Source organism: Thermobia domestica, chromosome 9, assembly GCF_964235325.1.
Source record: "Thermobia domestica chromosome 9, izTheDome1.hap1.1, whole genome shotgun sequence".
NCBI classification, from domain to species: domain Eukaryota; kingdom Metazoa; phylum Arthropoda; class Insecta; order Zygentoma; family Lepismatidae; genus Thermobia; species Thermobia domestica.
The window spans coordinates 184,018,803-184,090,891 of NC_137462.1; the positions used below are offsets into that span (position 1 = coordinate 184,018,803).

General features: G+C 34.9%; 1 protein-coding gene across 1 annotated transcript; it reads right to left on the reverse strand.

The window, feature by feature from the left end:
• Window positions 1-18,147: 18,147 nt before the first annotated feature.
• On the reverse strand, window positions 18,148-47,303 carry LOC145661102 (solute carrier family 38 member 10-like). Its single transcript, XM_081726546.1, has 2 exons — window positions 46,927-47,303; window positions 18,148-18,235 (listed from the first exon to the last, which is right to left on the reverse strand). The coding sequence occupies exons 1-2, from the start codon at window positions 47,301-47,303 to the stop codon at window positions 18,148-18,150; spliced, it is 465 nt and encodes a 154-aa protein (XP_081582672.1).
• Between the last annotated feature and the right edge of the window lie 24,786 nt (window positions 47,304-72,089).

A 72,089-nucleotide genomic window follows, 5' to 3' on the forward strand; every position in this document is an offset into this window, starting at 1 on the left:
ACCGAAAACTGGTTTCCCGAAAATCCGAAAAACCGAGGTTTCGGTTTTCTTCAAAACCGGTTCAGTTTTTCACCGAAACCGGTTTCGGTTTTCTCCAAAAAGCGATTCGGTTTTTCACCGAAACCGCTTTCGGTTTTCTCCAAAACAGGTTTGTTTTTTCCCTAAACTGGTTTCGGTTTTCTCCAAAACCGGTTCGTTTTATCACCAAAACTGGTTTCGGTGAAAACGTTTGGAAAACACAAAACTATTTCTGTGGAAACGGAATCGGTTTCCGGAGAACAACGAAACCTCATTCGGTCAGAAATAGAACAAATTAAAAAAAAACGGAACCGGTTTTGAAGAAAACCGAAATCGGTTCTGGTGAAAAACCGAACCGATTTTGGAGAAAACCGAAACCGGTTTCAATGAAAACCTAACCGGTGTTGAAGAAAACCGAAACCGGTTTCGGTGAAAAACCAAACCGGTTTTCTAAAAACCGAAAAACCGTTTTAGTGCCCATCACTAATTAAGACAATGCTCGTAGTGTTCGTCGACTCCGAGGGTCTAAATCATAAAGAATTCGTCCCTGAGGGCACCACGTTAAATGCCGCTATACGTGGAAATACTGAAATGCCTGCTGCAATGGATCAAGCGGATACGCCTCCAGTACGCCAAGCAAGGCGACTGGACCTTGCTCCACTACAATGCCCGGCCCACCCTGCCTTTCTGGGACTGAGTATAATTGAAGTTGCATGATATAAGAAATGACATACGAAAATAAAGGGATCCTGAAAACAACTGGAATTTCGGGAAAATAATAATAATAATTTTTTCCCTGAAATCTAAATATCCCTTCTCTGGAAGATTAGGCAGAACAGGCATGCTTAAAAATAAGATCAGAAAGTGCTGAATGGCCATTAGGCGAAACAGGAAGAACCCCTTTTTGCAGTGTCTTTAATAATCCACGGGCGTTCATTAAGGAAAGGGTCGGAGAAGATTTTTATCAAGATCCAGAAAAGAATTATTAATATTATGAAATCATTTGCAAGTCTCTTAAAGTAAACTGAGGACCTTCTATGCTTTCAGTTTTCAATTTATTGGTTTCTCTACAAATACGGTTACTCATTTAATACATACATCAATTGTACTATTTCCTCTCCTCCGTCTTTTTCTTTTCGCCATGTCTCAATCAGAATACGATTCTTTCTTAATAATGTTAATCAATTTTCCCTTTTTTTAACTTCTCTAATATACTTTTATTTATTTATATTCAAAACACTTCTTTTTAGGTTTCTGTTCGTTGCTCCTAATTTTTTTCATTATTCTCTGTACCGTAAACTGGGGTTACTTGGAAAGTTTTTTTATATATATATATATACTACCCCTTGTTATTTATTGCAATTAAAATTTCTTCTTGTGATGCTTCTAGAGCTTAGTCCATGTTACTTTTTCTTGCAGTCATAACAAAATTTTAGTGAGACTGAAGCCTCCCAGTAGCAAAAATGGGCTGTTTCCAAGTCGGCCCGCTTCTGGGGCTACTTGGAAACTATACCGTATGTCTTTTCATAGTAGCAAGAGCTGTGTGAAAAATGGGACTATTTGGAAAGAACTACTTGCAAGATCATTCTTTCCTGAGAAGATTGATATGCAACATACCTATGTTTCTTTCATAGTAATGTATTTCTAGGCTGTTTTAAATAAAAAAGATACTTTTTTCACACAACCTTTTAGTTAAACACAATAAATTGTTGAACCAATCTAAAATAACAACACAGTAAAAAAAATGTTTGTGTTAATTCAACTCAAATTTAACACAGGGCAGTGGTTCCAGCGTGACTACTACTATGCGGTGTTAATTAAACACAGACCCCGCGGTGTTAGCGTTTAACACAGGCGGTGTGTTACAATTTTTAACACACAACCGGTGTTGAGTGGTGTTAAATTCGGATCTGTGTTAGTATTTTCGGTGTTGATTCGACACCATGTTAGGGTCGGTAGTATGGGGAAAAGTGTTGAGTGTTACTTGTGGCGGTGTTGCACCAACACGAAGGAAGTAACACAGTGTATAGCGTGTTAATTATTTTGTGTTAATATTACACCATGTCAAGTATCAATATAACACAATCCCTGCGTTATTTCAACATCATTTTGTTATCTCACCACACAATCTGTGTCATAATTCAAGGTCAAAGCCGTATAAGTAACACCGTTTTGGTGTAATTCAACACTCCCTGTGATAAAATTTAAGGTCAGACCACTAATTAACACTGTTTTTGGTGTTAGTTCGACTCCACTCCTGTGTTACTACGACACCTATTTCGGTGTTGAAATAACTCTGTGTGCGGTGTTGATGGAACCATTTTTCTGTGTTGGAAATCCATGTGGTGTGCATGCTTACAATTACTTTTATTTAGTAAAATAAGAATAGTAAACTTCAGAACACTTCGTTTAGAAAATCTTCATGAACCTTTTTTGTCGTCCTCCCCAACACATATTGTGAAGTATTTCTTGATGGTTCGAAATACAACCTTCACCAACAACTTGTTCAAGAATGATAGAAAACTCTTACCTATATCCTTATAGTATGTTTGTCTCGTAATCGTGTTTCTACTGGTTTTCCGCCATTTTTGAAACATGGTTCCCGGTGTTGACTGGTGAGTTCTAGTGCAATGTAGAAATGACACAGTAATACTGGGTTGCTTCTCGCTGTTGACATATTTCTTCATAAACATTATGTAAAACAATATTGAGAACACATCGCGCAGTTTGCGTTGAAATTTTGCGAAAACCTGTATTTGTTTAAGTATTTCTTTCTACTGTGTTTGACTGTAGCTTCAGTACATAAGCCTTTATAACTAGATGCCCAACATATTTGGCAATCACGCAGAAAACAACAAGTAAGATTCTACACTTACGTTAATTTAACACACAGGCTGTCATTTCAACTACCGGCATTTGACACACAACACCAAATGCAGAGTGAATTGTTCTAACCGCCTGTTTGTGTTATATTTTAACACAATTATGTTAACACATAGGCATGTCGTTGAAATAACACAACGATTGTTTACAGTGTACAGTGGTAAACTTGTCATCCTGAAGGCCTACAGAGCAAGCAAAAAAAATGTTTTTGTAATATGGTTTTATAAACGGTAGTTTTTCAAACAATGCAAAGGAAATTTTGGCAAATGCTAATACACGTATAAGCTCTTGAGACTTCTTTAAGACACTAAAACGTGCCCTACATAATTTTATGAAATTTATGTATGTATCAGATCAGTAATTGCCTTACATAGGTTAAATAATTATTTGGTACCATTTTTAAAGTGTACATTTACGTTAATTCTTTGCAAAAATATCATATGGTACTGTGATAATAGTAATAATATTGTAACACAGTACGATAAGGACGTAAATTCACATATTAAAATTATTTGCTGCAAAGTCACTTGAAAAACAACTTGTTTTCTGCGGTTGTAGGTAAGTTCAGGCAAAACTTCAATAATGTCATCGTTGTCTATTCCCTGATCAATATCATCATTTGTAGTAGAAAAACGGAAGGATTTTTTTTTAATGACCACAGATTCTCCTAGAAAGGAAGTGGAAAGTAAAACCAATTCGTCTCATTAGGAAACTTTTGAAAACAATGATATTTAGCACAACCAGGTAAAAAATCACTTTTCATTACGGAAACAAAGAACAATTTTCAGAAAATTCAAAAAACCACACAAAAAAGTATCAAATGCTATGAGAATTTTTAGGCCAGTCTATAAAGAAGACACAACACTTATGACCATCCATATTATTTCTTTTAGGTGCCTCTTTTCATTGGTCTGAAAAAAAACGACGTATCTGTCATAGTCCTCTCATTATTATACCATATAACACAAAAAATGTCAGTTTTCCAAGTAGCCCCAGTTTACGGTATTTCCTTTGGCATAATGTCCATGTTTCTTCCTCTTGAAAGACAATAACTTTTACACTTTAATTGAATATATATATATTCCTAAATCAAACTAATGTATGTTAGTTTATAGACTAACTAGTAAATATACGATGGGCAAGAACTAGAGGGATTAACATTTAGGCGAAAGTAGTCAGAAATGCCCATCTAAACGATCCTTTGCTCATCTTGGTCACAATATAGTGCTAGCTCACTATGGATTGATCTTGGTTGCGAATACCATTCTTTCACTATTGGTTGCCATGTCTTTTTCATCTCAAATGGTTTATTAACACTGGACAAAGTTGGGAGGCACGGTGGCTTAGTGGTAAAGCGGTCATCTCTGGTGCTAGAGTCTCTATTTCTATTCCAGGTCAAGTGAGTTCGTGGAAGACAACATCGTGTTCGTGAATTTTCTCGCGGTTCTCTCGTTTCCTCCTTTATTAACTTTTCACCAATTCTATTATTATCATTCAGCTTCATTAATTATTAACCTCCTTTAGCCTAAAGGGACGTTAAAGAATATTTTAGAAGAAAAAGGAATCATTCCAATTTTAATTTCTTCAAATTTGTTGAATTACGCAAAACGTTGAAAGGTATGATAAGTAGATCTTACAAATTATACATTAGTAAGGTAGAGAATAATATAATTGAGAATCCAAAAACATTTTGGAGTTTCATAAATAATAAAAAGAGGAATAACAGGAAACAGAATCAGATGACTTGTGAAGGTAAATTGCTTAATTCCAGTAAAGAAATTGTGGATTCTTTTGCAGATTATTTTAAGTGTGTTTATTTCTCGGATTGCTCTTCTTATACAATTTCTGAACTGAGTTATCATGAAACAACCCACTGTTTAAATATTTCTACTATCACTGTAAAAGATTACGAGGTATCTGAAAAAAAAATCAAGTAAACTGAGTGGTTATGATGAAATACCTACTTATATATTTAAAGCATGTGGGGAAGTTCTTCGTGTTCCTCTTTTATATATATACAATAGCATCTTGAAATCTAAAATATTTCCAGATATTTGGAAAATTAGTAAAATTGTACCTATTTTCAAGTCGGGCAATCCATGTGAAGTAAAAAATTATCGGCCGATTTCACTTATATCTGTTTCTTCGAAAATATTTGAGCAAATTTTATACCAGAAAATTTTTGAGCATGTTAAATCTTATATATCAACTTATCAACATGGCTTTTATCCGAAAAGATGTACTGTTACTAACTAGGTCACATTTACTCAATTTATATCTGATTCTTTCAATGATGGCTACTCTGTGGACGCAATATACACTGATTTTGCTAAAGCATTTGATAAATTGGATCATACCATTTTGCTTCAGAAGTTGTCTAATTTTGGTTTTTCTTATGGATTACTAAAATTAATTTTCTTCTCACTTAAGCAATCGGAAGTAGTTTCTAGTATATAAGCAATTGCACTCTTTTATGTACAATGTAATTTCAGGTGTACCACAGGGATCCAATTTGGGACCATTGTTTTTTTATTATTTATAAATGACTCACCACGTGTTATTAACTTCTCTAAATGTCTTTTATTTGCTGACGACCTTAAAATTTATAAGATAACTAATCAACTCGATTGTATTGAGCTACAACACGATATAGATAGTTGTTACATATGGTCGCTGCAAAATAAACTTAATTTTAATATAAAGAAATGCTTAGTCTGTACATTTTCAAGACAATGTACTCCATACACCCATGAATATGTTATGAATCGTGAAACATTAACCAGAGTAAATTTTACTAAAGATCTGGGTGTATGGCTAAACAACAATCTTACATATGAATTACACATTGAAAAAATAGTTAATGAATCTTATAAGGCACTTGGTTTTGTGCTACGAAAATCTAAAGTTTTAAATAATATTCAAACTGCAGCTATGTAAGAAGCAGATTAGAGTACGCAAGCGTGGTATGGAATCCTTTTTATCACTGTTATATTAAGAAAATTGAAAGAATACAAATTAAATTTTTGCGACATATGTATTACAAGAAATATAGATCTTCATATGAAGAAAATATTTCATATAATAATTTAGTTAATGAATTTATTGTGACACATTAGAATTAAGGAGAGAAATAACAGATCATTTATTTTTGTATAAAATTGTAAATGGCCTTCTGGAATGTGATGAGTGTTTACAACTATTGAACTTTAATGTTAAAATGAAGGCGTTACGTAATCGGCAACTATTGTAAGAAATCTAATTCAGTGTCTCATCAAAACTCACCACTTATAAGACTCTCCAGGAAACATAATAATGCTATTGAAGGAAAAAATGAAATCGATTTTGCAATGACAATGAAAGTATTTATGGCGAATTTAAGGGAGAATTTAAGTACATGAAATAATAGTACTTTTAATTGTGAATAACACCTAGTATTACTAAATTTAGAAATTATTTTGAAATATTGAATTTATATTGCCTTGAAGAGAATATTGTTGTGTATTTTCATGTATATATGTTTTTGCTTTGCTTCGATTTATTGTGTTATTTTATTCCTTAAGTCTTTTTTTTCTTATTTTTGTTATTGGTATATTCTTCTTCACAGTATGCTGTGGTTGTAATGTTGTGCAATGGTTAAGAATTATCATGTAATTGCAAATATTTATATTATATTAATTATTTGTGCAACGTAATTTCGAATATGTATATTATATTAATTATTTGTAAAATGTGATAGCTTATGTATATTGTGATGTATGTTCGTAAATCTGCATATTACTAATTACATAGTTATAATGCCTATTGTAATTGGAGCTTAAGCTCTGTTATAGGTGATAGATAATAAAATAAAATATAATTACCGAGCGAAGTAGCTCAAGTGGTAGAGCGTTGGCTTCGCATTCGGGAGGTCGTGGGTTCGAATCCCGCTGCCGACCATCCTGACTGAGGTTTTCCAGGGTTTCCCTCAGTTCTACGAGGCAAATGCCGGGATGGTACCTACTAAAACAGGCCCTGGCCGATACCTTCCTAAATCCTTTCCATTGTTATTGTTGTTGTTGGATATCCAGTGTAAAATGGCCTCTGAGCTGTATCTGGTGATTGTTAAATAAATAAATAAATAAATAAATAATATAATAAAATAAAATAAAATAAAAAAGTAGAAATTTCATATCATTTCATTATTATACAAAAATAATATTAATTAACGTGTGCAAGTTAAATATCTGTGTCAGTTTCTGTATACGTGGTATCTTTAATACCAATTTCCAAGTTAATCTCTCAGGCTTGCTCATAATGTCCAATTTTCTATGTTTTCGATTCATAAAAAATAGAAATGACCACCCTACTTCTGCTCTGGCTGTTAAGTGTCTTCATTAGATAGATGGGCTAAACCACTCATTTCCGACTAGACTATGTATAAAGTAGAAACGCGGTTTTACAACCTGAAAATTCAAACTAGACGATGTATGATGTAAAAGCACGGTTTTACAATCTAAAAATTCCAAGTAAACGTGAATGATGTAAAAGCACGGTTTTACAATCTAAAAATTCCAAGTAGACGATATATGAGATAGGAACGCGGTTTTACAATCTAAAAAAAAAAAGGAAAAGGAAAAATGCAATGAGGAAATGAGGAGAGGGAATGACAGAGGACGTAAAAAATGACGACTTGAAAAACTGCTTTCGACAAAGACTCAGATATGACAAAACGATTGACTCTTTCAAGAATCAATGTCCTTCATTTCAGAAGATCTAGGTTGTCTCGAAGAGAGTAGTGGAAGCGTAAAGAAACGAAGAAACATATCGAAGTTTGTAATGCAGAACATTAACTGTGTATCTTGCAGATGATTCCCTATATAATTGGTGAATAGACTAGAACGTCTACACTCGTTGTTTGCATGGGAGATATCACGGATTATAGTAGTAGAGTTGAGTATAATAAACCCATATTGCATCATTAAATTATACTTATGCATAAATTATCAAATGTAGTTTTCTTAATAGGAATATGGTTATCTTCAAAATACCAAGTAATATTTTATCTTTCCTCATAAACTTACGATACGTCCTTACTGCCCTAACACCTTTTTATATTTTGTGTGAATGTGTTGAAGTGGTCATTTTTCTAATCCTTATCAGCTACCGCAGCCCATTTTATTTGCATATGTGAATATGAATGTACGTATATATTTTCTCTCCTCACCTTCATTTAATTCACATACTCTTTTTTTTAAATAGTCTAATTTCTCTTATAAAGAATTATTATATGTACCACTTTATATCAGAGTGAAACCTCATAGTCTTAAATGTTATTACTGTTTCGTACTATATGATTTCAGCAGTGCAATGCAGTGGAATTATAGTATTAATTTTATTCTCATTTGTTAAGAGTGGTTGCTGTATGAAACGCGACAAATTTAACCCACATCGGTGAGAGGGTAACCATGCAATACGAGTTTCTGACGGACATAATGTCATGACCGTGGAATTTCTCAACGTTACCCACGTTTCTTTCCTTTGTACTTTCTCGTTCTGGGATATCCCCTTCATGGTTCATCTCCTTTATTGTAGAATATAACAGGAACTAGTTTAATTCATAACAAATATAATAATAAGTAGATACGCAAGGATTCTGAAAAAAAAACTAAGTTTTTTCGCTCCTTTTTGACTGGAAAATTACAACTGGAAAAAGGGGCCGTTGCTACAGCAAACCACCGTTGCCATAACAACGAATCCTGTCACTGCTCGTCAATCTAAAACTGATTGAAAAAAAAAATCTGCAACAAAAGTGATGCACAGAATAAGTCGTGAGTGGGAACCCTTCACCCCTGGTAGGGATGTTCATGAAGCTATCAGCTTATGCCTAATTATATTGGAATATAATTTCCATTTCTTAATTTCGAAACATACTAGGTTCGATCGAAACGAAAAACTTTTTATCGGACTTCTAAAGAAACTAAAATGAAATAAATAAATACATGACCGTGTTTATTACATATAGAATTCCCAGTCGCGACCCCCCTTTCAGTTTTATTAAAAAGAAATAGAAGAAGAAGATGAAGAGAAGAAAAAGAAGATAGAAGAGGAAAGATGTAGAGTAAGAAGGTGATAAAGAGGAAACTGTTACTGGATATTTTGAGGAATATGGTAAAGGAAAGTGAATAATTATCTAATTGAGATCGTTTCCAATAGCTATTGGGTGAATGTCTGGTATTAGGGTGATCAAAGGTAGACACATGTTAACCCATACATCCCCGATCTAGATCCATTTGACCCCAACTACCGAATTATCCCAATCTAGCTCGGAGATAGATGAGAAAGTTTAATTTTACCGTTTATTCAATATTTCCAGAAGTTCTAGACTAATATTCAATATTTGAAAAATGAACGACGAAGTTGATGGCATGTTAGAAACGACCACAGAAAAAAAAAAAATCAGAGTATCACATATGGGTCGAAGATTTTGACTTTCACAGTTCTCTCATGATGATCATTCGTTCAGGCTACTTCAGTCCTTTTTACTTCCTTCATAGAGCCAACTTAAGTTAGTATTAACATTCAATGAGTTCAATTGATAACTACCAATAATTATAATAAATCACACATGTATGACAAGATAATTGGTGCACTTAATACTAAACCTACATTTCACTCACACACACATTCATACAGGACAATGTATACTTCGGGTTGTATTTGGTTGAATTAAACTAACCTAACTACAATGCTATAGACATTTATTACATTTCAATAGAAGAAGATTTAGTTTGACATAACAGAAAAAGTTTAATACATGAGAAGAATGTTTCATAAACATGCACAGAAATTCGCTACTTTCAACGAGATCAAATAACACATTTCTCTTTTTATATATATATTAAAAGTTGGATTACATGAAAAAGAATTAGACCATAGACGAGACAAGAAAAAAGAAAAAAAACTTCAAGGGTCGAGATATATTCAAAATTCAGTGCAATGAATACATATCGTTGCAGGCAAAAGAGAAAAAATAATTGGTTAATCATTCTAAAAAAAAAAAACACTTTAGTAATATTTTATTGAGTCTTTGTCTCAATAGGAGACATATCGACAGTTTTATGAGTCTTTGTTCTCACGTCGATAATAGCTTCTTTTTTTCAACTCTCTTTACGCACTGTGGTTTGTGTCCATGAGAGTATTTACTTGTTTTTGTTTCAACTATAGACAACTAATTGCTTCATATCACATATATGTATATCTATATTTCTCATTTCGTCACTCGACGCACTTGATCTAAAATTTCAAAGTTTGTTAATATTAAAGAAAAATTATCAAATCCAGTCACAGATATTGGGAACATATTTCCATATTCCGGTATTCACATTAACTTATTAAACAGATTTCAGTTCGTTGAATTTAAGATCACTAATTTTTTTCCTAGTATAGATCTTATAGTCAAAAGATTCTAAATATTGAATAGTTTGGTTTCCGATCGTAGGGGAAGGATTTGTTTCATGGTTTACTGGTGGAAAGATTCGTTGGAGGGGCGCACTGTTTCGTAGGTTGCTAATTTTACTCGCAAAGTAAATTTGAGTAAGGATTAGGGTTATTCTTATTTATCTTACGACCCGCTACTTGTTTTATTCACATGCAGTAGTTAACATTATATTCCACTTTAATAGTTACAAAAATTAATAACAACTCAACAAAAAGTAATTTATGACAATTTACGCGGGAATACTATATACCACAAATAGTTAGTTAATACCGGGTGTCAAAAATCTATGGCAACCTAACAAGACCAGGGTAAATATCGAGCCCATTACATACATACTCGCATATATATATATATATTCATATTAATCCATACAATAAATTTCACTTTAATATCTATCTTAATATTTCGTCGACGTGTAAATTCTACATAACCGTTCATATTCGACAAGTATTCATATTTTATAAATATTTATATTTATTTGGCTCAAAGACAAAACAAAAACCCTGACTATCAAAATTCACCTTTTTCCTTCATAAGGTTGCAACATTGTATTTTATATGTATAAACCCGATAATCAATAATCATTTTCAATTTACTAAAGATCCGCGTATATAAAAAAAAAATTGGTGTTATTTAATAAGTTGACATAAGAAGTGGAAAATGCAACAAATAGAGCAGGCACGTAACTTTTAAAACTATGTAAGTACATATATAGATGTATATACAAAAAAAAATCAATGTTATTCGAAACTAGTGGGCCCAAACTATGAATACATACACACTATATGACCAATCAATAGAAATGAAACCAGAAATCAGTCGTCAATGAGTATAATCTGTACGATCACTGAATAACAAATGTTTCTAGGAATCTGAAAGCATAGTGTACCTTCCCGTCAATTTCTCCCGCGGTGGATTGAATATCGCGGAAATGGTCCTGAGTTGCGCTGCAATACCTCCACGAATTGCATCCCTCGATGTCTCAGTTAGTACATACGATCGAAATAAGTTATATGAATATTGTACGTTTTCATGAGTTTCAGAAACCGGGGGGGGAAGGTTAAAAAATTTGAAAAAAAAAAAAATCTCGAAGTAATGAAGACAGAGAGAGTGATAGAGAAGAAGGAAGACAAAGAATAGGGGCGCCAAAGACTTAAGTGGGAAATAACTAACGCTACAAAGACAGAAGTCGAATTTCACTCTCAACAAAATCCTTAGCCAAAATATTATTAAAATGCCAAAAGGGTGGTCTACTCAAATACGTAGACTCAAGGAGCGCCCTGCTGCCAAGGAGCAAGTCTGTGTCTTGTAAATAATAACTTCACAAGTTATTGCTTGTAAAATTATTATCTAGTAACCGTATCCGGCCCAAACCAACAGGGTCCCGAAAATCGTCCGGAAGGTTGGAGTAGGCGTTAATTTAGGATTTCAAAGGAAAAAAAAATCATCCGACCACTTGGAAACTAGAAGATTCCAGAATAGTAATGAAATTAGAGTAATAGCTAAGATATCCCTAATGAGAATTTGCCAAAATAAAAAAAATTAAATAAACTGAATTTTGGATCGGTGATTTCAATAACCAAAACATCACCGATGGCTACCCCGCGCAGACACGCCACAGTCTGGGATGTCGTTAATTTCCCTCATCTAATTAAACCAAGAAAAGAAACGAAAATACTTAAGGGGACTAGGGGTCGACATCCGGGTACGCTAAATTTAGTAGCAGTTAATTTAATCGGATAGTCCGAACTGAGTTATATGAACACTGCACAATAAATAAATAAAGTAAGCAACAAAAAAAAATCTCGGAGAGGCTATGAATGTTAAAGGTACAAATGACCAAAACCTGTACTTTTCGATGATCACAGGATATAGCAGTTGGTTTTCTTAATTATCATTTCTGTCATCCTTCAGAAGTAATTCCCACATGATGCTACTCTATCTATTGAAAGGCTTAAGATCTGGGGCTGTTATTATGAGGTACATAAATGCAAAGTAACACACAATTCCCGACTATAATTTACTATCCAAGTAGCAAACTCGGTTGGATGAATGCACTGGTGTGGAAGTCAAAACGCGAGAGATTTTTTTTTTCTTCGTAAACATATTCGTATTTTCACTATATAAAATTCACTAGGCCTATCCATTTAACTATAGGGGTCATCATCTCATTCATATTATATATCATATTATTAACATATCATTACATTCATTCATTATCTACTAATTTTCACACGAAGTAATATTTTATAAACACCCTATTTCATACATTTTACACGCAGGCCATACACATATTTACATTACGCAGTAATAAATATATATATATAACTATCACAATCTATCACGCTCAAACCACCACACGATCACATTCATCGAACCACGTACTCTTTATTTCGAAGCACCCAAATTGTATTTACTTTGCAGGTTTAAAAAAAATCATACATGTATTTACGGAAAGTTAAATTGTCAACGATTAATCTATTTCTGATTTGTTGATAAAACTGAAACAACAATGGAATTTTCTACAGCCACGGGAAAAAAGAATTTAATACTACATTTTTAAACAAACAGTAACAGCATATGGGCTTTACTTCTATTAAGAAAATAGGTGTTCTTTATTTCAGCGGATTATTCATTAACTACTGGACCTAGCAAGCTGAAATTTTCAGTACAGTAAGATCTCATGCTATTTTATACGAAGGTATACTCATCCGAACCGAAAACCATGTCCACGGGAAGTAATTTGAGAATAACTGTCCAAAATCAAACAATCTAAATCACTAAGTCATGCGATGTCGTACTGTCAACAAACAATTGACTACCGAAAACTGACGCTATGGCGCTGTAGTGAAGGCATAATTTACCGTGTACTGAAATGTATACTTGTACTCATTAATCAGAAATTTAATATTTACTCTGGTTTATTTATGTTAGAAAAATGGTACTAAATTAAAGCATATTTATACACTGTCCAAATCGAAAATTCACACACTCACACAAAACTACTAACTACATACACCACTGTTAGTACTATACATAAAGACAACTAACTAAACTAAACATGCACCATTTAGTTACATGCACGTTGACGAAAATAACCTAACACATTAGATTTAAAATACATTACTCCCTCGTCGATATATACAGTCGGCTCTATTTAATTTAAAGGGGGTCAAAAATGAGAAAGGTAACACTAGGTCTAATTGACCTGACCAATTGTTTACATAATGATTGCCAAAAATTGATGCCCTGGGGGCACCTTAACGAGGTTTATGGAGGGACCCTTCCCCTGAAAGGGGAGAAGGCCCTAAAACGAACAATAACTAACCCATTCCCCCGCTAGAACTGGTTCAATTTGGAAAAGGGGATAGGAGCCCTTTTAAGCTAACTTAAGCTGCCATTATTATTATTCACTTTACAACCATCAAACCTACGTACATGCGATTACTGAATGAATAATAGAAAGTCACATTTACTTAATACACGAACAACATGCACCAAACAGGTCGTAATTTCCCTAATCCCTACTTGAGTTTGAAATAAAAAAAAAGTAAAGTCACTCTTTCACTGTTGTCTATTCTCGATAGGCAGCAAACATGGCTTCCTAGTAAACAGAACTGGAATTTGTTATTTCACTGAATTGCAGCTTCTTTACCAAAATTTGCGGATTTTTCGGGCTCCTATTCCGTTGTAAATCTTTAAATATTGGATTACATTATATGTTACCTTAGTTGTCCTTGGAAATTGGAATTCTTCCCGAAAAATATGTAGCACAAAATTCACAAGCTGCTCCTTGTAAGGTGTCTTCGATTGTTCTGATAACATTGCGCCGAAAAAGCCAGAGGTAGGAGAATTCCTCCAATCAGAACGAAAACTTTAGCCGCGGAAATTACAAAGCAAATAGAAATTTGGCAAATCCAGATATAACCGGATCTGAAAGTGACTATGGACTAGTGAGAGGGGGTGAGGGAAAGATTAGGTACCTGGCTAAATTCTACATTGGTCTGAAATTAAGGAAATTTATATCCAATAACGGAACTATGTTTCGGTATGACGTCAGAATGGTAAACCTTGTAACTATTCAAGTTATATATCCGTAAATGGGATTTACACTTAATCAAAATATAAATAAATATATTATACAGTGGGAATATGGTTACTAACGAAACCTTTGGGTTCCTTATATTTAATTCGAAGTAAAGAGAGTAAATAAATTGTGTAACTAAACCGAAATTGAATAAAAAAAAAAATTACTAGGTACAGGATGCGTAAAAAAAAAAAATTGCCATTACTTTCAACTGTAATGGTACATTACAAAATTTTGGTCTTTTTTTAAAAAATCATTTTTTATCAGAAACCTATCTCAATACCTATTTGATCACACCATTCTCTAATTAAATTAGGCAACAACGCACTAATTTACCTCCCTACTCCTCTTAATATTTGTTATTGATGAAATTTTGGTTATTTTTGGTCTATGTTTAATTATACAAATCGCCACCGGACTATTCCTAGAAATGCATTAAGCATCGAACTAGCATTTGATAGAATTATTCATATCCGTCGAAACGTCAGCTTTGTCTAGCTATTACGAACAGTGCATACTAACAGAACATTATTGTTATTATTATTTCCATTATTATTATGTGCCTATCTTCATGCAGGACTAGGAATATACTACGGCTATTATGCTAGTTATAATATTTATAATATTCTTCTTGGATGTGATGGTCTAGGATTGGTTTCATATATAAATTGTTCAGTCATTTATTATTAAATTGTTCCATCTTATAATGGTGGCCATTTCTAATCGAATTGTGGGTGTGGCAATTGTACTTGGTACGAGTATTGTGTGAATATTAAATTATAAAATATCATTTATTTCTTTAATTTGAGGGACTATTTTATATAATACTGAAATAGTAGTTATTTCTTTACTAATTATTTTAGCTACTGTAACTAAAAGAGCTGAAATTCATTTTCCCGCCTGTTTGCCAGATGCTATGGCTGCCCTGACTCCTTGTTCAACCTCACCCAATAACTCTATTCAAAAGATTAATTTCTCCTAATAAGTTTAATTAAATCAGATTAGAGCTTAGCGTCTCTTTCAGGAGATATGGCTCTACAACTTCACGCGGAACCTGAACCACATTAAGCCCCTACCTGGAATCAAACTCATGTCTCCCGTGCCAAGAACGCGTACACTAGTTGTGGCTACGAGGAAACTTTGATAAATTTAATGTGAGCGATCATATTAGCAATTATTATCAGCAAAAATAAGCATAAAGCCATACTACGCCTAAATGACGTTATTCCACGAGTTATTAATAACCTTGATGTTTCAGTGCTACTTACATGCACCCGGCAACGCTGCTATACATTTCTATGGGGCTACTTAAAGCAAGAGGTATAGAAGAACAATCCTCGAACTATACAAGACCTGGAAATGAACATTCGCAGTACCATTGAGAACATTAACACTTCTACTCTTCGTAAACTTGCTGCCAACATGGTGAAACGTGTGAACCTGTGTTTGAATCAAAGCAGGGGGTAGTTCCAGCATCTGTTGTAGAGCTGATAACTCATTATGTGGTAGTAGCAGTGTTGCCGGGTGCATGTAAGTAACAATTTTATCATGATAATTTCAAGGTTTCTTTTTCGTTCTTTTCAGGAATTGCATAATGTAGACAGACCCTTAACACACCTTTTGATGCACTGAAACATCAGCAAAGTTGCCAATTCAGAGTGTTAATTCATGAAACCTACGATTTTCCTAGTTTCCCCTTACAGAGGCCTCATCGGATTAGTTATGGGTGGAAATGAAAAATTATTTTTTTCTGCTCCATAGTTTCCAAGCTACTCCAACTAAACAAATTTAAATTAACGAAAGAACATTCATAGGTATGAGTTATAAGTCAATTCCATGTTTTGCAAAAAAAAAAAAAAAATTACACCTTTGGTTACATCTGGCAACACTGTGTGGTTTCTAATGTATCAATCGTTGTTTTCTAGTTTAAAAATATAGGCACGAACAAAGCTTCATTTTGGTATAACCATTATTTGTATATCGCTTCAGGTTCAAAAGTTCTACTATCCCAAACTCCGGGTTGCATTGTATATTGGACACTCTGTATTTTTGAGGTTGCTGATGGTAATAAAGTCATAATTTCAACATTGAAAATTGTTATGAAGTAAACTGCAATTTAACAAAATAATATTTCAAATCACTAATAATTGTTAAAAATTGGTATTCTGGACAACTATTGGAATACACGTGCATAAATTTTGCAAGAGCACCTATGAGAAGCTGTGTTTTCTGAATTCCGTTAGCTTATAGTATGATGTGTTTCGTAAAATCATTATGTCCATAGAATTAAATGGAGTTATAACGGTTATGCATTTATCTTCTTTTTCCTTTATTTTTCGATAAATTTAATAATAATTTGTGATAACTTTAAATGTTTTCTCAGCTTAAATCATTTAAATGTGAATTCTACATACTTTCATCTATTTTTATCCATTTTGAAAATCCAAAAATGTTGAAAAGTAACAAACTTATGATACTGTAACTCAGTGTTTTTTTGCTTTTCACGTCCACTACATTCGAACCGGTTAAATGACACTTTTCAAATAACTGCCTGCTTTGCAACTATAACAAAGGGACGGATGTTTTAACAAAATTTGATACTTCAGACATTCTACTACGCGTTCCAAGACCTAGTGATTCTCAAATCGATACGTTTTGACTTTTTTTTTTTTTTTTAATTTCAGCTTACTCTGAATTTGAACCGAAAGTAATGAATCTATCAGTATTAATTCCTCATAGTTTCAAAGTCTACCATAGTTTCATTTTTTTTTCTAAGTGTCTGTGTTTTTACAGCCTGCACAACTATGTTTCTTTTCTTATATTTCCTTTTTCTTTCCAATTGCTGTGTAAAATACCCAACAAGGATATGTTTATAAATCTTCAGCTCAACAAACAAAGAATCCAAGTGAAAAAAAAAGTTAAAGAAAAATGTAAAGTAATATTTTGTTACAACATTATATTGAAACAAAGATCGATGAATGCATGAAGCCTAAGGGGATGCTGAAGAGATCCAGGCGAGAGTAGGCGGTCTACACAGACTAAAAGAGTGAAAATGAGAGAGAGAGAGAGAGAGAGAGAGAGAGAGAAAAGCCTGTTTCTATCCATCTGAAATGAGGAGGTTTCTGGGAAGAGTTCTTTCCGACTGGGCTCTATGTAGCGCAGAAAACATCTACAGCCGATTTACTTGGCCGTGAACGGGCCCAATTTTGAAACTATCCCTTTCCGCTTTCTCCCTTCAACCTCTTCTGCTTCCAAAGACCTCCCTTAATATCCCTTCCGTTAGGAGCCTTGAATCTGTCCGCAGATCCGCTTTTGCGATGTTGAAACAATCAGCGGTTTGGCCCTTCGCCAGAGTAATTCACGCCAGAGGGAGTCCACAATCATTCATCCTTGTAAGTTCCCGATCACGACACAGACACTAGAGGAACAACTCACTACGTCTTCCTCCCTTTTCGTCGTAGAAAGATGGAAATCCTAAGGTGCATGACTTCATAACCTTTCGTGTGTATCAATTTTCTACTTTTCGCCTTTTGCCAAATAACATTTGTGACATTTTTCTTTCAAAAAAAGAAATTGTAGAATAAAAGTCAAATTTACAATTTTGGTCATCGACAGAGAGATACGCAGTAATTCAAAGTGCAATTTCATTGTGCTAGATCTTGATGCATTGGTGTTTATGAATTTACTCGCTAGATCTTTCAGTCTTGTTATTTACATAAGCTTCATTCTTCAAGTTATACCTTTCTGTACTTGTAACCATATCCAGCAATCTACACATAAAAATATAAAATTATGCAATAGTATTAAAGTTTAACGTATAACAAAAAAAAAAAAAAAACTTTCTAAAGATGAGGCATTTATCAATCGATAGACTCATTGAACTAAAATTATATGAGTGAATGTAAATCCTCATGCGTAGTTTTCGAGTAAATCGAAGGAAAAAGCAATAGTAATACAAGATGTAAAGTAGAGAAAGTGCAGGTAAATGAAAAACTTGGTGCAGAATAAGGAACAGTGAAAACTTGTGTCATGTTGCTGACGTGAGAGAGATTTAAGGCGCTCATGTCAATCAACTTTACATTCATGAAACATGGCTTGTACTGTTTAAAATTTCCCAATCGAACTGGTTTTTATTTATTTATTTATTTAGCTTAGAGTTAAATAGGTTAAGAATTAAGGAAGTCTCAGTGTGAGGTTGAAAAGAAAATGTTAAAATATGGTGTGTGTGGGGTGTGTGTGTGTTTCAGTTGTAACTTAAAAATTATTCATTCCATTTCATGGAATTGAAATTGCCCGAGGATAAAAGAGTTGAATTTCCCCACACTTAGTAAGTTTTCACAGCACTGTTACTTTGTTCAAGCACACATATTTTCCAATAGCAATCATATCATAAATTACGTTTTCAACCCCCTTTTTTGTTGTTCTTTATACATATAATGAAAATATCCAAGCAAATCCACCTTTCCGTCCCTCTTTGTAATAGAACTTCATTAAAAGGAAATTGAAGAAGGGGTGGTAAAAAAAATGGGGGGTTCGCTCTGAGAAATTAACTATCTACAGTAATGGTTACGGTACCTTTACACACATATATAAACATGATTTTCCGATAATTGGAGTAGAATGAGTCAGACAGACACTGCAGAATCACACTCCCATCCACTTAACAACGGAACACACTAGACCATAGTATGTATGTAACAGAGACGAGTAGATGGATATATGCATGTATATATGTATATATGATCACAAAATAGAAAAACAAAAATGACACATCGATATATAGAACGCTAATTTTACGCAAATATAATTTTTCACGTTTTCCATTCTGAACATATGAACATTGTTAGGTCAAATGCAATGAACAGTTCTCTTCCTCTCGTTTGCTCGTCCGGTCTCTAATAATATCTGAACTTTGTTGTGTGTTAATTTTTTTTGCGCTATAATGTTTGAGAGAAAGGAGGCGAAAAAATAAATATTCTGTACTGTATGTATATCATTTTAGCACACACATATTATTGACAAAACTACAAGGATTTAAAAAAAAAAAAAAAAAAAAACAGATACAAAATGAGAGTATGTTATGAGGTGTGTGTATATACAGAGACCAGACGTTTTCTAGTCTAATGAGTCTATGCTTAAAAAAAAAAAAAAAAAAAGTTAAAAGCAAATAGGAGATGAAAGACAATCTATGTTACATTCCCCTTTGTCCCTCCGCTTTTCTGTTGTTATTATTCTTTCTTTATTCACTCGAATGATTGAAGTGAATAATTACTTCCTTAATAACCACTCATACAGTAGAAACATCGAACCCACGAAAAAAATTCCTTTCCAATTGTTCTGCGTTACGCAAATTATTTCGAGCGTATTTAGGAAATAATGGAAATGCATTCTATGCGAAGACCAGGAAAAATAATTTTTAAAACAAAGTTCGTTCAATAAATTGCCTAATTTAAGTTTTAGCGCTCCAGATGAGTTTTTTTTTTTTTAATTCTAATTTCAAACACCTCCTGACAATACTGTGTATTAATAACATTTTGCAAGCACAGCCACAAGTAACCTAACTACACAATGGCTTTTTAGAGACAATGTTGTATCCAAACTTCAATATTTTTTAGAATTGTCATATAAATAGTAATTAGTAATTGTGTAAACTCAAACTCATTAGTTGTTTCAGTGTACACTCACCAGCCAAACTATTATGACCAGCCACTAATTTTTTTAACGAAGTCGTTGGGCTTACGTAAGGTTCACGAGGCGTAGCGGAACCGCTCGCCAGACGGTGACAGGGATCTCACTCAATCAGTAAGTGCAATGCTTGTGGGTAGAATGGAGAAATCCGGCAATGTATCAGAGTTTGATAAAGGTCATATTACGGTGGTCAGATGACTGGGAATGAACATCCCAGAAACAGCACGACGATCACGATCTGCTGTGATCCAGTATCAAACCACAAGACGTTGGGCAACCAACAAATGTGATCTACTGTGTATACTCTAGCATTAAAAATCAATAGTTGTTAGTATTCCTGCCTTGCATGCGGGAGACCGGGGTTCGATTCGACGTGTTAATTCTTTAAAAAGTTAGTTATAGGTTGTAATACAGAGTGAATCTCTATTTTGATATGTGAGGTATTAATAGTATAAAGGTAACCAAGAAAGGTCTGTCGCTGTTTTTGGAGGTCTGTGTTCAATTTTGCTTCACACCGTAAGTTGAATATGAATGAAGATAAGGCGAGAACGTCAGTTGTTGGTGTGGGTATATCCAACATATTACCAGAACTACTTATCAGATGATGACAGAATGTCACTTGATCAGTCAGTACGGGTGCTTCTGGGTAGAATGGGAGAGGGTTGGAGATAGATCAGAGATAGCAGGGATCATATTACGGTGGTCAAACGACTGGGAATGAAGATACCTGAAACGGCTTGATCTGTACGGTGATCACGATTTCCTGTGGTTACGACAGTGCAGTTACACCGTGAACTTGTGCAAGGACGGAGTGAACATGGGACCTCCACAGAGTGTCAGAAGGGCTTGTCTGATATACGAGTTCAAACTTGGGCCAAACGCCGATGCAGCGGGGCGGAAGATATGCCAGTCCTTTAGGGAGGGTGTCGTGATTACGTGAACAGTGCAGCGGTGGCTTGACAGGTTTAAGGACGGTGACGAGACACTCGAAGACGCACCACGTGTTGGAAGACCAACACACGTACAAAATGAAAATCTTCATGCAGAAATTGCGGTGAACAGTGGCCAGACATATGAAGAACTGGGACTACAATTCAGTGTGAGTGGAGAAAGCATTCGGCAGCACCTCCATCAACTTGGGAAGCACTATCAATTGGGTTGATGGGTCACATATAATTTGACTATGGGGCCAGAAGGCAACGCGAGCAGACACTTGTGTTTTTTTGCTGTCTCGTCTGAGGAAGGAGCCATTTCTGGAGAGGATGTTGACATGTGGTGAGAAGTGGGTCCTGTAAGAAGCTCCAGGGCGCCGTCATCATTAATTATCATCCATGAACCGGTTCCAAAACCGCCAAAACCAGCATTGCTCCAGAAAGAAGGTCTTCCTGTGTGTTTGGTGGACTGCTCGCGGTATCGTACATCGGGAATTACTAACAGCTTGTCAGAGCATCAATGCAACTGTATACTGTCAGCAGTTAAGCTGTGTTTAAGGAAAACTCAAAACTCTGGAACCAGCACTTCTGAATCACAAAGGGGTCCTCCTGATATAGGACAACGTCAAGCCCCCACGTGGCTATGATGACCCGGGACACCATTCTACGCCTTGGATGGAAACACTATTGCATCCGTCATACTCGCCAGACGTCCTCTGTATCGTCCGATTATTACCTGTTCCATTCCTTGGACAATCACCTTAGAGGACACCAGTTCAAATCCCTAGGTTCAAAATGCACTTGATACCTTCTTTGCTTCAAAGTTCACAAAGCTCTACCGCGATGGAATCCATGCCCTTCCAGAACGTTGGCGGAAGGTCGTCGATGCTGATGGGTACTATGTTTTATCTTCCAAATACGTCTTAGGTGGCATATTGATGTTTGAAGGTGGTGGGTGAAAAAGCGACAGAACTTTCAAAAGCTCAACGTAGTTTGCTACGATGTGAGCTCTTGATTCTTTCTTCTTCTCTGACCACTGTAACTTTTTTTTCGGAAGTTTTAATACATTAGTTCTAGACACTTTCACTCGCGTGAAATCCGTAGATGACTGGTACGAAATCTATCCTTATAGTTTATTTTAGAGTTCTTTTTAAGTTGCAATTTCCTATATTTTAAAATATAATCTGTTTTCTTGGCTTTAAGCACCCTGAGCGGAGGTACAGTTACGTACAAAAGTTTTTAATATTTCAAGTATATAGTTAATGATATTAACATTAGTTAACACACTGTAACTAAATGCATCACTGTAACTATCTGAGTCTCACTATAAGCCCAGCACCAAGATTCACTAAATGATTTCCGAATGAACACTATCTATGGAGCTCTCATTACAGCCCATTGTTTGGTAAGTACAGCCAGAGATGAAAATCTCCTCGTAAGATCGTGCTAAGATGTCCTATTCACAGTTTGAACGAATAAATGAACCGTAGGTTTACCAGCCCCGCACGCGGGGGCTTTCTATTATTTCTGCTACTTTGCCAAATGAAAAACAATAAAAGAAATGTTTTATTTTGATGTATTTGTTGTAGCATTAGTTTCGTCAAAAGTAAGCACAATTCTCGTTCCGTGTCTGATTGTGGGTTTGGTTCCTGGTTTTTTCGCGGGTGCCACTTTCTGACGGTGTGGGAGAACATTAGCGGTGGGAGAGCATTGGCGAGTGGTTGAGTTCTGCTCCTTCTTGGGCATTGACGATAAACTTCTTGTTTCCTCCTCTTCTTCAGGCTACTTGATCTATGCCTGGAAATCGCTTTTGTGGGGAAGATGATCATGCATTAATATATAAACGCGCTAATGCATGATCAGTTTATAGCCACTACCAGTTTAGGATATAACATTAGCAGAAACAGGTTGTGTGTTTGAGCTTATGTTGTCTGGTGATCAATGTAAGTAGGTAGATTGATTTTCCGCTGTTTTGTCAGTATCTGTATGTTGAGGTTTAAGGCTTGTTTCGTTGCTTCCTGTATGCTGTTTATTAGCCCTAGAGAACCAAGGGGAGCTATTGATCTGTATGATTTTTTCTATAAAAAGAAATGGAATAAATAAGTCATAGTTACTAACATAAATAAAAAATGATAACTTAAACACTTACCCATATAAGGTTGGCGACACTGTACTTAGAAACCTAGTAATAATGTAGAATAAAAATATATGGTGTCTTGGACACTCCAAGTTCACATCAAACAATATAAACATTCTCAATACTTAAGAATTCAATGCGCATGTTGGGACTTCTTTATCGATTCACTGAACCTCGCACTGTTTCGTCATTAGCAACTTTTTATAAAACTTTAATAGCGCCCAAGATCGAATACTGCTCTCCCATATGGGCCATGGCAGCACCTATACATCTCTCCAAACTTGATTCTATTCTCAATTTCTTTACTGCTATAGTCCGTTTTCGTGTTTCAGCACTTCAAATATCATCTAAGAAGGAACTCTTGCCACATGTTAATATCCAGACTGAAAGTACGCAGAATTAATATCTGATCTGAAATATCTTCATAAAGTAGTTAATGAAAACTTAAGATCGGAAATATTACTTCAGGAACTATCCTTACGTGTTCCTTCCCGCATAACCCGAAATACCTACCTATTCCGTCTTGCCCGTCCTAGATTGGCAATTATACAGAGGTCTCTTTTTTTACAGAATATCAATCTGTTATAATTAAGTAGCAACTGATGTTGACATTTTTTCGAGCTACCCAATGTTTGAAAAAGCAATTAACGAGTTTTGAATGAATAACATTACTTTTACACTCTTTTTTGACATTGTTTTATGTTGTTGTTGCGGTTGTTATTGTCGTCTTGTTTTTGTTTCTTTTGTTATTTCCCTGTGTAAAATGGCAAAGTTATGCTGTATCTGGGAATTTGTTCGATAAATAAATAAATAAATAAATAAATAAATAAATAAGTTTCCGTGAGAAATAATATTTTAGTTGTGAGCCTCAGAGCCTCTTCCTCCCTTGGTGTTTAATGTAACCCAAAAATACCTTGGTGTTCCTAGGGTTAATCAGGAGAATTTTGCAGACCCCATTGATGATCTGTTTAGCTGTTCGTTCTGTGGCTTGTGTTCTATGCTTGCACATCTTGTGGGTAATAATGGTATTGAAGGTGACACCATGTTCTTCATTTTGTGGGGTTGTGTAGGTGTCTTGTTCTGCGTTTCTTCTGTGTGTGTTTTTCCTGGGTCCCTGTGTGATGTTTCTTGGAAGGGCAATTATTCATTTCAGCATCTTCTTTCTCCACCTGATCTTCTTCTGTTTAGGCTCTTCGCTTTTAAAGGGCCCTGCTGCAAAAGCTGGGAATTAATTGAAGTTTCATCTGGTAGGAATTTACGTGTTTATAAGACAACGAAACTGCTGAACGGAGCGAGATTATTCAAATCCTTCATGCGTCGTTCCGTACGAATTTGAGTAAAGCTTGAAAAAAAGTTACAGACTGGGTGTTTGCTATCCATATGAACAATTAAAATATACATAATAGTAACAACACCTGAGTAACATATAAATTGAACCTAAATGTTTTACTATTGTAATTTTGTTCTTTGGGTACACATTTTTTGATGATAGTAGAATAAAGTCAATTTTATTCACTAACTTATTTTGTTCCAAGACAAAGAAGAGAGAACGCAAAATATTACTCGATACAATTAACAAGTCTAGGATAAAAGATATATCTGTATGGTAGTTTCAAAGTACACATAAGTAGCAACTGCAACTGTATTTATTCAATGTCACATAACATTCAGTACCAGTGGCAAAGTACAAATAATGTATGAAAAATTAATTTTGTATATCTACTTTAAAGAAAAAAACCTTCTCTGACATTTATTTTAATTGTAACGCAAATTCTACTATTACTTCTGAATGAATCACAAGCAACACATCGACATCGAACAAATAGCCAATAAATAGATGTATTTACCATCTACAGACCGCGTAATATTGATATGGTCCATCAAGCTTTCGGAAGAATGTCTCTCTCTTTCAAATCAACACGATCGTTATAGACGAACCATAAACAAACTTTGTAGTTTTCAACAAATCAGAATTTTTGTTTAATTCGTTGGATTTTTGTTAATTTTTTTTTTAATTGTCACAATTTTGTTCGACATGCCAAAATTATGTGTGTGTTAGAGTAACGTATCAACCAAAAGGCCTATTACCTTATTTTATCCAATACAAATACCGAGATTCACCTAAAACGCATCAGCATACTAGTTAAAAAGAGTTTGATAAATTGATATACAGTGATGCCTTATTTCGATCCAGAGCCCTGTTCAAGTTCCAAGATAATAATTTCTCTTTAAAATAATATAAACCCAATTAAGTCGTTTCTGAGCCCCATGAATTTGAATTTTCAGAATCAAGTAAATAAATTGAATCTTATTTAGCTATTAAAGACCCATGGCGAATACACTAAATATATATATATATATATATATATATATATATATATATATAATATATATTATATTGGTGGTCTGTTTAGGGATTCGCGCAAACAAAAGAGTTGAAAGCTGTTTCGTCTCGAAAGTATGTCGTGAAAGTAATGTCTCATTTATAAAAAAAAGTATCTTTATCTATTGGAATAGCTTTGTCTCTCCACATCCCGTGTGAGCTGTTCATTTACGTATAATCAGGTGTCATTTGTACCCATGATGCAATTACTCAGGGACAGTGGCGTAGCACACTTTTGCGGCGCCACCCCGCAAAGTATAGAGAAGGGGCCCTAGTTGTAAAGCCGACAGAAATAAGGTTGAAGTTCTACTTCTTTAAATCTTTATTCATCACAAGACTTCGGGGCCCCCTACACCTCGGGGCTCCGCCGCACTGCGGGGTTTGCGGGGGCAGCTGCTACGCCACTGCTCAGGGACCTACTGTGGGTCAAGTGATAATAAATAATAATTAAGCCTAACCGGCATAACGTGGAACGTAAAACTTAAAGATTCAATTCCATTCAATTTGAAGAGAACACTATATATGGCTTTAGTGGGGTGACTAAGTACGCGTGGAAGATAATCTTACACGCTGAGTTTTTTTTTCTAAGTTAAGTAATATTCAAAGAAACCAAAATTTTAGATCATATACATTTTTCTGTAAAAAAAAAAAATAAATAAAATAAACCCACTATTCCAAAACGAAATGCAGCTTAGGAGGCAGTAGAATTGAGAGTATGATTAAAAGGGAACCATGAAGAAACAGCTATAAATAGTGTCTTTATAAAATACTTGCATATACATTTGTAAGTAAAGGACGAGCGTAATAAATGACAAAGAAGAACCCTATTGCCGTCAATGTCCATTCCCAAGACAGCTGGCTAAGGATAAGGTTAAACAAACAAACAAACAAACAAAAGAAAAGTAACCTACTAAAATCATCGTAATAAAACAAAGAGCCATTCATATCTCTATAAAAGACTATATTCTCGTAACCATCCATACAAAATTTTAATACTTCTTCTCGCTTGAAATAAAGATCTCAACTGAACTTAATTATAAAACTTTTTGTCAAAAACATCTTAACAGACTCCACACACGCAGCCCATTTCTTTAAAATGTAGCAGATAAGAGACAGAGTAATGTTCTGTGAAAGTGGTTCCGAAATTTTGCAGCACAACCCCTATGTTGTTATGCAACTATAATCACATCAAAGAATGTATGGTTGCCTATAACGATGTTATTTTTCCGTAATTATCCCAGCGTAAGTTAGGGTCTTTCATAATCTAAGTCGAAAGATTGCCATCAAATCTTAAGGAAATTTATATGAGACCATCGGGAAGATATACTTCTTCAAAAAAATAAATAAACAACTTAAATCGGTATACCTATGTGAAAACTATGCGTGAACATACCGAGAACATATTATATATGTATAAGTAGATTGAACTGAGAACCATCTCCTTTTCTTGAAGTCGGTTAAAAATGAGATTCGCATTTGATATATGTAATTCGATCGACAGCTAAAAATATAGGGCTTTCTGAAACAAATGCATGTTTCTTTAATAAAAAACAAGATTGCATATAACATAGTATTTACAATGAAGTCAAAGTACGGGTAAATTATCTTTGCAAGAGAAAATGGCACATCAGAAACTTTGAAGAGGATAATCTACTGGACAAAGAAAAAGGAAAACAGAGAGGGAAAACACGAATAGCGTTTCAACAGCAATATATCAAACACAAATAAAAAAAAATGACGACTCAACGATCTAACGAGATTAACACACGTCGCTATTCTCCAACGGACAATTCAGGTAAAACACATTTTGTGACAAACTGATTCATTTCAATCCCGTATTGTTAGCCTCATGAACCATGAATGATCACGCATCGCTGCACATCTCATTTTCCCCCGTATCCCTCTTTTTTTTTTAAATTCCAAATCTCAAACGGTACATCACATAAGCCTCAAAACCACAACCATTCCTGTGTCCCTTAAAACTCCCACCACCCACAACTCACCCTGGTGGTACATTACATACGATGGTTCTCGTTTCGCAAATATTTCGCTCGGTGCGCTGTTTCAGAATAAACCCACAATGTGGGAACCGCATGTATACACACAAGCAGAATTGTGGATAGTGTTGAAAACCACTGGCATATACGATCGACAGGGAAATGCAATTACCTCAAATTAAAAGAAAAAATCTGACAGGTTTTGAATCGATTGAACGAAGATTGTCGACCACAGTGATCATTCGGTTTTCTATGTCTATATATGTAAATGTATATTCATTTACATACTATATATATATATATATATATATATATATATATATATATATATATGTATGTATGTGTGTGTGTGTGTGTGTGTGTGTGTGTGTGTGTGTTTGTGAAATATCTATTACTTCATACACAACCGAACTTCACTACATATTGAAATGACATTTTAGTGCATTACAGTTTTCTCCTATTATGTTATCCTCTTTCCTACGGAAATCTTGAATATTCCCCCCACAAGTGTAACAATCAAGAATTATTACATTCAATCAAATTCCTCGGTATGTTCCTCAACAATGGGCGTTAAAAAATACCTGGCAATAATATTTACATACTATAATGAATTTTGACTTATTAGCAGAACATATTAGTTATTTAATAATAGAAAATTTAGTAACGGTTAATGTACCATTGAATTAATAGTGCTAAATTCAGCAACAATTAATGTACCATTCTATTAACGATGTTAACTACTTATGCCATCTTCATTAGCATCATACAGTGCGATTTATTCTTCCGTCCGCCCATCCGTTACTCTGCACAAAAACTCTTGAATGAAAGCGAATTTTTGAAATCTGTTTTTATTTTATTTTATTTTGCAATAGATAGAGCAACTGAATGATCAGTTTTAAGAAGGAAATGGAGACCAAAAAATGACAGAATGACTTTTTATACTCTACATTATTTCTAAGCTTCACTATACACGTGAGGGGTTTAGTGTATACAGAGTAACTCACGTTCCAGTTTTAAAAAAAACAAAAAAAAACTGGGTACTAATTGAATGATAATTCTATTAATTGTACAGTTTATTTCTTCGACTTCTCAGAAATTTGATTCTTTGGACTTATTCCCTTGTTAAACCTGATGATTCTATTCTTAGCTGAGTTCGTTAATAAAGTCACTCCGTTTAACATCTTAACGGGTAACCATGGCCATCGATATCTCATACATTTAAATAAATTTTTGAATCTATATTTTGGAATATTTATCTATCGCGATTATCTCGCCCGAATTCGTTAATTAAGTCAATCCGTTAACATTTTAACGGGTAAAGGATGGCTTTTAGAGATTGTTATCGATATCTCGTACACGTAAGCACAATTTTGAATTCTGTTCTTTTGCATTACGTAGATAGCTAGAGGATTATCTTGTCCGAATTCTTTAAGAGAGTCAATTCGTTAATATCTTAAGGGGTAACGGTGACTTTAACGCTATCTATAACCCATATCCCATACGTGCATGTCTCGCGTGATTCTCTTTACTGTCTCTCGCAGGATTTATTTATTTATCACCCGTTGCTAATTTGTACGGGGACTTTTGTTTTGTTTGAAATTAGCTGGAATTTCAAAGATGTGGCTAATTTTTCATTAAATCTAGTTAAATGTCCCGCGATTTTTTCAAATTGTATTTGGATGCAATTATATCAATTTAATAGTAGATAAATTAAACTTTATTGTAAAATATTAAAACCATAATACTAAAATTTATTTTTCACAAAGTAAAGAGACATTTAAATAGCTTTGAACAACAACTAGAAAGAAAACAATCTGCATACTGAAAAACAAAGATGGAGCAGGTATTCTACGACGTTAAGTCAAATTCTTTGTTGCAATAGACATATTTTATTTACTGCTCCTAATTTTTTCTCTTCAGATGCCTCTCCAGTAATTTACACCCCTTTTATCAGTGCTCAGAAAAGTCACTGTTTTTTTAAAACTATGATACCAAGCAAGATCGTACCCGAAAAAAAAAATGGACGGAGGATAGGTCTAACTAACCGAAATCAAACTTTCTTTCCTTTACTCCTAAGAAAGAGAAGAACGCCAGGCATCATTCGCTTATATTGCCCACGGGATTAGTTTAAGATATGTTTGGATACATTAAAAAGATGCTAGTTAGCAATGGGGAGATAATGTAGTTTTTCCAATGTGAGTCTGCTCAGATTGACAAATGGACTTCTGTACACTTCAGATCTCTGCTGTTTTGAATTGATCCCCATATCGTTCCACCATGATCACCATTTCCATATAATTTACCCACCCAATTAAGATAAAACGAGCGTCTAATGTGAATCGACATAAATATCGTACCGAAGGAAAATATTAGAGGTGAAAATTTGAAGTTCTTAAGTTTACATTCAATAAAATGGTATTCAAAGTTATTTTCGAAACACACTAAACTTTTAGTGTCGTGGGAATTTAAATCGCCGTTTGACCGTATGATCGAAAGAGTAATTAAATTTTCTATTCCTAAACTACATTCCCAAGAATTCTCTTTAAGATGAAAACAATCCGACCCGAATATGTTAAATAAGTTAGAAGTTATGTCATCTCAAACATAGCATTGCAAAAGCTACTACGACGTAGTGAAGTCACAAACTTGTGAAGAGAGGGGTCACTACTACTTAGGTAGGTCGGAAGTATGTGAAGAAGGGTAGGTCACTACCACTTAGGTCTGCCGGAAGCATTTGAAAAACCTTTGTATTCCTATTTCTGCGAGATCCGTCTTAATAATGTCCTCCCATCTGCGCCTAGGTCTTCCTAATGGAAGTTTTCTGATTGGAGTCCCAATTAAAATTTTAAAAATGTTCTTACGTACATTCTTCCATTCTTCCTACATGACCTGACCACCTGAGCCTTCTATACTTGATTACCTTAACAATGTTTGGTAAACAGTATAAATTATGCAGTTCCTCGTTATGAAGTTTTTGACCTTTTCCATTCCCGCTCCTCTTGGGTTCGAATATTTGTCTCAGGATCTTATTCTCAAATACTTTCAGTCTGGGTTCTTCCTTCAGAATAAGCGACCACAGGCATGGTTATCGTTTTATATATTTTAAACTTCAATTTTCTCTATAGAATTCGCAAGAAAAAAAGATTTTGAACTGAATAATAACACGAATTGCCTGCTTTTAGTCGACATTTAATTTCTTCGTGGACGTGATTTTGGTCTATTAACATTGACCCAAGATATTTGAAAGTATTATTTTATGTTTTGACGTATCCATAATTTATTTGCAGTATTACGATCCCGATAAACTTCCATGTGTTTAGTTTTCTTTGCATGTATTTCCAAATCCATGTTCTTGCAAATTAGGTATGGCCAAAATTTTCCAGAATCCGAATTCCGGAAAATTTATTTTCCGGAATTGGAAATTTCACTTTCCAGAATTTTTCTGAAATCGGAATATTTTAAATTACGGATGTTTTCAGAATTCCGGAATTTTTCTGAATTTCGGATTTTTTCTGAATTCCGGATTTTTTCCGAAATTGGCATTTTTCCGAATTCCAGAATTTTTCCAACTTTACTTTCCGGATTCCGGAAAGTGAAAATTCCGGAAATGGCCATCCCTACTGCAAATATCTAATAAGACCTCTGCATTTCTTTCTATTGTTCTATCATCCCCTATTATATTTACATCATCAGCGTACGTCATAACCTGGGAAATACCATTCAGCTCTAGGCCGTGGTGGCTGTCTGGTTTTGCTTATGCATTTATAATTTATAGTAGAATATATGACAAAAGTTTGCGATAAATCCTTGTAACTTTGAAATGGGTGAATGGGAAGGAATCATATTTTGGATAGAGGTAGTGGAGATAGGTCCACCTGCAACTTAGTAGTACCATCTTGAAGTCCGCCATCTTGGATTCAGACCCAAAATTTTAAATAGAAATGTGGTCGTGTGATATCGTTTTGGGGGTAACTCTTCATCACGAACACACATCTGCATTTATTTTTAACTTATCTCTAATCATATAATAGTTATTACCTTTAAATTAACAGTTTATTGTCGTTCAATATTATCTTTCTTCATACCAGTAGTTTACAGAAGTATTCAAAAAGTGGTTTATAAAAGTAACAGGAAAGAAATTATATATTTTATTATATAATAGCACATTCCGTCCTAATGCACTCAACCTATGTTGAAATTATTTACATGAAGTACCCAAAAATACATAATTAATACGAGTATAATGAAGATTTGAAATGAGAATAATAATAAAAGCTGAAGGCTATGAATAACTAGCCAAATTTTATTGCCTCATTAAAGCAATTTTTGTAGCACCTGAATACTTTTTCTTGTGTTCACTGTCAATCTGCAGTATGTATTGTTTTCCTTTCTCGTCCGTGTTCTTGTATCATCGTCACCCTTCTCTCTGCTAAATCGTTCAACACCATAATGTCTTTCAAAATCTCCAACCCACGTTGAAAGTTGATCTTTGTCCAAGTAGATGGACATGTTTTTTAGAACATTTGTATCTATAGAAAAATCTTGAGAAACATGTGTTCGAATCTCCGGGAAACGAAGTCAGAGAATTCTTTTACTTTGAAACTGTTGACTTCTGCACTATTTACAAAGTATCCCTTTATTTAGTTTTGTATATCATATTCCTCTATACTTCCCTTATATTGCAAACCATTTTATCCTTCACGTGTATCAAAGAATGAGAATGCCGGAGTTTCTGGTGACAGATATCATAAATAGTTAGCAATTTTTTTCACAGCAGAATTATTAATTTGCAGATCTACTTCCTTGTATTCGATTAATTTCGTAAAAACTGGTAATCGTGGTACGGCCAATGGTGCAAGGAACCAAGCTTATGAATAGATTCGGATAAGGAAAATACATAGTCTCTTGATTAAATTCTTCCCTTTTCTCGTCAGTTCAAATTGATCTTGGAATAAACATACGTATTTTGAACGCTATATATAGCCTTTGTCATCCACCAAGCATGGCTCAGAGCTACAGGAATGCAAAATGAAACTCCTTGTGGAAGTATGCTGCCTAGGAAGATCATAGCCGTTTCTAATCATTCGCGATAGTCATATCTATGGTGTTTCTGGTGTATCTGTAGTTGTATAAACTCCATCATACTGACACGGTCATCTTCCGTAACATCAGCTATTCCAGTTTGCTAATTGATTTTGTCGATGGACGACCAGGATTTCCTAAATCTTTTAAACAAAAGACACCAAACCTGGAACTTGTACTGGCAACAGTAGCATCAACCATTACTGCATGAAAACTACTTTGAAGAACTAATTCAAATATGTGGTGTCGGCATGGTAGGTACAGTAAATCACGATCAAACTTGTCAAGGTTTGTACAAACGCCATTTATTCTGCCGGTGTTGCTTGCAATTGTATCGAAGCATATACCTAAATCTTGTATTATCCATTTCTCCAGTGCTTCGTAAACAGCTGTAGCTTGTGCTTCTCCTGCAGATGATGGTATTTCAGGAATGCCTAATAATTGTTCTTTGCCGATAGAAGTTAAAAATATCGCTAGTCTGTCAACATTCTCGAGAGACAGTTAAAAATATCGCTAGTCTGTCGGTGAGATACTTGGTTCACTCACCAACATTGGATCAGTTAAGCATGATTGCGTATCTGGAGTGGAATCATGCTTAAGTATCTTCAGTATCACTGCCAGTCAAATTTGCTGACGAAACCATGACTTTTCCTTTAATTTCATTGTGAAATCTTGTTTCTTCTTTCTGCCTCTCTTTCTTTGCGTTCCTGTTTTCTTTCTTCACTTACTCTAAAATTGCTATCAATTCCAGCCACAGAACCTAGTCGTCCTTTCATACAAATCTGCCACCCATACAGAGATATAAAACAACAGAATATTAAATTTGATTACAGCGAAACAATTATATTCCAAAGATGTTAATTACTACATGATCAGAGATAAGAGGAAAATAAATATAGATGTGGAAAGCTAGCCATAAACAATATATCACACGACACCATTTCCATTTAACAGTTTGGGTCTGACTCCAAGATGGCGGACTTCAAAATGGCCACCATCATAGTATTACTCAGTTTCAGGTGTGGTTCTGCCTCCCCGACCTCTATCCAAAATATGACCCCTTTCCCTTCAGCCGTTTCAAAGTTACAAGGGTCTATTCCAAACTTTTGCCATATACTATATGCATTCAGAAGTTCAGGTCGTTTAGGGGCCGGTTAAATATTTTTCAATTGAGTCTTCTTTTTTTCTTGGGTTAATTTGGTCCGACATGAACCAATTTAGAAGTTGGGAGCAAAGAAATTCGGAAATCAAAAATTAAGATAGATTGTATCGTATATACGTCCTAAGAACACGAAACGAAAAATGTTTGTCTTGTGTCCAATTTAAAAATGTACGTGTCATCTCGTTTACGAGACGCGAATCGAGACAAAATGAGATATATCTCGTCTCATGGGTAACAATAGTTATATTTGACGCATGTTTTTATCATTTAACGAAGTATCATTTTATGATTAGATGTAAACTATAGAAGAAAGACAAACATTTGCATACTTCGGGAAATTTTAAATTAGGAGAGGATTTTTTGTGTGTATGTGTTCTTGGTTATATATATATATATATATATATATATATATATATATATATATATATATATATATATATAACACCCGGTCTTATTTTCTAGGAAACACGTTATAAATTTCTGTTTGCTGAAAGCTGCAGTGCTATATTTACTACAAAAGCACCGTCCAATAAGTAAGAAAAAAATACATTTATCTTCTTCAGATGAAAAGGGTGCACAGTAGTTCAGTGGTAGAGCGCTTACCTCTGGTGCGTGGGGTCCTTGGTTCTATTCCTGGCCAACTAAGTTTGTGGTGAACAACATCGCGTCCGTGGGTTTTCTCGAGGTAATCCCATTTTCTTTCACATTCTGATTCCGTAAGTCTTCCATCATCATTCACTTGCCTTTATTATATGTCTCTTAGGCTAAAGGACATAATTGTAGGATGTTAAACTAATAATTTCAAGTCCTTTTTCATTTTTCCTTCAGATGAGCAATTTCGGAATAGAAATAAAGGTAGTAGGGGTGATCATTTGTCAATACTTAAAAAAAGAATAATTCTTTAACGGGAGCTACAGAAAATAGATTATTATTATTATTATTATTATTATTATTATTATTATTATTATTATTATTATTATTATTATTATTATTATTATTATTATTATTATTATTATCAATTTATGACAAAAGGCAAATAGAGGCATAACATTTGGTCTGTAATTGAACTCGATTTTCCTGGGTTTCAGCGTTTTGCTTTAAAATATTTCCTTTTCTGTCTGCTAAATTTTGATATTAAATTTCCCTATGCTAAGGAAAATTCCCTCCATATGCAAACATTGCCATGTAGGTGTTTATGTTTTAAGTTGGGAAGATACTGTAGCTGACTATTGATTTCTCGTAAATGTTCTGTTGAAGAAACAAAAACATGGCAATTATTTTCGTGAAATAATGAAAAATATTGAAAAATACTTGTACCAAATGTATTAATGACTATAAAAATTGGTTGTTCAAAGCATTATGAGAATTAAAAGAAAATCGTTGTGTTTACAAGACATTGTCCGATTTCTATTGCATGTTCTCTATATAACGTATATAAGGTTTGAACTTTACTCCTTAAGCGTAGGATGGAAACGTTACTAACCTATCAGATTTTTGAAAAGCAGAAGGGTTCAAATAGTTTTGTGTATTGCCATTTACAAGTAAGAGGGAGCGGATAGTAGATCCCTTTGAAAGAAATAAACTCATATTGAAGCACCTTGAATTTATAATAATAGCAAGAATTAATATAGTTTGGAAAGTAATCTATATTCCAAATACTAAAGAAATTGTAAATTGATGGAATGGTTAGTTTTTCTCTCCTTTTCACTTTCGAGTGACAGTAGAAGAGAAGAAAGTATGGTAATCGTGAAAAAAATTCGAATTCGAGATTTCATTTGGGGGACAAATGTACATGTTTTGTGGCTTCCTCATGCCAAGAAAGGTAGTTTTGGACGTCTCGATGTAAATGTGTTCACTCGCCTAGAGGCCGTACCGTTCAATGTGTCTACACTAAAGGGCCTATCCGATTGCAATGATGTGAACAGAACAGACTTTGGGGGAGATGGCTGAAATTCAACTGAAATGTAGAAGAGACTATGTAGATTCTATATTCCAAAAACAAATTACCCTAAAATTAATGGAATATTGTCAAAAAAAAGTATAAAACATTAACATTAATGTCAACGGAAGATCAATGAAAATCAATGAAATTCCTCTACTTATCTCAAAAACCAAAAGAGGGCGTTGGCTGAAATTCAGCCTAAATATAGAAGAGACTATGTAAATTCTACACTCCAAAAGCAAATTATCCTAAAATAGATTAAACATAGTCAAAAAAAAGAGCACGAAACATTAATGTCAGTGGAAAATTAATGAAAAACAAATAATTCCTCCACTTGTCTGAAAAACTAAAATAGGGAGATGGCTGAAATTCACCTTAAATATAGAACAGACTATGTAGATTTTACTTCCAGGAAAGAAATTGTCCTAAAATGGATGAAACATAGTAAAACCTCACGAAAAATGAACATTAAAATCTATGGAAAATCAAAGAACAAAATTAACAAAAATTATAATAAGGAGATGGCTAATTGAAAACATGATGAAGAGCTTAAAATCGATGTATAGCACGTAAGGTAAATTGATAGAACATTGTCAAAAGTCAAGTTGTTTTAGTGAAATCAATAATAATGATGAGGTATATGCATCTTTTTCCAATTACCCCAGGTGCCCCACGCGGAGTTACATGATTAAATATCTCACATCTGGATTTGGAATCTCCAGACTCGATTTAGCACGCAACGTGACTTTTGACCTGGTCACGTGACACAGTCTAGTCCTTATGGCAAACCGGATAGGCCTTTTTAAACTATAGTATAAAGTACAGGTAGTTCACTTAGTTGTGAAAATCAAAAATGTGATTTTCTCGAAAATAACTGTAACGATTTTGTTTACATTTTATATATAAACATTTCATTAACACCCGGATTTCATTACCATGGTATAAATAATTTCTCTGAAACAAAATCCTGAGGGGATAGTTGACTTTTGGGGATGAGTTCTTTTCAGATGATTTTCTCATAAGTGACTTAGACGGTTTTGTTCACTTTTCATTTCATTCGTAAACGGACAATATGGCACAACTCATTTATCCTGAAAAGTCCTCAACGGTTGGTTTACTTTTGAGGATAATTTTTTTTTGGACGATTTTCTAGAAAATGATCCAAGCAAATTTGTTCACAATTCATAAATAAATGTTTGATTAATAACCTGAAGTCGTTTGTCCTGAGAACATTCACAAGGAGAAGATTACTCTTGGGAGTGAGATTTCTTGAACGATTTTCTGAGAAAAAAAAACAGACGATCTTGTTCATGTTTTATAATCAAATATATCAATAAATTGACAAAAAAGTGAACTTTGTGGTGGACAAACACCGTGTGCGTGGGTTTTCTCGGGGTTGTCCCGTTTCCTTCCATAATCATTGTCTCCTTTAGCCTAGCCGGCATAACCATGGGACATAAAACTCAAAAATTTCATTTCATTTTTATTTCAATATGGCGTCTTGTCTTGAGAAAATCTACAAAAGGTAGTTTACTCTCGGGTTGAGTTCTTTTCGGACGATTCTTTTCGGAAACTACTGAGAGATTATTATTATTATTATTATTATTATTATTATTATTATTATTATTATTATTTTATGTTTCATTAACATCCATACAATGTGGGGTAAGTCAATTCTCATGAAAAATCCATAAGGATTAGCTTAATCCTGGGAAGGAGTTCTTTTCGGATTTTTTTTTAAAGAACCTAGATGATTTTGTTTGTATTTCATAAATAAATATTTTATTAATAACCTGTGTTAGTCATTTTTCATAAATATATCCACAAGGGGTAGTTTACTCTCCGCATGAGTTTTTATTTTATTTATTTGTTACAATTCCTCTAAATACGACTATGTCATTTTGTTGATATTTCATAAACATTTCATTAATAACTTTGATGTATAGTGTAAGTTATTGTTCTAAATTAAAATCTTAAAAGGGATAGTTTACTTGTATAAGAATAAGTTGTTTTTTTTTTTTTCGTACGAGTTCTTCTAAACACGCATTGTAATGTTATTCGTATTTCACAAATAATTGCAGCATGACATGACTTAGTTAAGAAATTGGAGCTCGAAAGTGTAGTGCGGTAACTTTTTGTCCCTTAATGTCTTTTTATTGACATCTACCTTGTACATTCTCTGTTTGAAATCAACTCAGTTGTTCATTACGAGACTAGGGAAGAAAGACCAGATTTTTATTGACATCTACCTTGTACATTCTCTGTTTGAAATCAATATGGCGAAGTTGTTCATTACGAGACTAGGGAAGGAAGACCAGATCCGGAGACAGAAAAATGCATTGTCATTATCAATGATTAGCAAAGACCCCTACTCAACCAATGACCTTTTTCAGTTGTCAGCCTTCCTGTGTAACTGATCTGTAACTGTTCATTATTAACTTTGATAAACCAGTCGGAACACCGCACCTTTTAATGATGGAGCATATCGTTTGGCGTCAAGAGCGTAGAAAGGAAATTTGGTATTTCAAGTGTGACGCCGGTTCTTGTTTATTCCGTTCGAACATACAGAGAGAAACTGACGTTTTAATGAACAGCGGCACTGAAATCAAAGTTAATACAAATGGAGAAAAGAACTAGCTTTGTCATATGTGAGTAATTTTTGTATCATGTGTGGTAGTGAGATATTCAGACGAATGTCTCTCTCTTAGCATTGATTACAGTATTATCAGCTGGCATTTTATGCAGTAACCGAGATGGAAATTATTATTATTATTATTATTAATAGATACAAGAATCATTAGGAATACACATGCAATATCTTTGTGAGAATTACAATACAAAGAAAGATACATGTTAGTAGTGAAGTTAAAATTATAGTGCAGACTAGTTAAGTGATTACGTAGAAACGATTATAGTTTCAGAGCTGTACAATATCTTTAACCTTGATAATTTTGTATTGTGTGAAGCCTCCACATGTTTCAATTAGAGCCTTTTTACATTGTAGCAACAAATAAAACGGGTGTTGGATCCAGTGGCGTATCCAAGTTGGTTCTGAATTTTAACCCTTTCTTGACCAAGATATTATGCAAAATTATTTATCATATTAAGATATGTATACAAACGCTTGAAATGATAAGAAGCTTACGCCATTGGTTGGATGTGTTCCTGAGCACTCGCCTGTCATATTGTACGTATAAAACTTCGCATGACTTACATGATGAAAAATTAGTGATGTACAAGATGAAATACATGTAGCCGGGTATTGTCTTGCTTAAGTATGGTATCCGGAGTTTCTAAAGGAAAGGTTTAGAATTGACCTCTACAACTTCTCTGATGTAGCGGTCACTAGTGGGGTGTTCCCTCATTGGTCTCAGCAGGTGAGGTTATGTGTTGTATCCAGTTGCGCCTTAGGTGATCTCATTTCTTTTTCGGCCTTCGTAACTTTTGATATCGAAGCTGGCAATTTGTGCTCACAGCGATAGCGTTTAACTCGTATGTGGCCGTTATTGTAGGGAGGATTGAAACTCATCCGTAAACGTGACCCCTATCACTCTACGTACCAGTGAGAGTATTACATGCTGACTTTAGTCTGAAACGTTTTATAGTTCTTGGTCAGTGGAAGCTAACACAAAGGAATGCGTGATCACCACATCGCTGCCGTGCTCCATCGACAACCTAGAAATGAAGAAGCCACTGTACGCTACATCACGGCCATGCAGACAAGAGTCTGTGGTCACGTTGAGCACTCCACTGGTTGATCGTTACTGTGTACAGTTATCTTTTGTCTGTTGCCTTAACACACGAATCATCGTCATGACGTCATGCCTATATGCGAACCAATTTTGTGGTACGAGAAGCTACCTTCCGGAAGCTGACTATACGGTCACACTCTAACACAGTTGTACATATATTTGCACTGCGCCCTTTCATGTCAGCGAGCCATAGTGACGCTTACCCACATGTTTGCTGTTTGCTCATACATGTTCCATTACCTGAGTGTGGCATAAACCACCTTCTCGTGGTACCATTCTCTGTAACAAATTGAGAGTGCTGCTGGACTCATACACCCACGGTACCACCAATATTATACTCATTCTTACGCCATACTTTGCCGTCCAAATCCTGTGAATTCTTGGTGTTTTAATCTTCACAGATAACACTGTACGTATGAACGAAACAATAAAAGAGTATAATAGACTGGGTTTCACTAATGTTATTCAATACTTATTTAAAATAAATGGTTCGGAATGCATTTTGATAGTGGTAGAAGACTGAATTATGCTTCACACATTACTATTTCAGACACAACAGTTACAGGGATAAAATTACTCTTGTTATGGTATCTGAAGCGAAAATTTAACAAATTGTAAGAAAATTTTAGAAGGATGTGGAGAATATCATGAAGCCAATCTTAGAAAGATTAAACCAACGCAGACTGGTTGGAACAAAATAAGCATGTTATCTAGAAAAGTTAGGAGGAAGGAAGTAGAATAGGCAACTATGTTGGATGTGAACGGGAAACTTAAGTATGGAATAGGAATATCAGAAAAGTCTGTAAGGGGAATGATGAACTTTGTGCGCGGCTGAGTGAAGAGTTATCTATACGGATAAGTTATATGCAATATTTTGTGTGGAACACTGTATTATACAGTGTAGAAACGTATACATTACCAAAGAAAGATGCAAAACGTACTTAAGAACTGGAAATATGAGTATGGAGAAGAATAGAGAAAATTAGTGGGAGGAGATGAAAATCGATTAGAATTATTTAAAAGTTGGGTAGACAAAAACGTATAAAATACAAATAAAAAGAAACGAAAGTGAACGTGATTTTTATTCACTCTTTTAATCAAAACTAGCTGAACCTGCGCTCTCTACACAGCACACAATTCACATATGAGCATGATTCTCCTTGTCATTCCTCACAACATCTGTACATGTCCCTTTACAGACACAAGTGTAAGACGTCAGGATAAAAACCGGCAAGGGATACCATAAAGGGGATTTTTTTCAATATCTCGCACTGTTTACAAGATTTGAGTCTACTTTCGGTTGGAGTTTCTAATTCATGTGTGATCAGTGTTTTCTTTCTTCTTGCATGCAGTATGTAATAAGCAAATACATTACATACACAATTACTTATAGTGTCAGTGATACAAGGTATTCATTGGGCAAAACACTCCGAACAATAAAGATTCATCTTAGAGTGGAGCAATGATTATCCTTCGTTTCTCATTATCATTTGACCATGAAACAAACGCCGGAGAGATATACTAACCCCGTATACAAATATGTAATGCTGGAATGTATAACTCGTACGATATGATGCTTTACTTTCTAAAAATTTCAACACTTCCAGTGTACTCCTAAAAAATGTAATAAAGAAATAGCGGCCATTTTTAAATATGCAATTAGAACTGAACCATCTAAGCAAAATTTACAATCCGTTATTGGAAATTGCATCTTTATAGAGTCTATGGTTCTCGAGAACTCACTGTCGAAAGAATTGGCCTCAAACGTATAAACTTTTCTTGACCACTGCCAGGGATTGTGTCAGAGGTCAAAAATATTAATTAAGAAGTGGTATATATTTTCATTAGAGAGACGTGTTAGTAGAATTGAAGTCGTGGACCAATATGGTAGTGGTGTTGATGATGTTTAACGTAACCTATATTTGCCACAGAAAACCAGGGTTCGATTTTCAGTTGTAGTGCATATAGTTCGTGGATCCTACACTAAGTAATAAGTCAACCTTCTAATATAATCTAGTTTCTGGGAAGGAACATATCACACTAACATAGACTTTCGTGTACTAATATCTCATATGTATGTAATAAACAACGAAGAAAGTACGGTATAAAAGGTTAACGACCTGATGTTTCAATCATACGTAGTAGATACACAAGTGTGAAGATGAATTCCGGAGCTTATCTCAACGGTTCATCATAACCTCGTTGTCAAAACACTTGAAAACGACTTGGAAGTAGGAAGAGGCATCATCCTCAAATGCAATCATTCAATATTTACTGTATACAAACTGGTTCTTTGATGAAAAGTTTATTTTTTTTATTTATTATCAATGATTTCTATCAAAACGTTTTTTCTTCTTTCTTCCTTGCATTTTTCTCCTCACTTCACGCGACTTTTCGTTTTCATCTTTTGATTTTGGATCTATATAAACATTTTTTTTTTTTAAATATTTCCACTCAAAAGTATATTGACCTGACTTCTGTATAGTTTAGAATATCCAAGCTCATATACAGCTGTAATCAAATATGCATCCTGTTTCTTTATTGGGGATAAATTAGATGAGTTCGAACTAGTACAGTGAAAACTGTTCTTACATTCGTTATTTGAATATTTTTCTTTATTGTTCTATTCTCATAGTGATTAAAACTATTATTATTTTACCATATTTTTGACAATGATTCGAACAGTTCTATTCGAAAATGATTCGAACAATTAATCTTCTATTCTGATAATGATTCGAACAATTAATCTTCTATTCTGATAATGATTCAAACAATCTTCTATTCTGATAATGATTCGAATAATTATTCTTCTGCTGATAATGATTCGAATAATTATTCTTCTATTCTGATAATGATTCGAATAATTATTCTTCTGTTCTGATAATGATTCGAATAATTATTCTTCTATTCTGATAATGATTCGAATAATTATTCTTCTATTCTGATAATGATTCGAATAATTATTCTTCTATTCTGATAATGATTCGAATAATTATTCTTCTATTCTGATAATGATTCGAATAATTATTATTCTATTCTGATAATGATTCGAATAATTATTCTTCTATTCTGATAATGATTCGAATAATTATTCTTCTATTCTGATAATGATTCGAATAATTATTATTCTATTCTGATAATGATTCGAATAATTATTCTTCTGTTCTGATGATGATTCGAATAATTATTCTTCTACGCTGATAATGATTCGAATAATTATTCTTCTATCCTGATAATGATTCGAATAATTATTCTTCTATTCTGATAATGATTCGAATAATTATTCTTCTGCTGATAATGATTCGAATAATAATTATTCTATTCTGATAATGATTCGAATAATTATTCTTCTGTTCTGATGATGATTCGAATAATTATTCTTCTGTTCTGATAATGATTCGAATAATTTTCATTTTATTCTGATTATGATTCGAATAATTATTCTTCTATTCTGATTATGATTCGAATAATTATTCTTCTATTCTGATAATGATTCGAACAATTAATCTTCTATTCTGATAATGATTCGAATAATTATTCTTCTATTCTGATAATGATTCGAATAATTATTATTCTGTTCTGATGATGATTCGAATAATTATTCTTCTATTCTGATTATGATTCGAATAATTATTCTTCTATGCTGATAATGATTCGAACAATTTTCATTTTATTCTGATTATGATTCGAATAATTATTCTTCTATTCTGATTATGATTCGAATAATTATTCTTCAATGCTGATAATGATTCGAATAACTATTATTCTATTCTGATAATAATTCGAATAATTATTATTCTATTCTGATAATGATTCGAATAATTATTCTTCTGTTCTGATGATGATTTGAACAATTAATCTTCTATTCTGATAATGATTCGAACAATTAATCTTCTATTCTGATAATGATTCGAGCAATTATACTTCTATTCTGATCATAACTTGATCAATTGTTATTTTGCTTCGATTATGACTCAAACTATTATTCCTTTATATTAAAAATGATTCAAATACTTCTTCTCTTCTGATCATAAATCAAACAATTAATATTCTATTCTGATAATGATTCGAGCACATATTCGTTATTCAAATAGTTTTTGATCATTTTTTCTCAAATGATTTTTGGAAAATAATTCAGTATTCGACATTTTTCGTAAAAAGATACATTGTAAGGAATAGTTGAATCTTTGTAATGGTTAAATAACTAGTGTTCTTGTTTTCTTTGGGGAAGACATGGGTTCGATCCCCAGTTCAAGTAGTATTGACATCTTAAATACTCGATAATGACAAGAGGTATTAAAGAAACAAATAGGGTAAATCGTATACAATCAATCTGCTTGAAATTCCCTGCATTTTCATTAATTACTTAAATAAAGCAAGTACTAGGACATGATATCATAGTTCACGGCCGTACAAATATTTTCCAGAATTAGCAATAGAATTAAAAATGTCTTTACTCTAAAAAAATCATATCAAATCTCCCAATATCATACCGTGAACAATTATATTAACATGAATTTTATTAATAATACACTAGTCTTAAGCCCATGATGCTTAACTGTGGAAATTTGAAAATCAAATGAAATTTTCGGTTTTACGTCACACGAACATGTCCTGTAAACTAAAGGAGGCAGGTGATAAATGAGAGTAAATGATTGATTATGAAAGAGTTGATAGGATGAGAATGTGGGAGAAAACACGAGATGAACACGAGGTTGTCCACCACAAACTCACGTGGTCTGAGATCGAACCAAGGAATTCCTCGTAACAGAGGTGAGCGGTTTACCAGTAAACCACCGTATTTACTTAGAATTGGGACCTGTAAATCCATATCCTGTTACTACTACAATACACTTTTTATCACGTTACAGAAAACAGTTTGTTGATTTAGCTAATGTCTGTATAGAGTAAAAATTTGATCTTTTAGTTTAATTTTACCCGTATATCTCACTGTACTTTGAACACTAGTACTGTCTATATCTTCAACTTTAATCGAAGTCAAGTCCATATCAAGTAGACTTGTATGTGCATGAGTGGGAACACATTGACGAAAGTCAATTTCACAAACTATGTTACTTCCAAATGGCATAGATCGGTGAAACTTGAACCACTCATATAAAATAGTGCTACAGTATGATACAGGATACAAAACGAAGAAACGTGTTATTAGAAAAACAAAAAAATGTACTTTTATATAGATACAATAATTTACAGTGAAGTCACTGTACTCATGGTAGCTCCACTGGTATTACAGGAGGAGTAAAATGGTCCTTAATAAGGGTGATCACGAACAACGATTCATGTTCTACAACTTGCTCCCAAGTTGTTCACAAGATTGGCAATGAGTTGTTGTGGTATGGATCAACATTTCTCCACCAGCTCTGTTAACATTTGCTGGTTGGTCCAGAGTGCATTTAAATGTGATGCAAGATGTTTCTCTATAGTATTCCACACTGATCGATAAGATTCAAGTCGGGAGAACGGACAGACTAGTCCATTAACCGAATATACTCTCGTTCCAAGAACTCTGCCAACTATGCTGTTCGATGCGGTCGCGCATCATCATCCATAAAGATGAAGTTTCCTCTGATAAGACGTGCGGGGAGAAGGATTACAGTGTCACAACAATGTTGACTGATGAGTATACCGATCAAAAGTTTGGAGGTCTGTATACCTGTGCAGAATTATGCCTCCCTATACAAGAAGACTAGGATAACCAAAACGATCCTGTTTGACAATGTTCCTGGGTTCATTGCATGACAGCATACACGTAAAACAATGCTGTGGACAATACCAAAGTTTTGCAACACTCGTCCCACTTCGTTTCCTTCCAGTTTCCCGATGATTCTTCATCATGTAAAATCATCCAAACGTTGTCTCCAAACGATGTTGTCAGTAACACCAATACAGTGCAGCTCCCTGACTGAATCACACTGGCTCACTTCTTTATTTCAACTTTTTCCTGTTTGACAAGCAGACCTATTTGGCTTTATGGTCACGCCGACGTCACGTCTTGCAACGTCTTGCTCCATGTGTACGTGTAGGAGACCTCTGGCAACATAGTGCGGGGCTTTCATTCATCTCCGCCGACTACGCAGTATTTATATTACTTTATCTATCTTATCCTTAAATATTGCACACAACTGTAGTTAATTTTGCAGAATGAAAAGTACATTTTATTTCAATTACGATGTTATATTCCTATTATGCGGCACCCGAATTGACCTTTGGGACGAACCAATGAGCTCGCGATATACTGTTATGAGACGTTCGGTGAGAACTTTGCTTTTGGAGGGCAATATTGCAGGTTTTCGTCTCACTAAGAACATGTAGCATGTCAGCTGAGTCGAATTCCCACATCACAGCGTTAGCAACGCCGCTGAAAACGGATTGATCGACGTGAGAACAGCATCCGAGGTAAAAGACCAATTCGGTTATTGCACACCATAGAATGCTTGTGAAATCCCTATCGTCAATAAATATAAGTAAAATACACTTCTTAACAGTAAAATAAAGTACAGTGCAAGGCATGTTTTATTTACAGTAAAAGACATTACAGTGTAATGCATGTTTTATTTATCACAAGATTCTGTTTATGTAGAAACAAAGTTTCCGTACAATCCAAGACAGAGATCAGTTATTCCTAAGGCAAACAGACCATAGGCTAAACATTTCTCCGCCGAGTTTTCTGCCACCACCAACTTATTATAAATTAACACAGGATACAAGTAAGAGATAAAATTGCCGAAAGTTGAGCCAAACAAACTGATTAAGAATTCAATTTTTGGGATCAAAATTGCAATTATTAAGGAACCCCCAATCATGAACACTGTAATGCTCCTTTCTGTTGAAGCGAACACGGTGCCTCCGCTTCTTACTAACTCTGGAAACAACAATGAATACATAGTTTCTCGAAATGACCAAGCCTGTAGAGGGAAGCTACAAATTATTGAAAATAAGAAGCCTATCTTCATTATTTCACTCCAGACAGACGGCGCAAAGTTAAGCATTATGTTAGGTAATATATTTTGGTCGAAAAATGCCACATTAGCCAAAAGTGCAACAGTAATATAAATTGTGCTACATATATTGATGGCGTATTTTACAACTCTGTCCATTTTCTTGGTGGATGGTTCAGATAGAGTATTATATACAACGAAGAGCTGACCCTGACAAGACATGCACATGAACAAAATAGGAATACATTGAAACAGGCCAGAAGGTCTCCAGAGAGGAAGGTTGTCAAAATAGTTACCAGAGAAGATATGGTGTCTTGCTTCGTGAATTATTTTGACTATGAAGAGGGCGTAAATCACCATTGACGCCGCTGATATTTTATTGAGACTTTCTGTATCACTCAAGAAACTAAGTGGTAACACAACCAACGTTCCTAGACCAATCAATGTTGTTGAACGCAGTGCAGCTGTGGCTTCTGTCTTCATTAACTGTGCTATAATTGGCGGCGCAAAGTCACCAATAGCGACAAAGTAAATGATACTCGCAGCAAACACTAAGATGCTAATCTGTACCTCAGCTACAATCTTTCCTTTTCTGCCATACGCATTGAATGCTGCATGTTGATAACTAGAAGCTTCTTGTTCTTCAGCTGCCCGTAGCAGCAAATGACACGCTAGTCTTGTGGCTAGATTACATAAAACCAACATTAAAGTAGCAAGAACAATGCCACACTGAGCAAAACAGTAAGGTAGCGTTAGAATACTAACACCTATCGTGCCATTTGCAAGAGTCAGGGCCTCTTTCATCGGATATGAAAACATTTTTTTTTCCTTCTTATCCTTTTGTGTTACCTTTGGCACTGAATCACGAAGCTTAGTGCACTCCTTACAACATTACTGGAAATTTTGATTAGTTGCCCATAGTGGATTTCAGTAACTATAATTTTTCATTTTATCGGACAGATTGTTGCGAAGCAAAAGCAACTAATTTAGAGTAAACTAACAAAGTGGGATTTTATATTGTTGAAACCAGAACGGTTATTTAGAAATAGCAACTTTCGTTTCACATTGTTGAAACTATGATAAAAATAGCTCAAATTGGAAGTAGTAGATCCAGTGGCGTACCTAGAATTTCGTCAAGAGGGATTCAACCTCCTGATTTCATATGTTTGTATACATATCTTAATATGATAAATGTTAATTTTGACATAATATCTTGCTCAAGGTGGAAGATTAAAACCAAGTATGTTCCGTTGCGTTATGTCCCTGAGTACATAAGAGATGGAGTGGGTCAGTGGGTCAAGTTTTCTGAGTGGGTCAGTGGGTCGTGGGTCAACACCATGCGACCGACTCACTCTGCTCACTGCATTGTAGACAGTATCTTCTGAAGACAGGTAAATTTGTCTTCGTTTTACTTTCCAGACCTTCAGTTCCCTTCCTTTTCCATTTGTTTTTGTCTGCTTACCTGAGGTGAGTATATCTAACCAAGTGAAAAAAGAACTTCAGGCACTTTTGGATATTGAAATTTGTAATTGTAATAATAGCAATAGGGCTTATACTACCACTTGGCTTTCGAGACCTGTGAGTTTTTAGAGGAGTTAACTACTGGAAAAAATACATTTTTTGAATCACTGTAATATATAAATCTATCAATTAAAATGCTACAATAGCAATTAAAAGCGCTTGAGCTCCAACCTATAACTTTGGCTTTCAAATCTTTACGGTTATGTGTGATTTCACGTTTAACAGAGATAAACATTTTGTGTATTTGTACTTTAAATAGTCTAAATTAGTTAACTATATCTTTTTCATAAAGTTTATGATATAAAATTATTGTTCAAAGCCTTCGTATTTTAATAAGCCTTCTCTAAAATCAATGCATGTGAATTGTGCTTCCATCTTCCGAGTTCTTTTAAACTATGTTTATATGTTTGTGATCAATCCTTTCGACAATGAGATCTCGGAAACTACAGGCTCTAGAAAGATGACGTTTCCACTGATCGATTGCAAATTTTGCGTAGATTGTCCAGTTTTAATTGAATATTTTAAAAAACGTGGCCATTATTTCTTTATTACATCTTTTAGGATACACTGGAAGCGTTGAAATTAAAAAAAGAAAAAACTAAAGCATCATATCCTATGCGTTATACATTCCAACACCACAATGTTGTATATTGGGGTTGTATATGTATCAGGCGTTTGTTCCATGGCCATATAATTGTGAAAAAGGAAGGATAACCATTTCTCGAGTCTAAGATAAATCTTTATTTTTTGAGTGTTTTGCCCAATGAACACCATATATAACTGACATTATAATTAATTGTATATGTAATGTATTTGCTTATTACATACTGCATGTAAGAAGAAAGAAAACACTGGTCATACACGAATTAGAAACTCCAACTGGAAGTAGGCTCAAATCTTGCAAACGGTGCGAGATATTGAGAAAAAATAATCGAAAAAATCTCCCCTTTATGATACCCCTTGCCGATTTTTTTTAAATCAAGACGTCTTTCACTTCTGTTTGTATAGGGACATGTACATATGTTGGGAGGAATGAGAAGAAGATTTATGCTCATATGCGAATCATGCGCTGTGTAGAGAGCGCAGGTTCAGCTAGTTATTATATAAAAAATTGAATGTAACTGTCTGTGCCTCATCATCATGGTCAAATTGCAAAGTCAAATGAAATTACTTTTGGTATATAGTTAGACCTTAATCCAAACTGGGATGTTATATTGCTTTCATTATAATACATAATATCCTAAGGAGGTAGTGAGGATCCGAATTTTTGCGAAGAAAAATGAGTATCTCGCAAGTTGTTAAACTTACGGAGCTGAAATGAAAATAAACAGAATGTGTTCTAGCATTTTTTTAAACTCTCCTGTATGGAGGGGGCACTTTTTGTATATGGAAAATTGGTAGTGAGTTGGTTTGTAAAAATGATAGAAAACGATCGATATTAGTTAAGAAAAAATCAGAAACAAAAAATACAGTGCTTTGCTTCATATATCCATTGCTTTCTGCTATAATAATTGCTGAAGCTTATGTTTATTATGGAGCGCTTACAGCACAGGGCAATCAACCCATAAAGTTGTGGAAAAATATATATAAAATTTGTATTGTAAGCTTAATTACACGGAAATTTTAAGTTTGGATTGTACGCATATAATTATATGGAAAATTTTACTCTTCTTTTTTTCCTTTTACGTTGGTCTACTTACCTTGATTTGGGACTTTCAAATTTCATCATTTTTTCCACTGAAAAGTATCAGTAATTCATCAAGGAAATAATTATACTAAGATAATTTAATTGAAATTCATCGTAATTTGGCCCATGTCAAACAGCAGTGTGGTAATTGAAGAGGAAGAAGGAGGGAAATTCCCATTCACCTCTGAACACTTTCCAGGAACCTCGTTCCCTTTTGCTTTCTAGAGGGGGAGGAAACTTCGTAATGGCATCAAACCATCATGTGTAATTATAAAAATTAATTTATAAACAAATAAGAAATCAGTTTATCAGGCTTTAATTGATAATTTATTCACAAGATTCCCTATCGAAAGTGTGGTAGATGAAATTTCTGTTCTCCATGATCGACATTGCCAACTGACATGGTCGATATGGAAAAGATGTTGTATGGTGATAGAAATAAGTTACTTCTTTCTGAGTATTTCAAAACTGACCGAGAAAAATATTTATCAGACTTAAGTCTAACAAGCAGATTGTCGATGAGGAGTTGAAGAATCGGGTAGAAGTATTATCAGTTCCCATGACAGAGTGCGAACGGGGATTTCCTCTTATGAATTTACAGATGACTGATACTAGAAATAGATTAAGTGCTCGAACATTGTCTAACTTGTTGTTCATCAATGTTAATGGCCCATCGCTAGACAAGCTCAAAGTAGACGAGTTAGTTATTTCTTGGCTGAAGGAATCATCATTCCACTGCGGATGATTTACCACGAAAAAGTTACCAACAGAAAAATAAACCAGATTTCAGATTTGTTTTAAGGTGGAAAATTATGAGTTATGGAAAATGTATACTTGTATTACTAATGGTTTTGTTTGTATTATTAAACTTTGTACCTAATTTTTAATAAGTCTCTTCTTTGCTTTAGGTAAACTACTTTGAATAAATATTCATAATAATTGCAATTATGCATATTTGTAACTTAAATTTAACGTGGTGTTTTAGTGATTACACAAATTACTATTATGAGCATACTTTATAGAGATGCTCTCACAGAGGGTACCCGAGCACCTTTATACACTATGAAAAACTGATTTTTCAAGTCTTTTGTGAGAAAAATACTGTGAACTGAAAAACCATAACCTTTTCCATATTGTACAGGGATATTTTTCTGTGAATAGAAGTTTCTTTTGGAATGCGTTGAGATATTAACACTTGCAAGAACACTCTCTTAGTACAGGTATATTTTAGGCACACACTAATTTCCCCCACCTCGAAGTGCTTCAATTTCCTCACTGACAAACACTTTACCATATTATATCGTAAAGGTCAGATCCACCGTTATTGTAACAGAGTGCTGCTTGAGCGATTGACTAGAAATTCAAACTCCGATTAGTGACAATTTCACAGTCTTGTATTATTACAAGTGTAAACTCTTTAGTCAGTACAGAAGAGGCCGTGGATCGTGTTCAGAGTTGATGACGATTGATTTTGGTGTGAGAGTAGGTCACAGTGGATGAGAGTGGTTCATGGTGGGTGGTGGGTCACAGTGGGTCAGAGTGGGTCACAGTGGATCACAGTGGTCATGGTGGGTGGTGGTTCAGAGTGGGTCATGGTGGGTCGTGGGTCAAGTTTTCATTGACCCACGCCAACTCTGGAGTACATCTATCACTGCTGGTTGCGGTAGAGCAGGAGTGACCAACTTTTTCAGGTTTAAGTGCTACTTTTTATTTCAGAAATAACTTTATCGCTAGAAGAAATTTAAAACAATAACAGCAATAGACACAGACAAGAACAGGCTACCTCTCACGACTTACTGGTCGAATAGTATACCGCGGCCTGCGCATTGGCCACTCCTGCAATGAAGGGATACGGTCGGAGATGAAACGTTTTCTTGGGACCCTTGTGGTTAATAATGTCACAAAATATATTATTAATAAGATGCATACTACGGTGATGTTTTTAGTATCATTTTTTGAATTGTTATAACATACTGGATATTTTTAGTGAGACGAGTACCTTTGCTAGATGCAACATTCATCCGCTGAGACCTAGATTTCTCATAAGAGATTTGGCAACAATGCACTGTGGACTCATTGGTTGACGCCATCCGAAAGTTCTGTTGACACGGACTGTATCGAAAGCAGATATTCCCACCGGTAATCGAACCAGGATCACGTGCATAGATTATCTTAGTCACTATGATATCCTTTCCTTTCCACTTAAAAGAGCATAGTAACCTAAATTGAGAGCAATTTCTAATTTAGCACGTGTATGTGTTTAATTGAATCTTCTTGCTTTTACCACTATCTTTATTTAGGAAAAGTATACTGTAGCATCAAAAGGTCGAAAAATCAACTATCTTCTGTGTATATTGACTAACTTACTGAAAGTGATGTAATAGTTGGAAACTCTGATAAAGTAAAGCCGTGAAATTGCTGTCTACATCAGACTAGACAGGAGTGCGCGAAGGAGTAACAATGTATAGTATTACGAAATACCGGGGGTAACCTAGCCTCCTTCCTAATTTCTCTTCCTCGCTTTTGGGGCTTACTGTTCAGAGTCGTCGAAGCAGAGAATAACAGGATAAGAAAGGAAACACAAAACAGATTACAAGCCTTTTGTTCGACAGGACGCTCCTAACCGTGTATAAGAATATTCCCTTAAAAGGTATTGCTCCGAAGGAATTTCTAAAGCCGCTTCCAGCTTCTTCTATCTGAGTCACGTATTGCAGGAAGGGTAAGGTAAAACCACAGAAGTAGCTGCAGGATCGGATCTATACCAGCCTCATATCTATCCCTGTCCATTTGTAGCCGTTGAACGGTTATTGATCACATTACGTGCCTGGTTTGACGAGGCTTTTTGTGCTACTATTGTTAAGAATTGGAGGAGCGGTCTCTAAGGTGGAGACCGCGACACAAAAGCCAAGGTGTTCTCAAGCTTTGTAAAATCTCCTTAACGAAATTCTTTGTGGAGCGAATAAAATTGGAGGTCAAGAAAATAAATGTATTTATTTTTTAAAAAAAATTTTTTAGCTGTTTATGCAGACAAAAAAATTAACCTATTTTTTCTATCACCTTTCTCTTATCATAATATTAATTTATGTGCCAGTAGGCTGAGAATGGAACCATAGGCGTACCCATATTTTTGTTGAAAAGAGGGACGGGACACATTTGAAACGTACGTGAGAAAGTGTTATTATTACAGTGCTTGTACTCAGTTACTTTTCTGGTCTGTCAAGAGTTAAATCTTGGAGCTATACTTTGACCCACTGCCTCACTAACACATAATACAGCTCTGAAAGTTAACCTAACAAATACATAAACCCGGTGACAGAATATATTTTTCAATATTTATGCCACAGTTCTATTTTGCCAACATTAACACCTTAACTGCCACCATATCTGTTGACCGTTATCACCTATGCACCACTGGCAACAGTTCACCAGTAATACTTTGTTTTAGACTCATAAATATATGCTTTCCTCTGCGTATTGCTTTTCATATACACGGCGTGGACATTAAATTTTGTCTTCTACGACATATGTATGCAACTGTATACACACCTGTAAAACTAACGCAACAAAGGTGCAATATATTGTTTGTTTATGAAAAATCATACACGCGGCGCTGCACGAGAGAGCCGTGTATATGAAATTCCATACACATGGCAGTCTACGTCTTAAGATGATTTCCAAAGTAACAGAGCAGATCAACTTTAATAGCACCATCTTACATCGTACAGTATTTCGCTAAAGGATGAAGACTCTTTAGTTTTGTCATGTGTAAGCGTAATATATGATATGTACTATATGATTCCAACGCTTTGTAATTTCATTGGTCAAGCAGCATAGATAACATGTACATAACATATACAGGAAATAATGCGTCCAGTAATTACTGAATAGCTACTTCAAGGTTAATGTTATAGTCAGTGCTTTGCGATATATTTATAATGATAACAAGATTACGAAAATTAAAAGGAGGTAGAAGGAGGAGGAAGAGGAGTAGAAAACCATAATCCTTCCAAAAACATAAATGTGAGAAACAGAACCTAGTTCTCATACATTAATCATCTCGTTCGGCCAGAAAGACAATAGAGATCTAAAACGAAACTAAGTTCTATTCAAATTCGAAAATCGGAATATGAACTCGCATTGTATCGGGTAGAGACACTTTTTCCTGCCAAGTTGTTCTCAGTACTAAGGTTGCAAAGTTCATATTCCAATTTTCAAATTTGAATAGAACTTGGTTTCGTTTTAGATCTCTATTGTCTTTCTGACCGGACGAGATGATTAATGTATGAGAACTAGGCTCTGTTTCTCACATTTGTTTTTGGAAGGATTATATTTTTCTCCTCCTCCTTTTTTTACTTCCTCTTAATCTTTGTAATCTTGTTATTATTATAAATATACCACAAAAGTTGCTAATTTCATTTTCCAATTTTGAGATTTCAATGAAATTTGGCATCGTGTCAGATCTGCAGAATTGAACGTTTCAGTGTAAATACTTTTTAAAAAGCATTTACAATAATCTTACCTAGTATCTAAAGCGGCACAAATACCGTTAGTTTGCTCGTGTATTAAATAGCTACGGTGATGATCAATTTCTATTTTTCCGTCTAAAGTTTTAGATTTCTTCGTTTATAGCAAGTACGTAGCGAGTTTTTATTGGTTTTTTAGTGACAGGAGCTCAGCGACCAAATTTGCCATTTTAACGTACCTATTGTTCTCCATGAACTGGGAAAGTTAACATTTTAGAAGTTCCATCTTTATTTATACCAAATACTTACGTTTGTGGAATTTCAAATTTTTTATTTACAGGAAATATTCTACTGTGTGTATGTTTGAATTATTGTTTCTGAGTGACTCAGATCTAAAAGTTTTCATGTTTGTAGAAAGGACGCTAAAGTTTTTAATCGTCCTCATAGGTTAATGTTAACGTGTCATTTTGCCTTTGCCTCCTAACCCACCACTTTGGGAAGGGTAATTTGGAGTTTTCGGATTTTCCCTTTATTTGTATGACAAGTTCTACATTTGTGCTAAATTTCAATTTTTCTATGCCAACAGAGAGTACCGGTACCTTGAAGCCGCGGTAGCTCAGTGGTAGAGCGTTCACCTCTGGTGCATGTGATCCCAGGTCGCGCCAAGTAAGCTTTGTGTTGGACAAACACGATGTACGTGTGTTTTCTCGGAATTATCCGCTTCTTCTCACTTTCTTCATTCCACCATTTCATTCATTTTTCATGATCACCATCTCCTTTAGCCTAGTCGGCATAACAGTCGGATGTAAAGCTTAAACATTTCATTTCAGAAAGTATCTTATCTATAGGTTTAAGATCAAATGACACGAACTATATAAACTACGTATATGTAAAATTTGCTCTTGCTCCCTACATTTTCGTTCTTGAAGGGGAAATTTCCAGTGTTTGAAATATTTACTCATTACCAAATCCTACACTTGTGCCAAATTTTAAGCTTTCATGTCTATAGGAAATACCATACAGGTTTTAATGAGTCAGTGAGTGAGTGCCAAAATTTGTAGTTTTAAAGACTCTCTATCTTGTAAATTGGTTGATATTAAACACTGAAATTTTTTAATATGAACCATGACCTGGTTTATTTAGTGGCTCAGCCAATTTTCATTACAGTATCTTTACTATCTTTATAGAAAACGAAATTATGAATGTTCTAAAATGGCCGGAGCTGCTTCGTGCAAAGAGGCACATGGCGTGCTCCAGCTACACAGCTTGGCTTGGCACACAGCCGTGCGTCTTGATTTGAAGAATACAAAACAAACAAAAGTTATATAAGCGTTGTACAAATGCAAAATGAAACATGAAATTCTGCAGTATTATTTGTATTTAACGGTAAGAAAAAAATGTCCTTCTATTGAGATATATCAATAGAAATTATTGAGGTGTATAAAATATGGATGCCAATCTTCATGCGTAGGTTTCAATTAATGTACACCGTATAAACCTAAGAATTGATGCTTTGCTTCTTATTCAGTTGAAAGTGATACACTGAAATCCTCCATCATAAAGTTTTTTCATTATAATACGAGGGCAATACGCTAAAAATCTCAATCTGTGCATTGCGAGAAATGGCCAGGGCAAGGATCTTATAAAATAGAGGATCTGCCCTTACAACAAAATCTTGAAGCCATACGTCACAGTTTCGCCACCCCTACTCTGCCCACTCCGCCCAATAGGATCGCAACGTTTTGAGCCAACAATCATGGCGGAAACGAAAGTAGCCAATCAGACAATGGCAGAAACGAGAGTAGCCAATCAGACATGCCGATGCTCGGTTGCTTTTTGGCTTCACCGATTTAATAGGATGAAGATACATATGAGCAGATCCTCTATTTATAATATCCTTGGGCCAGGGAGAGAGTGGCGCTGTGTGCAGTAGTTCAGTAGGCAGTAAGCAGTGAAAGAAAAAGATTATGGTGGAGTTTACTCGTCCGCTATAACAATTGAAAATGAACGATCCAATAGAAAAATCCCACCAAATGTGAAGTGTGTGCGGTAATACGATTTCTGAGTGCGAAAAAAAGCTTTCGGCAGCTGCGATTCATCGTGATGAGTTTAAATGTCGTACGTGCATGGTGTCGTATGATTGAAGATGGACAAACTGACGTTCAAGATGCGGCAAGAATGGGTACTCATCTGTAGTCATCAATGAAATCATGCAGAAAATTGATAAAACTGTCCATCTACCACCTCTTCACGCATATGAAACAGTGGCTTGCGTCGCACCACTTCGGCAATGCGCTTCACATTATCGTTAGCGGGTGGCTTCAGTCCCAGCCGAGATTTTCTTTTTATTTTTTTTTTTATTTTTAGAAGGAATTTCAAACCTTGTAAAACGTTATGACTAGTGCCTCAATTTGAATGGTGAATATGTTGAAAAGCAATGTAATGTTGACTTCTCTAATGTCTATAATAAACGTTCCTCATCTAGTAATGTATGTAATTGATAACCAAACGGCTGTTTTTTTAATTGTTCTCATACTAACAAGATACGTAGTATTATTAATGACATATAGATTAGGGGCAAACATAATTAACTCTTAAATTCTAATTTCTGTTAATCTAAAAACATTGTCCAAATATTATACGAATATCGGTGAATAGATCAGATCGAGCTGAACAAAATAACATACTTCAGGGTGAATTCTCACAACCTCTCTCTCATAACTTTCCTCCTTTATGGGACACTCTCCTAAAAGCATTATGCTACACATATATTTACCGCACTTCATCAATGGACTACTGATGTATATTTTTTTTAAAAATGTGTAAATTTTCTTTGAGGCTGCTTAGTCGACCTCCACTGCTTTGAGTTGAAATCAAGACTAAGAGATCAATATATCGTTTGCATGATAAAATTTCGTAAACTCGATTTTTTTTTTTCAGTTTCAAACAAGAGACAATTTTCCTAAAACGTTGACCAATTTTAATGAAAAAATAGGATGTACTTTCTCTTAGGCTTCCTAATGAGGACTATTGTTTATAGGATTGAAATCAGTGAACAGAGAATTCTTAAACTTAAAAAGAACTTTCACTCGCTTTTACTATAAAGGTAACCAAGAAAATTCTGCCCCTTTTTGTGGAGGTCTGTGTTTAATTGGCCTTCACACCGTGAGTTGAATGCCAATGGAGATAAGTCGAAGATCAGTTGTTGGTCTGGGTATATCCAACATACTACCTGGTTGTATGAACTTGCGTAGGAAAGAGTGAACATAGGACCTCCAAAGAACATCATAAGGGCGTGTATGCTGTACGAGTTCAAACTGGGGTCAAACGCCGATGCAGCAGGGCGAAGGATATACCGGGTCTTTGGTGAGGGTGTCTTGACTACGCAGACAGTGCAGCAGTTGTTTAACAAGTTTAAGAACAGTCATGAAACACTCGAAGACTCACCACGTGCTGGAGGACCAACACATGTACAAAACGAAGATCTTCAAGCATCAATTGAGGCGAACAGTGGTCAGACATATGAGGAACTGGAACTACAATTCAGTGTGAGTAGAGAAACCATTCGGCAGCACATCCATCAAGTTGGGTCAATGGGTCCCACATGATTTGACTCCGGGCCAGAAGGCAACACAAGCAGACACCTGTGTTTCTTTGCTGTCTCGTCTGAGAAAGGAGTCATTTCTAGACAGGGTGTTGACATGTGATGAGAAGTGGGTCCTGTACGAAGCTCCTCGGCGCCGTCATCATTGGTTAGCATCCTATGAACCGATTCTGAAACAGTCGCAACCAGCACTAAACCAGAAGAAAGTTCTCCTGTGTGTTTGGTGGACTGCTACCAGCTGGTCAGAGCATCAACGCAACTGTGTACTGTCAGCAGTTGGAGCCGTATTCAAGAAAAACTCAAAATTCTGGAGCCAGCACTTCTGAATCGCAAAGCGGTCCTCCTGTTACAGGACAACGCAAAGCCCCACGTGGCTGAGATGACCCGGAACACCATTCTACGCCTTGGCTGGGAAACACTATTGCATCCACCATACTCTCCGGACATTGCGCTGTCCGATTATCACCTGTTCAATTCCTTGGACAGTCACCTTAGAGAACGCCAGTTCAAATCCCTAGTAGAGGCGCAAAATCCAATTGATACCTTTTTTACTTCACGGCCCAGGAAGTTCTAGCGCGATCGAATCCATGCCCTTCCAGAACGTTGGCAGATGGTCGTCGATGCTGATGGGGGGGGGGGACTATTATTGATCTTTCAGATACATCTTAGGTGACATATCGATGTTCGAAGATGGTGGTGGGTGAAAAAGCGACAGAAATTTCTTGAATACCTTTATAAAAGAATAACGCAAAAGAAGTACGCTGATAAACATTAAAAAACAAGACAACAGTAGAAAGTTGTGTACACTTTGAAATATTAAGTATATTACTTTTGCCAACAGTCTATTTAACTACTTTTACAACGTTATTGCAGTAAAACAGTTCTTGAGTTAGCAAATATATCGTAATCTAACATTAGTTATGTTTTTGAATCTAAAACCAATAGGTTTTCCACTTCGTTTTATTTCATTCTTAATGGGAACATGAACCAAGTTATTCGTAGGCAATGAAAAAAAAAACATTGTACGTTTAGTGTGCTCTCTTATTATGGATAATCTGTTTACTACCGCGCGCTATCTGCGTACTTAACTTGACAATTGTGTACGTCTCTTCCTTTTTAAAATGTGACATGAATCATGACAATAGTATAGTGAAATGTGATACTTACTAAAATGCTAAACTTCTCCCTTTTGAAATTATCAAGTTAACAATAGGATATTAATACCTTTTTAATATTGTCTCATTTTAACGTCTTGAAACCAGATTGCCACCATAAAAACGACACAAAACATTCGATTGTAATTATATTCTGTTTACATGATCATTATAACATGGAAAGCAAAATCTTATAGTTATGCCGTATATGATATTATGTGTCTTCCACATTTTTGTGTGAATAAGAGTTCGGAAAGAAGTAAATGAGCCATATCTTTCGTTGGAAAGTTTTACACAGTGCATCTTAGCCAAACAATATTAAATGATTCCTAAACTGACACGTTTTATTACAACAGCAAGTGTTCTTAATAGCATTTTCTCATTCTCTCTCTGCCATTTTGATAATTCATAGAACATTGCTGCCTTGTGTTGCCAGAAGATACAAAAGTACCTACAGTATTTAGAATGCAACTCTTATTGCAGAATACCATTGTAAGTTCCTTAAGTTAAGCTTTTTCTTGTACAATACGTGGAAAATCATTAAAACGTCTTTCGGAATTTAAAAAACATGTATGCTCCGTTTACTACTATAATTCGAATCTAATCCACTTTGCTACAAACTAGGGGTACTCATCCGGTTTGGTTTGTGCCCCACCTTTAAATCTACCTCACACGTTCCTTCAATACAACAGCTATTACTGCTGAGACAGATAATATGACAAAGAACCTATACTCTGAGGGTTGATCTTGCAGATGGTCTGTACACTCCGAACTGTGATTCGGAGTCGATGTTAATACGCGTAGTTGGTTCCATCTTTCTTAATCACGACGTTGCGCAAGGATGCAAAACACAGAAACTCAAGGAGCTCAAACTCAGCTATTGCTTCTAAACTGATTGAATGACTCGTACTTCAATGTACTCCCCCTCCACAACTCTGGGATCAGTCTTGAATTTTAAATATACAGGGTGGCTCAAAAGTAGTTAGGCCCTATACACCGCTGCATTGATCTAGTATAACTTTCTAGTTTATGGATTTGTTTGCTTCGGCTGTTCCGAGCTTAAGGTATAAGTAAAAAGACATTAAGAACAAATAATAAAGATAAGTCTACCTGATGGGAAACAATAAGAAATGATATAAAATGCAATGAGCTGATCAGTACGGTACTGTATACCTACTTTTGGGGCACTCTGTATTTTTAAACTTTCTTACAAGTTTCAATTATTTTGCTTTTGAAAGATCCTTTAAATTTTCAAGACGCATTCTGCGTTATGACCCATTGACCTTTGTGAGTATCCCTGCTACAAACTATAAACTTAAATATTTGATAAAACATGGCAGTTCTCGCTACCTGTTCGTACTGTTTCTACAGTATTCTTCGTATAGGCACGATAGAAGCATGACAAGAGATTTTGGGTCTTGTGCCGTTTAGTTTAACATAGTTTAGATTTTGTGCATTTTAGGGCTAGTGCTGTATCCTGGACAGGGGACGGACGGACGGACATAACTGTTCCGTAAGACTTTCGATACTTATGCATAGTACAGTTCGGAAGCCTAAGACACTTACCCGTAGCACAATCTGGAAGTCTAATAATGGCTTTAGCTCACATGAAAGAGTAACCAATCAATATTAATTTGATTTTCCTCACTCTTCGTGATCCTCTTTTAACTAACGTTGCACGTCGAAGATAACCATAAAATGAGAGTTGAAAAATGGCTTCGGTTAACAAATTCCTTCCTCCGCGAATACAAGTTTAAGAGAATTCCTGTAACATTGCTCTTTCACCAGTAAATCTCCATTCATCACATAAGAAGGTAAAGGATAAAGAAAAGTGTTTAGTAAACTCAATGTTGACATTATGTGTATATACAGTGCAACAAGAATCTGCCGAAACATTAATGTTACCATCATCATCATCATCATAGGTATTCTGCCTTTATTGGCAGGTCACTTGCCGCAGCTGAGAAGCTTCCATGCTCCACGGTCCTCCGCTAACCGTTTCGTCTTCGCGTATGATCTTTCTGTTTTAATATCATCCATTAATTGTACCATCCATTAATGTTACCAAGTTACTCAAAAATGAATTACATACGTATACACACCACGTGATACATTTAAAACTTGCACCGCAAACAGGGGCCGCGGTGGCTCAGTGGTAGAGCGTTCACCTCTGGTGCGAGGGGTCCTGGGTTCGATCCCAGCCCCCGCCAAGTGAACTTTGTGGTGGACAAACACCGTGTGCGTGGGTTTTCTCGGGGTTCTCCCGTTTCCTCCCACTTTCTTCATTCCACCATTTCATTCATTACTCATCATCACCGTCTCCTTTAGCCTAACCGGCATAACCGTGGGACGTAAAACTCAAAGATTTCATTTCATTTTTGCACCGCAAACAAGCCGGAAATGAAAGGTTGAGTTGAGTTGATTTTGAGTTTTACGTCCCGTTGAGGAGCGAGGCTATATGAGACGTGGACCTACTGATTAACGTGGAATCCGAACCACATGAGCTCCCGCCGGGACGGAAATGAAAGGAACAGTTGATGCGATGACCGGTGTTTTCACAGACATCAAGTATAGAAAGGGGGGGAAAATCGAATGTGATTTTGTTAAATACAAGAATACGTTGAAGTGTGATGTAAGTGGAGTATAAGTGACGATAATGTCAGTGCTGTTTATTCCACATGTCTAGTTCAGATACATAGAGAAATATCATCGAAAGAAACAAAAGATGAATGTTAATGCTCCATTCCACAGTGTGGGATTGGGTATGTGTTTTGTAGTAATATATGGGGGACGTCTTCGTCACTAGTTGTGAATTCATGAAGTAAGACGTACTGGATTAGCTCGAGAACATGGTATTTTCGAATGGTGAAAAAGCCGATATGCTGTTCGAGTATTGCAAATGTAGGAAGAAAGTTGTGCTGTCATGTACGGTGTACGTCGAGAGATACATCACCAGACGTAAACCATGCCAACAATTATATTCGTGAACCTCTTTAACCAACTACGAGAAACTGGAAATTTAAAACCTCATTGTTTCACGAGAAACGAGCGACCAGCGTGATGGGTGAAGTTATCAGATGCTCTAGCTAATGTCTCGGTAGGTCCCAATATTAGCACACGTTCTATCAAAACGGGTTCTGGCCTGAGTCATGTAAGTGTTCTTCGTATTCTCCATCGTTACAAGTTCTATCTGTACCATGTGTCACTCTATCAAGAGCTATATGGAAAATGATTGCCATATTTATCAATAATTTAGTGAATGAGCGTTAGGTCAGAATGCAGCTGATTTATTTTGCATCTTGTTTTACAACAAAGCAACATTTACTCGTTATGGCCAAATAAACTTCCAAAACATGCATGATTGGTCTGTCGACAATCCCCATTGACTGGATCAAGTGGAACGATAGCGTCCGTGAAGTGTAAACGTGGTGTGGAATAGGCCAACAGATCATAAAAATAAATACATACCTTAACTTATGACTTTTTTATTTATTAAGTGCAATTAAATTCCCATCCGGTGATGAGTGGGCCGCAGATGATAACGCTCTGGGGCCATGAGCATTCATTTATTGGTAGTCAGGATTTATTTACTAATTGATGTATTTATCTGGTTAGACATACAGAAGAAGGTGGCCTGAGCATGGTATATAATGTATTTGATGAAATGAAGTGCAGGTAACAGAACACAAGGATATACGATGTCAGTTACGACATTTGGAACTCTGTTAATTAGAAAACAAAGAAGTGTATTCATGAAATTATGTGCAATAGATGAATAGATGGCGACAATATATCCGACGACAGAGGTTATAGTGAGCAATGGCCTGAACATGTTCATGGATAGCAAGAAGGTGATCTAACGGTGAATATGCATAACGTGGTAGATTTGAAGTCGGGTTTAAGGGTTCATGGAGATTCGGATGAACGTCTGTTATGCGGCGTTGAATGTAAGATTGTTGTTTCAAAAAAAGTCGAAATTTTAAACTTATAAAAAATTGCTAAAATAAATTAGTAAATCGATGCCATTTAATGATAGTGTATTATTGGTTTTTTATTACCCATGAAGCAAGAAAAATTACTAAAAGGATTGTTATAGAATTGTACTGTCCATGTTTCTTAATTGTTTATATCCTCCGGGCGAAGACTTAAGCTTCCGAAGAATTTACCTTGAAGATTTTCCTGTCATCTAGTAAAATCACAAGATAACCAATTAATGTTATGCGTTGCATGTTTCTCAGACACCTTCAACCCGTTTTACCTCCGTGATGCCATATGGCAACGAAAAATAAGGTTCAGAAAACCAACTCTAAATATCTGTTCATTTGTCTTGTTCATTAACTAGTAAAATTTAATTTCTAAACTAGTAAATGAACAAGGTAACAAATGAAAAACGTTATTTTTTATGTTTTTTTATGTTGTTAGGAAAATACGTAAACACAATTCACGAAAAAAAATTAAAAAATAATTCGGGATAATAAGGGTTAATGAAGCGACTTCAAACATAAAAAGTCACACTTTAAGTATTCCAAGTTTTCATTCTTCTAAAACATTGTATATTAATATGGTTTGTCTAAACACTAATACATATTGATGTTATGTAAGCGAAAATTATCTAAAATAAAAACTTTTTTTAAAAAAACTTTTTTTTTTGTAATTTTAGACGAAAGTTTTTTATCTAGCAACATTTGTTGTCCTTTCCGAAAAATCCTGCCTTTGATATTATGCATAACAATATATGTGGCTGTCATAATATCATAAAACAAAAATTATTCTCCAAAGTTTTCCTTCCACCGAAATAAACCAAATTCAGTATACGAACTTCTTTGTGTGTGTGTGTGTGATGGTGTCTAACAAAAGGCGAACGAAGAAGAAGTTGACCATCTGAATTAGATTACGTCTCGTTTCAGACTGTAAAACGAACGCTGTCACGATAGTGATTTGTCCTTTCCCCCCACCCCTCTCTTTCTGTGAGCTACTGGTAACAGCAGGAGGAAAATAATAATTTCCGCCGTTTTATAACTAGGTGTTGGAAATATAACGACATTAACGACATAAACTTTAATTCATAAACACACACACACAAAGGAAAGAAATTTTTATTTTTATTGCAGAAGTCAAAAGACGTCACTTGTTTCTTTAAATCAATTCTTGCAATAATTCATATGATTTCTTTTCGAGTTAATGTGTTTTTCTTTCTTGTAAATCGTATGCATATGTCCTGTTAGATAAAGAAGATGGATGATTATGAATCTGAAGGTGATTTCAATGAAAGTAAACAATTAAATAAGTAGTTTTGGAATGATCATGAGTCAGAAAAGTCAAGTTACGAGAGCATCGAAAGAAAAACGTTGGCGTCGTTTCAGACTTCGCTTGAAAGGGGCAAAAGCACCACCGACTTTCACGATCTAGTAGACAATCGATTAAAGTATATGTATTCCAAAAACTCTTGGAGGGGGATTGCCCCCTCCTGCCTCCCCTAAATGACGTCTCTGAATAAAACTGTTTAATTTTTGAAAATTCTGATAGACATGAAATGTTTGAGAAAGTAGAGTTTCCTTGTCATTGTACGAAACAAACAACTTGTTGTGAGTAATTGGTGTTACGAAATAAATAAATAAATAAATAAATATAAAATATGAACTAAAGCAAAATCGTTATTTTCTTACTCATGAACTTTACAAAATTACTGATTCAATTATGGAATGATTAGTGGAATGAAAATGTACGGTAAAACGGAATAATCCCTTAGACAACCCACACACACAATGTTGTCTATTACAAAGTCACATAACCACCGGAGAATGAACCAAAGTGCCATCGTATCACTGGATCATCGTGCTCTTTTTACCTGTTATGAGGGAAGAAATTATATATCTACAGATAGATGGAACAGCTCTACATGGGCTACATATAGCTTTCCTTTAGCTTCAATTTATCCTGGATAAAATTACACTTGATCGATCTTTAAAATGGACAAAATAACACATGTATAGCCAGAGAGAAAAGTTCTGTATGGGATATAAGCTACTTTTACCTTAAAATTTGCACTGAATAAAATTTCGCACTTTATCGTACTTTAGCCTCCTAACTTACCATTTATCCTTCGCTTATTGATAAAAATTATACTATTTTTTTCTTGATAAAATTTTAGTGATCGTTGTCAAAGGTATTATTGTCTATTATAATTTTCGAGGCTATGCCCAATAATGCCGGTTATAGTGCTTTAAAAACAAATCACTTCAAAATTCTGGATGTTCGTTTTGCCAGCAAGCCAATATACAGTCTGGAAAATAATTCCTGAAATGAAGCTTTTACAATAAATTGCCATTGAAAAGGATATATAAAAAACTGTGTGGCCCTGTATGGCGTAGTCGCTAGCGCTCTCCCCTTTAGTGCAAGGAATCCAGGGTTCGTTTCCGGTGCGGACGCTCAGTCGAAAAAGTGTAACAGCTGTTTCAGGTCAGCCATATTGAGTGAGATTTTTTCTGGGTTTCCTTCCTTCACAGCAGGCAAATGCCGGGATGTACTTAACATAATGGCCCCAGCTGCTTCCTTCCTTTAACATCACTTTCTTTCTTCCCTTTCCTCAGATAGTGTGATCGCCGAAGGATGTCATCCCTCATGTATGTGACGGGCTAAATGACCTTAGATGCCGACAGCCCAGAAATCCAATTCCTAATCCTATAAAAAATGTGTAGGAAAACTCAAACAAATAAAATACATATTCCACGTCATTTACAATGTTTTAAGATAAGTAATCTTTAAAATACCCCAACATATACGTTTTACTACTGGTGCTAAAAGTACTCTCACATTCTGATCGAATGTACGTTACGTCTACATAAAATTTTAACTACACTATCCATCACAAAATTATATGAAAAATCTTCCAAACAATGAAGAAAAATAAATCAGAAAACCCAGCTAGCTCTTTGTGAAAATGAACATTTTCAGTACGGCACGACACGCCACTATCTTGAAGCTATAAACGCTAACTAGTGGCACAATACAACAAAACGTGCAAATTCGTGATGTAAACAAAATGTACAGAATATTTCATGATGCCCAAACATTTTTGGGGTTTTCACTTGTGTGCTAATTGAAAACCGGAGAGATTTCGGAATTTTAAATTAAGATGTGAAAAAGAACAAAATACCACTTATTCTGGATCCGCGGAGTTGAAATTTTCACCATTTAATGGAGCAGTCAATACAGTATTTAATGTTTTGATTTTTTTGAAAATCCCACCGTTCCTCAACTATAGAGGATCAGAACAAATGTTGTCCTGTGTATTAAAATTATTCTTCAATTTTGAAAATAATAGTATTCGCTTCAAGGCAAAGAAGGGACTTGAGAAAGGAAACTTGTTTGAAACAGAAGTTTATAATTTTCTTGCGCATAATTTAAGTCAATATTTAAGAGTAAAATACTATGTTACATCTTACGTAAGAAATTCGACTTTCGACTTAAGAAATTAGAAGAATACAAAGCATAGGCTCACCAGAAATTCTAAAATCCACTAGAAAATTTGACACATGCAGTTTTATATGCCTTTGTCTCAAGATTCCATGGGCAAATGTAACTAATGATTAGTACGGTGTTCCACTGCCGTTAGCCTGTAGAACAACTTTGTATTCGTGGTAAAATTGAGCCATATAACTTATGAATTGTTTCCAGGATACTTAGTGGACCATGTTTCATGCAGTGCGTTGTGTCAGCGATCATAGAGATGGAAATTTGAGTCTGGCCTCGATTCTCTAAATCTTAATATAGATATTCAGTAATTAAAATCGGGAAATTGAGTAGAGCAGGTGCCACAATAAATCATGACGTTTCTAGAAGAATCTCAAGAAATAAAGGATTATTTGAAAGAAAACTTGAACTAGTCTAGCGATATATGACAATATATTCACCTCAATAATATTTATCAATTCAGGAGAGAAATTGGTCTTTCTTTGATTTTGAGCAAAAGTTTATTAAAAGTATACACTGAATTTACTTAATGCTTAACGTATTGAGGTTTCAACCTAAATTAAATAATAAGAATTTGTTCCATATTTGGCTTCTATTCTTGTTCTAAGTATCATTTAGCAGGGTTGATATGTTTAAAACAAAATGTTTAAAAAGGTGTTTAAAACATGTTTAAAACGAGGGCTGTTGTTTTATTCAGTTTGTTTTAAACGTTTTAAACAAATTGTTTAAAACATGTTTTTTTTTTCAATGCTGCTTGGACATGTTTAAAACAACTAAATGTCAGATTGAAGGAGCTAATTTAATTTTCTAACTAACAACCCATCCTCCGCAGGATTTGTGCATGGAGTAAATTACAAGCAGAGTTATATTCTTACTATAACAGCAATTACTGAACGAAATTCTGCACATCAGTGTGCGTATAACTAAACCAACAGAAATTCAAGTGAAGTATTTGAACATTTCTTAATTTCCAAGAATAACGGAGGTTAAACACACTATACACTATTCTAAGATCCAAATTCACAAATTCAAAACTTGGCTATGTTTTGATCACTATCATTTCCATAATATTGAACAGTTCTTACATCATAAGCTAGAAGAAATGCTCTGACAAATACAATACAACTCGTAGAAAAAAGCAGTTACTAGCCTACAAGGAGAAAATGACATTTTAACTAAACAGTTTTCAAAATACACCTCTGCAACATGGGTAGCTAATAATGATTAGTGTCTACGGCATAACAACACAATTAACTCTAGACACCCGCCAGGGATTTTAACAAAATAGTAGACTCTCACGTTCGGGGCTCTGGTGACCCCCCTAATTATCACAGAGTCATGAGTTATACGCCATTGGAAAGCTTATAGACCACAAATTCCAACGAGGTAACATTCGTGAAATTCCCGCCGTATTCGTAGAAAAAGAACAGACATAAAACATCATTAAAAATATGAAAATATTGACTTTGCGGGGCCCTGGTAACCCTTGCAGTCACAATACGCTGACAAAATGATGGTAATGTGTAGGCCACATAGTTGTGACAATAATATAAGAAATGGTAGCCATTGCTGCCATTGCGTAATGAATTCGTTTTATGTAGGAAATATTTTAAAAATATATGCGCAGAAAAACATTCATTGAATTAGACATTCTCTCCCCTCCCCCACTATAATACCACGTCCATATGCAGATCATTTTTGCTGCACACATCATGTACACGAACAAGAATTATGCTTCTAGATCACTTCAGTGAAATATATCTTGTGTTATATGGGACCGTCCCGAAAATAAATATAAATTAACCAAATTTGACCCCCTCTTCCTCTATAAACAACAAGTACACATACAGGTTACTATCATGTAGGGGACTACTTCATTGCTTCACATATCAATTTTTATGGATATACCACAATGGGGATGGAATACCCGCCAAAACTTGATGAAAAATTCAATTTCATCCTCCCTCTCTCGGCCGTACACACGTACCCCCTAACTACATAAAATGCAACAGACGGAAAGCTTCATCCCTCAAAAAATACCTTTGGTACCAAATCATCTTTCTAGCTGAATTAAGGACTGAGCTATTGATGTTTGTTGTAAAAATAAATGTAATTTACATAAAAAAAACTTAAACTCTAAAAATTGGCTAACTTTGCCCCCTCCTTGCTCCCCGATATAAGCAAGAAGTACAAATACACCATATTATCATGTAGTGGACTACTTAACAATTTTTATGAATCTATCCCCCAAGAGGGGGAATGCCCCCCCAAAAAATTGTTGATTAAAAAAACACGATATTTACCCTCCTCCCACATACATAAAATGCACACCAGCAAAACTGCATCTTTCAGGAATAAATTGGTACCAAAACCATCTTCCAGCCTTAATTTGAGGTTTAAGACAGCCATTGAGGTTTAAACACAGCAGTTGCGTCAATGGGCGTTTAAAGATTAAGAATACAGACGACCAGTAGAACGTAACACAGAAATTAAACTACATATTCTGTGAACGGAGATCAGGAAAATTCCTGATTTCTTTCTCCGGAATTGAACATTTGGGCGGATCGAGATTAGGGAAGTTCCCGAAATTTGATCTAGCGGTTGAATATAGATGGCAAGTAATACCTAATAGTGTAAAAATGTAATATAAATGCCTATTTAGATTATTGTTTTAAACAAAATAAACATTTTAAACGTTTTTTTGTTTAAAACAAAGTACTTTGTTTTAAACGTTAAAAACTTTTTAAACAAAAAAAAAAACATGTTTTAAACATAAAAAACGTTTTTTTGTTTTTTTAAACTTTTTTTTCAACCCTGTCATTTAGTGAATTTTCTTGGAAAAATTTGGTCCCAATGAGAACCAAAGGCCTGCACAGAAAGATATTTCACATGCGCATTAAGACAATGGACAACCTTGTGATAAATTTGGTCAAGATTGTATGAATTATGTAGATGGCATAAAATATACAGGGAGTTCATAAAGTCCATGTCATAAAAAAAGAGGTGATTTCTTACATTAAATGAAAGAAAAGTAATTTTATTAATATGGATCCGAAAACCCACCTTTCAGAGTTATATACAGCCCAAAATACGAAACATCACGACATTACACGCCCTGACTTGAAAATTATTTGTTTTCTTGCAAGAAGTTTAAGGAATTACAAGGAAAATAATACGATGTATCCAGGCCCGGATCCATGATTTTCTGAGGGGGTGCATAAATAACTACCAAAATAACCAATCACACTGAAACTCTTCAAAGTGATATGTGACATTATTCTTTACCCCTAGCAACGCTGATGCATAGAACGGAGGAAAGTATTTTAAAGAGGACCGCAAATGTTAGGCAGAAAAAGATGTTCTTCTCTTCTCCTGGCTTCCGTTTTCTTCCCTACTTGACAAACCTTATATTGTTTTACATTGGGAATAATTTTCCTTCAGCCTTCAGAAAATTGACTTAAACTATTGCTTTTGCAAAACTACGCTTTCTTTTAAGCCCCAAACGCAAACATGATGGTAGAAAGTTTCGGAAAGTGTTGTTGTTTTTACTGCTAGCTTCTCATTCTAGATGGTGTATATTTACAACGAAGGGGGGAGGGAGAAGTGCACGTACACTGTTGCACCCCCCAAAATTCGGCCCTGGGTCTATCTAAATATCTATGTTTCACAATCCGCTGATATACACGCAACAAACACACTCAGTTAGTACTTAAAACTGTATTCCTGTACCTCCACCTTATTTTACAGAGTCAGTTACGCCGGTATCGGAGGATTGTGAAATATAGACATTACACTTTTGAGGCAATATCTCATGCGTAAATTCTGATGGTAATTTCTCTTGCGTAGTTTTAGTAAAATTCGGGAGAAAACAAACTAATTTTATGCTATTAAAAAGTATGATGTTCGTTACCAGTCTGACTCAGCTGGTGCTTTTTTATTCTGTTCAAATGGATTACACTGGTATACAAAATTTTGCTTATTATTATTTCTTGATGCATTTTTATGTATTTTGGCCCCCTGAACACGAATCTGACACTTATATTTATGTAGTGTCAATATGTTCAGTGATATAAGCATGTTTTATTTTTCTCCTATACTGATTTATGCAGAGCAATTTGCGTGCTTTTACTTCGATATTCGATAGGTTTTTATCACATTTGTTGTTAAAGATAATTGTTCGGAGTAGCAAACAGAGAATATAGATCCTAAAGATTCATAGCAGAATTGTAAATTGATTAAGTAGAGTTATTCAAATGTGAAGCTAATGTTGGAGAAAACTAAATATGAGGAACATGAATGGGACGTGTGTGGGGATTTCAAAATTGTTGGTTTTCTTATTGGGTTGCAAAGTGGTTATACTAAATATTCCTACTTTCTATGTCTGTGGGACAGTCGGGAACTAATCAGCATTATGATCAAACCGTGCGGCCTGAAAGAACGGAGCTTATTCCAGGAACACAAAATGTGATAAATGAAGCATTAGTGCCCAGGGAGAAGGTTCTCATGCCAGCATTACATATGAAGCTGGGATTGGCAAAACAATTTCTGGAAGCTCTGGATCGCAATTCACCTGCCCTACAATGTATCAAACAAATGTTTCCAGCTTAATCAGAGGCAAAAGTTCTGGCTGGTATTTTCACAGGGCCTTATATTTATGTCATACACTACATAGTGCTACACTTAAACAAAAAAATGACGGAGTTGGAAAGAAACGTTTGGGAGGCCTTTCATAAATTGGTGACGGGATTTCTTGTGCATAGCCGAAGTGAAGCGTTTGATCACCAAGTTAAGACATTCATTGATCAATATCGAGCATTGGGATGTAGAATGTTTTTAAAATTACATATGCTCCATTCACACCTGGATTTCTTTAGGGAGAATTAAGGAGATGTTAGCGAAGAGCACGGGGAACGTTTCCATAAGGACATTCAGGTAATGGAAAGCAGATACGAAGGAAGGTGAGACTGTGCAATAATGGGTGATTATGTTTGGGGGTTAGTCCGTGACGAAGTGAACGTTTCCCACAAAAGAAAAAGAACCATTAACCTTCACTTTTGACTACGGAATTCCAGTACTTGATGAACACTTTCCTCCCATCTCAAGTGTTTTTGTATATATTTTTATAAGAAATGTAATATTTATGTATTGCTATGTAGATTTTTGGTACCCAGAAAGTTGATGTCCAAAATGTGTGTGTTATGTTTGTAGTTCAATGTTCCTATAAGATACAATTGTATAATATATTACTGTTTGAGTAAAATCTGATATGCTTATATCATTACAAATTTTGACATTACGGGAAAATAACTGCCATACTCGTGTTCAGCGGATGCAAATCATTAAGAAACCAATGAAAAATCAACAGAAGCACGACTACAAGGTTTGTATTATGCTTGTAGTTCAATGTTCTCATAAGATTAATTTTATAATATGTTACTGTTTTAATATAATCTGATATGCTTACATCATCACAAATTTTGACATTATGGGAAAATAACTGCAATACTCGTGTTCAGCGGATACAAATCTTAAGAAACCAATGAAAAATCAACAGAAGCATGACTACAATGTTTGTATTATGCTTGTAGTTCAATGTTCTCATAAGATACAATTGTATAATATGTTACTGTTTCAATAAAAACTGATATGCATATATCACCACAAATTTTGACATTACGGGAAAATAAC

Excerpts from the sequence above, each read along its gene's own strand:
- LOC145661102 (XM_081726546.1), bottom strand. The coding sequence starts at position 47,303 with ATGAAAGAGGCCCTGACTCTTGCAAATGGCACGATAGGTGTTAGTATT. Across the intron at positions 18,236-46,926 it reads ACATTGATTGGTCTAGGAAC|ATTGCTGGATATGGTTACAA; the intron begins GTTGGTTGTGTT and ends TTTTATGTGTAG.